Source organism: Vulpes vulpes, chromosome 11 (genome assembly GCF_048418805.1).
Source record: "Vulpes vulpes isolate BD-2025 chromosome 11, VulVul3, whole genome shotgun sequence".
NCBI lineage: Eukaryota > Metazoa > Chordata > Mammalia > Carnivora > Canidae > Vulpes > Vulpes vulpes.
Genome location: NC_132790.1, coordinates 84,661,942 through 84,734,030, shown reverse-complemented (window position 1 = coordinate 84,734,030; position 72,089 = coordinate 84,661,942). Strand labels below are relative to the sequence as shown.

The 72,089-nt window shown below is 43.1% G+C and overlaps 1 protein-coding gene and 1 long non-coding RNA gene across 2 annotated transcripts; both read right to left on the bottom strand.

The window, feature by feature from the left end:
* Window positions 1-31,088: 31,088 nt before the first annotated feature.
* Window positions 31,089-33,059, bottom strand: LOC140594461 (uncharacterized). The gene is made up of 2 exons (XR_011995280.1): window positions 32,502-33,059; window positions 31,089-31,449 (listed from the first exon to the last, which is right to left on the bottom strand). It is a non-coding gene; the product is annotated as an uncharacterized lncRNA (long non-coding RNA).
* Window positions 33,060-56,205: 23,146 nt separating this feature from the next.
* Window positions 56,206-58,186, bottom strand: SOX14 (SRY-box transcription factor 14). The gene has a single exon (XM_026015505.2). It carries the CDS (start codon window positions 57,759-57,761, stop codon window positions 57,039-57,041), a length of 723 nt encoding a protein of 240 aa, XP_025871290.1. The 5' UTR covers window positions 57,762-58,186; the 3' UTR covers window positions 56,206-57,038.
* Between the last annotated feature and the right edge of the window lie 13,903 nt (window positions 58,187-72,089).

Below are 72,089 nucleotides of genomic sequence, written 5' to 3'. Positions count from 1 at the left end.
TCATTGTGTGTGTGTGTGTGTGTGTGTGTGTGTGTGTGTAGAAAGGAGAAGGTGAAAAGTAGAGGGATGGGGAGGGAAAAGTCAGGGAGATCTATATTCACTTATTAGCTTATTATTTAATCTGTATACAAACCTCAGTTAAAAGTGGGGGTAACAATGCTACTAACCTCAGGGGGGGCTGTTATGGAGATTAAATAAATGCTTGGATCATATCAAGAACCCCATAAATAAAGACAAAATGTATACTGACTATATTAAACACTCTGTAAGTGTTAACTGTATTTTATTATTTATAAAAATGTAAGGAGGAAAAGAAGAAAAAAATAAGAGAAATTTTAAATTTGGAGAACACATTGGAGACAAGAGAGAAAGGATCTGATTTCTTTGCAAAGATTATAGCTACAAGGCCAAATTCACACATTTATTTATTAATTCATTCAACAAACAAGGGCAAACATGTATGAAACACTAACACAAATAGATAAAGCAGGAAGGTATCCTAAACTGTCAGTGCTCCACTAATACCCCCATGAGTCCTTTACCATTTTCCCAAATGTTAGTTCCTCAGATACTTTCTAACAGTGAGAGCTTGTGTCTCTCTGTCAGAGGGGTTTCTTCAGGTATCTTAAAAGCCACTTTGCCTGAGGTCCCTTTGGGAGCCGCTCTTGACTGAGGGATGACACCTTTGCCTCCCCCTCTTCTTTTCCTTTGTTTACTTTCTCCACTCCCTTCCTGGGTTTTCCCTGACAACACATCCTAATGAATCACTTGCTTCTTGGGAATCTAGTCTAAGATAAGGCTGTATCCAGCTTAAAACTTGTTTCCCAAAATAAAAGGTTTATAAATCAATTTGGAAATTAAAAAATATATATACATTTTGTAGAAAACGTATTAGAATCATTAGAATCCACAATACTTATTTAACTCATTGTGTAATTAAAATCCTGGGCATTTGCAGAAAAAGACTTTACCGAACTTTACTGTTACTCTGCTAGCAACAAAATGTAATGGGAGGAAGAGTAAAACAACAGCAAGAACACAGAAAGCATTTTTCCTCAAGCCTCAGTTCATGAGGGAATTTCTAGGAATTTCCAGGAATATGAGAAGTTGCTAAAACTGGCTTTTTTTTTGTCTAGTCTTTCTTTCATTTCCTTGGTGCAAATGCACCACAGATACGTACCATTCTTTCCTCTTTCTAATAATAAATAGTAAAGGGAGCCGGAGGACCCTGTGAGAGGGCCCTACGGGAGGAAGAGAGGAGAAGAGGATGGGAAGAGATATTCTTAGGGGCTGAAAAAAGACAAAAAGGGGAGAAAGGATTTATGAGAAGGACTATAAACATGGTGAGCGAGGTGTAGAGGGAGGAAGTCATCAATTGATGCAGGTAGAGAGGCAAAGAAGAACCAATATATGTCCCCAACTGGCCACCCTTGGAGGTTATAGAGAGCTCAGGAATGAGGAATTGAGAGGGGAGGTCAAATGTTCTAGAAGGGCATAAGGAGGATTGGAAATATTTTCCTGGGGCCTTTCCTCCCGTGGCCTTCCCTTTTGTGGTCTAGAGCTGAATCGCTTTCAGTGGATCCTGTTCTCCCTGTTCAGAGACCTACAGATGAAGTAAATGAATTCTGAGTTTCTTTTCCTCATGGGTTCTTAAGCTCTTTTCAGTTTGACTGGCAGCCCACTGCCAACACATAAATGAGTCTAGTTGAGACCAGAAAATACAACTGAGCCAGCCCAGCACAGATTGTCAGTCCACAGAATAATGAATGATGTAAGTAGCTGTTTTAAGTACTATGTTTCGGGAGTGGTTTGTTTTACAGCGTAAGTATTTGGTATAGTATCTGATGTAGTATTTTAAAGATAGTGCATTCATTATCATTAAAAGCATAATAATGACAATGCAAATTATGCAAAAGATGTATTACTACTGCTTGAAAGTTACACGAATATAGTTTGAAATGAAGTTTTTACTTTTCATTCTTTATTAGTTCCCTAGTGTCTATTATCAGCCTAGAGTCTTTCATTTAATCACTGACACTCTCACATTTAAAGGCAAAGCGTTTAGGTTTGACTTCTGCAGCTGTGGAGAACCCTGATTATTGGTGCTGCGTGGTTCAGGATCAATATTTACTCAACTTTGCATCTGAACACTCCTCATCCACTGTCCTTTGTGTCAAGGAGGGTCCAGTCAGAAAAACAGAACCACATTAGTTATTTTAGCAGAAGGAATTTAATGTAAGGAATTGGTTAAAGTTATTGGAAGACTTAAAAGGCCAAAAAGGAACACAGCAGTAAGAAGCCCCATACCCCAAAAGCTAGGAGAACACAGTGGTAGAGATCTACGTGATTGAAACTAGAAGCTGGGAGGAGCACTGTGGAAAGCACTGTGAAGCTCCTCAGAAAGAAGAGGAGAGGCACTGCCTGGATAGTACTGACACTTCTGCAGGGATGTAAGGAAACTATGTCTGGGAATGCTCGAAGAAGCTGGAAACTGGAACCTACTACTCTTAGAATGAAGACTCATTGCTGGGGCATCCTGACAGAAACAAGTAAGCAAGCAAGCAGGAAAGAACAAATTCTGTCTCCCTCCTGCCTTCCAGTCTCCCTCTGGAGCTCTTATCATTAGGGAATAAAAGGAATCATTTGTTTATGGCAAAGAAAAGTTGTACTTTCCAGAGCTCCAGCACCAGCATCACAGAGCAGCATGTAAAAAAATTAGTCTGGAGCTAAGTTACAAGAGTTTAATAACTGACTTTTCCCATCTTTATCTTTTTTTTAATAAATTTATTTTTATTGGTGTTCAATTTGTCAACATACAGAATAACACCCAGTGCTCATCCCGTCAAGTGCCCACCTCAGTGCCCGTCACCCAGTCACCCCCACCCCCCGCCCACCTCCCCTTCTACCACCCCCAGTTCGTTTTCCAGAGTTAGGAGTCTTTCAGGTTCTGTCTCTCTTTCTGATATTTCCCACTTATTTTTTCTCCTTTCCCCTTTATTCCCTTTCATTATCCCATCTTTATCTTAAAGACTCCCTGAGAATGTCTTTCTTCTCTTTTCTCTGTGCCCGCCTTGCATGTCCTCGTCTTGGAACAGCAAAATCTCCAAGCACAAAGTTGATGCTTAACAACGTCTGGTTGAGTAACTAAATAGGAGGTTAAAGAGCTATTTTTTAAAGACCTCTTTTGGGTCAGATGCTATACAAAGCACTCTTTATGTGTATCTTCTTTAATATTTACAACAACCATATAAGGAGATCGTATCTCTCTCTCTCCTTGTGTCAGTCAGGAAAACAAATCCACCAAGTCTTTCAAATAGAGGAAACTTAATACAGAAATGGGTTACAAAGGTTGTAAGGTCTGGCGGAACAAAAGGGGAAGGTGATGCCACCCAGAGCTCATTGGTGTGTAGTCACTGCTGAGGTCACAGGGCTCTACTGCTGCACCCATGTGGTGGGTGGAACCACACTGCTGTTGCTCAGCACCAAGCACAGGTGCCCTGCCCTCCACTGTTGCTCCAGCCACTGCCTCGCTGTAGTGACCACTGTCACTACTATAGGGGCTTGTGGTTACCTGTTGCTGTAGCTTCAGCAGTTACCACCGTTTTAGGACATCGTGGTCACCCGCAGTAGCCTCCAGTCCCTGGTCACTCACTGCTAGACCCGGAAGGAGAAACAGTTTCTCTCTTCCATCTGTCTTCTAATCTCTGGTCAGTGCCTCCCTTTGCTGGAATTTCACAGAAGTCAGATGGCAAGAGAGTTTGGGAAGTGTAGTTTTCAAGCTTCTGGTGCTGGTGGTATAGAGGAGAGTACAGAAGAACAAGTGTTAGGCTAAGAGCCAAAGATTAACATCTGGAACATCCAGCCTTTTGGCTGTTTAACATCTACATGTACTTTTCTTCTTTTTAAAAACTTTCATCAACAATATCAACAAATCCATGTTTTCATTTAATACAGTGTACTATCCCTTATACAAACCAATTCACTTTTTACTCTCTTCCCAAAAGGAGAAATGTAAAGTTCAAGTGGTTATCCATCTTTGGTATTCACTTCAGTTAGACCTGTCCAATGTTTATTCTCTTCCTTGGTCTAACAACCTTATAATCCATTTCCCTGTATACTTCTTAGGGTTTTGCCAGTATAAATGAACAAAATCTTGCAGTTATTCAGGTATATAAAGCTTCAAGGCCAGACATTAAACTTTTGCCTTTAGAATTGCTGGACTCTGATACTAGGTGTGAGTTTGAAGGCCATGAAGGTAGGAGAGAGTGAATTTTGAGAATTGCAACCTCTTTTAAGGCAATGCCTTGGGGTGAGGTTATTAAGAGAGTCTTCTTGAAAGGGAAGACTAGACTTCTCAGGTGGGGGAGGAAGGACTGCTCCAACTGACAAGTGCACTTGGGAGATTAGGATTTTCACAGATTTGCATGAGTCTATCCAGGGGCCCCCCTTCCAGTTCTCAGGGTTCCACCCACTCCTTCCAAATCAATCCTCAAACTCTCACATACAATATCTGATGAGCTCATGAACTCAAATTACTTTGTAATTCTCTGATCTGTAGGTTAAAATTTGGGGACTATATCCATCCTGTGGCTGAAGAGATAAGAGATTCCTTTAGGGCCATCACAGAAGTTCTCTGGTTCTGTGACCAGAATTTGAGCTGAGAGATTAAAGCCCTAAGCTTGTCATTCTCTTTCTGAAATGTGTCCAGAAAAGACAGACATAGCCATCCCAGCCATGGTCTTATAGTTATCATTTCCCACTATCACGCCCATCCTGCTGTTATGTGATCACTACCATTCTTCAAACAGCCCCTAATTACCATCTGAGGGCCTCCATAGCAATTGTTACTATACTACTGCTCCTGTTTCCAGAGTCAGAAACTGAAAAATGACCTTCTTTTCCTGTTGCTTTTAATCTTCCTCCAGTGTCTCTCATTGGCAGAGACTAATCTTCATGTGGCCGACATCAGAAACAGAGAACAATGTCATAGGTAAGTTTCCTGCTTTGGCAGTACAGAATAGAACTGAAGGCCAATTGTTGGACTGAAAGTCAATGAGTTATCACTTCTTTAAAGATGAGGAAACTGAGGCTGGAGGCTGCCCCAGGACATAACAAACAGAACTCATAACGGAACTGAGACATTCTGATCTCTCTAAACCCAAGTCTGTGGTCTTTCCACCATGCAGGATGTTCCCAGGAACCAATTGCCAGAGAGTGTGACAAAAATTGTCAGAGAGTCTGAAAAATGATAAGAGTTTGAGCATTTCCAGCTTTCCTGCTCCATTTTAGATTCACCAGTCGTTGCTCCCAACTGATTTGGACATGCTGATAGGCCTCCTTGCCATCAGCAAAGGTTCAACAGGGTTGGAGAAGATGCAGTGGTGCACGGAGAGGCAGCCATAGTGCAGTGGTTAAAGTCACAAATGGCCTGGACTGGTAGCTCTGCCCTGTGACTTAGTAGTTGTATAAACTTGAACAAGTTATATAACATCTCAATGCCTCAGCTTCTTCATCTGGATAATGGTGATAGTACTTGCCTCACATAGTTTATGTGAGGAATAAAAGAGTTAATCCATGCAGAGCTCAAAGAATAGTTAAATCTAGTTGTTATTATTATGACATTTAATTGCATTGGACTAAGAGACTCCTAAAGATGGGGCATTATCTTCAATGTCTTTCTCAGAACCAACTGTGTCTCCTAAGAGCTCTCAAGAGATGCAGATTCTAAAATTCTCCCCAATGTCAGAGGCAAGTGTTTGGGGGGGCGGGGGGGAACCCAGGTGTTCCCAAGAGACAGGAGAGGCTTGAGGGAGAAGGAGGCCTGGAATGAAGGCAAGGATTCACTATTAATGATAAAGCCCAGGAGGCCAGGTGTAGCTGTGGACTGAGACCATACCTTGTGCCCAATGTGGGGAAGGAGAACCAAAAATGCTGCCTGCTTCCTGGGCAACAAGAGGGACTCGGGCACTGGGCATTGTAAAAAAAATATGGTAGAATCAGGAAGAGAAGCCATATTCTTCAGGCATCCTGGCCAAGGTATGGTCTGGAATGAAAGGCCTTGTGAGCTGTCAGACCTCTAAGACTTATTTCCTGGCTGTGCAAGTCTAAGCCCTGTGACCTTGGATTAGAGCTGGCATTATTTCTTTCTTTCTTTCTTTCTTTCTTTCTTTCTTTCTTTCTTTCTTTCTTTCTTTCTTTCCTTTCTTTCTTCTTTCTTTCTTTCTTTTTCTTTCTTTCTTTCTCTTTCATTTCTTTCATTTCTTGAGAGAACGAGTGCGAGCAGGGGGTGGAGTGGGGGGAGGAAGGGAAGGGGCAGTGAGAGAGGTAGACAGACAATCTTAAGGACACTCCACGGCCAGTGCAGAGCCTGATACAGGGCTTGATCTCACAACCCTGAGATCATGACCTGAGCTTAAATCAAGAGTCAGACACTTAACTGACTGAGCCACCCATGTACCCTCTTATTTCTTTATCTTATTCAACAGCTATTCATTAAGCATACATTTACGTGTCAAACTGATTTGAGTTCCTAATACTATCCCTATTTTACAGATGAGGAAACTGACATGTGGACAGGTTAGATAACTTGCCCCATCACACAGGGAGTTTTGGAGGGGAATTCTCATTACCTCTACCTACTGCTTACTTTTCCTAAGCTGTATTCTCTTAGGAACACCTAAGTCTTTGTTGGGGTAGCAGAGAAAGTAGGAGTGAGGTCAGGTTAGTGAAAGTTGTGTCACAGTTACTCAGGCAACTGATCAATGGGAAAAGCATTAGGCAATGCTCTTTATTATCAAGTGGAACTCTCACTGCCTTTGAGGGGTTTGGTCTGAATACGTTTTGCATGTGTGTGTGTGAAGGACAAGAAAATATCCAATAATGATGTAACTGGATTTTCCTGGAAAGTTTGATGGACTCTGCTTTTGACCCAGTAGGAAACCTGAAATGCACCAAACTTGCTGTAAAGGGACATGCCACAGCAGAGTTTGGCTCAAACCCTAGTCCTAGGTGAAGGAAGGGGTGCTACTCTCTGCCAGTTCTGCGTCTGTTTTATTATTCATAGTACCTGGCCGATTGTGTAAGATAGGGTTAGGAAGGTCAGCACAGCATTAATATGTTGAATTGGGAGATGGCATGGACTGGAGATGGAACCTGTCACACCAGAGTGATTCTTATTGAGGGGGCTTGATTTGATATTAATATTAATTTGATGTTTCTTTCCATCTTCAAGAAATTTGTCTTACCCAGATAGGAGAAAGCCTGAATGCTAGCCCCATGCAAAGCAATAAGGTATGTTGGATTTTATGGTGGGGGTGGGGAGTTGGGGGCAAGAGGAAGGAAGATCAGAGTATCTACAATCTTTAGTGTGAGGCTCTACCAAAGATATTTGGGAAGGTATATATGGAGCCTTTAATGGAAAATAAACAGGTTCCACATTTCTGCCCCAATGTATAGTTTCCAGGAATGTCTATCTACTCAAAAGCATTCTTCATCCTAACCATCGATCATTTCAAGAAATTTCTGTTTAGCAGGCAGACAAACATGCTCCACAAGTCCAACTTCTATATTTAGCAGATTAAATTTGACATTATTATTAAAGAAAAAAAGTCTCCAACTTGCAAATACACTAGAATCACCTTGAGAGCTTGTTAAAACAGATTGCTGGGCTCCACTGCACAGCTTCTAAATTCAGTGGGTGTGGGGTGGGCCCTGAGAATTAGCATTTCCACCTGTTTCCAGGTGCTGCTGGCGCTCTCTGGTCTGGGGATCATAATCTGACAACCACTAGCCAACACAAATGAAGGTTTCAGCCAGTTGAGTTATGAGATCTGTGTGATGCTGAATAGCTGTTCTCACTAGCTTTTCCAATTGATGAAATTTTGTTCTCACCTGGCTGCTGCTGCAGCTAGGCTAGGGGAAGCAGCACTGTGGTTTCAGCAGTAAATGGACTCATGATTTTGAGCCTGGTGGTCAGCAATTGATGTCAGCGCTTGCCATGGCAGACACAGCCCAGTGTCCTGGCATGAGGTAAATTTCCTCAGACCACCCTGGGAATTGGCAGTTGCAGGATCCTGGGGTCCCATTAGAAACATGCTTTGCTGCTGATACGATAAACCCAGATGTTACACTGAGATTCAAAGTTGCTTCTGGAGTGTGAGCTTCACAAAGGCAGCACGGTGTCCCTTCACATCTGTATGCCTAGCACAGAGCCTGGAGGGACTGGGCACTAAGTAAAGGTTTGCTGAAGGAGGTTGCCCCCATGCACTATCCTCAGGTCAAGCTTAGCCCTGTCCACATTCCTGGGTCTTGCTAAGATTCAACAGAGTTGGCCTCTTGGAATTGGAAAGTCAACAAATCTCTCATCAGAAACACTAGCATCTGGTTCTCTCTTTCCTTTCAGCAATTCCAGACATTTCAGCCCCCTCTGATCTCCTGATCTGATCCTCTGATCTCCTCCTCTGATCTCCCACTTATGTCTGCTTCTAGCCAGTGGTCTGTTAGGAGAAGTGACACGGGTGACTTCCAGGCTGAGAAAGTGAAGAGCCCTGTGTGTCTTTCCAAGCTCTCTCCCTTCCTGGCCAGTGTGGAGGTCCTGTGTTGAGATGGCCAAGCCTCAAATGGAAGCAGCCTGGATTGTTAGAGTACCGCACATGGGACAGCTACCCTGGAGAGTTTTCTGATTCACTTGAGTGAGAATAAAGTTTGCTGGTTTCATGACCCTGAAATTTAGCTTTTCTTCAGGACTTGCAACTTTTAGCTCTTGGTGCCTTGTTTAGAATTTCTTTCCTATGGGCAGATATTGCCTTTTGGGTTTTAGACTCAGCCTGAGGTCAGATCAGATATACTTTACCTGCTCCACCAAAAGCCAGAAAACAATGTAAAGTCATTCTTTGTCATGTTATATAATGACTGCTTCCATTTGAGGGGGAATAAAACTCGGTGTGATGCTTCTCCTCCCAGACACTTGCATATTATACTCTCTCCCTGAATTAGAGGGAGGAGAAGGGGAGGGAGAGTCAGGGAGAGGGAAGAAGGGGAGAGACAGAGAAAGTTTTCTGTGGATTGACGAAGTTTTAGGCATTAGTAATCATGTGGACATGTGGGGAGATTTAGAGGGATTAAGGAACCTTCCTAGCACCCACAAAATTTATATACCTACTTGTAAGTGTTGTCTTAAAGGCAGAATTGTTGTAAAGATAAAAGAGGATGCCATATTTGAAGCAAAACCAACACACATTTGTTTCCTTCTCCCCCATCCTGCAGGTTAGTTACTAACCTAACTTTCCAGATGAGGTCACTTTGCCTAGAGATGATGTAACTTGTCCAAGGACACATAGCTAGAAAGTAGCACAGCTGGAAGTCCCATCTGTTTGTCTAGCTCCACGTGCATCACTTTTCTCATGCTAAGTTGGCAGGAGTTGCTCATCTTGGGACAAAACCCGATTAGCCCCCCAGCATTATCCTGTCTGTAATCCCTGGAAAGGGATAAACTGGCACATCTTTCCAAGGTCCAGAATCTGCCTGACCTGAGCACAATCCCTCAGATACCTCCCTTCAACTCTTCCTCTAACTGCTGCCCTGTCTTCCCCATTGACCCAGAATGTGCCAGGACAAGATTCCTTGTTCACCTCCCTCCTAGGCCAATCCTTTTTTTTTTTTTTTTTGGTACAATATTTTACTTGACTAGTTCCCTATTGGTGCATGTTTAGATTGTTGTAGGGTTTTTTTTTTTGCTACTATAAATAATTTTGCAATGAGCATCCATACATATATGGTTCTCTTTCTTTCTTACCTTTTTTTTTGCCCCCACATTTTTTGAGTATAGATACAAGATAAATTTATAGAAATGTAATTGCTAAGTCAAAGTGTATGTTTTTAATTTCAATACCTATTGCTAAATTTAGAGGTTTTAAAATGTATATAGTTCACCTTGTTAATCTTTTCCATTATGGTTTATGGGTTTTGTGCCATGCTTAGAAAGGTGTTTCCTCTACAAAAAAGTTTCCTTCTAGTACTTTTATGGTTTTATCTTTTTAATGTTTAAATCTTTGCTCCATCTGGAATTCAAGTTAATGTAGGAAATGAAATAGAGAACAGGTTTTATTATTTTTCAAATGGCTAGCCAGTTGTCCCAGCACTGTTTATTGAATAATCCATCTTTTTTCTTGCTGATTTGAAATGATACTCTTATTATGTACAAAATTCCCACACGCATTGGATCTTCTCATTTTCAATTCTCTATTCTATTCCATTAAACCTTTTATCTAATCCTATGGAAGTTTTTTTTTTAAAGATTTTTTAATTTATTTACTCATGACACACACACACACACATACACACACAGAGACAGAGAGAGACAGAGAGAGAGGCAGAGACACAGGCAGAGGGAGAAGCAGGCTTCATGCTGGGAGCCTGACATGGGACTCGATCCCGAGACTCCAGGATCTTGCCCTGGGCCGAAGGCAGGTGCTAAACCACTGAGCTACCCAGGGATCCCCCAGAAGTTTTGATTACTGTAGCCTTATTATATATTTTAATATGTGGTTGGGTTAGTTTCCTATTTTCTGGATATTATGACTTTTTAAATTTTATAGGTGAACTTAAATATGATTTGTTGAATAAAAAATGATGCAGGCATTTTGACTGGGCTAACACAGAATGTAGAGATCTACGGAGGAAAAATTAACTTCATTCAGTAATCTTCCCATTCACTAGGAAGCTATTCCTTTCTATTAAGATATTTGTTGTTTTTCTTCAGAAAATAGTAGTGAGTAGAAATTTTTCCTCATCTTGGTCTTTCACAGTTATTCCAAAATGTATTCCTTTTTGGGAGGTTGGGAATAGAGAATGATTTTGGCTGCAATCTTAAATAGGATATTTTTCCTTTTAACAACCAATTGGTTATTATTTGAGTACAGGAAAACTACTTTTTTATATTAACTTTGCAGCTATTTATCTTAATAAATTCTACTTTTTCTAATAGTTTTCAGTTGATTCTCTTGGGTTTTCCATATATGCAATCATAGAACTTAAAATCATGATACTGTTTTTATTCCAATGGGAAGTCCTCTAGTGCTTTGACATTAAGCATAATTCTGGCTTATGTGTTAATGTCTTAAAATATGTGTTAATTTTGCACATATGTATCAATATAAATGTGTAGGTACATGTTTACTCATACACACATACAAAAATTAAACATTACACATGCATACACACGCAAAATGTCTGCACATTAACCAAGTTAAAATTTATACCTGTTTATACTTTACTTGGAGTTTTCATTGTAATTCATATTGAATTTTACCAAATGCTTTCATTATATTTATAGAGATGATCTCTGTTTTCCTCATTTGACCTACTAATATAATGAATTATATGAAAAGATTTTCTAATATTTAATCCTTCTTTCATTCTTCAATGAATTCTACTCTTTTGTGGATTTTTCACTTAAACACTTACTATATTCCTCTTTTAAAAAGATTTTATTTATTTATTCACGAGAGACACAAAGAGAGAGGCAGAGAGAGAATCAGGCTCCTCGCAGGGAGCCAGATGTGAGACTCGATCCCCGGACCCAGGATCACCACCCAGGCATCCCAACAGTTGCTATTTTCTATTTGCTAATATTTTACTTCAGACCTGTATGTCACCATCTATAGAATTATTAGTCTGTAAAAAATTATTTCCTTTTTTTGCTATCTTTGGCAAGTTTTGATAAATATTTTTATAGCTCCTTTATTAAAAGAGTTTGGAAGTATAGTAGTCTTAAAAATGTATATCAGGAGTGAAGAAAGGTGTACTACACATGCCATTTTAGGGTGCGTTTAGAGAAGTGTGTTTAGAGAACAGGAGCCACATAGCAGCCTGGTGTGTGCGTGTGTGTGTGTGTGAGAGAGAGTGTGTGTATGTGAGTATGTGTGAGAGTGTGTGTGTGAGTGTGTATGTCAGAACATATGAGTGTGAGTATGTATGTGAGTGTGATAAAGTACATGTTGGGAAAGTGTGTGAGAGAGCATGCATGTCTGAGAGTGTGTGAGTGTGCATGAGAGTGTGTGAGAGAATTGTGAATGTGTGAGAGCACATGTGTGAGAGTATGTGAGTGTGCATGTGTGCAGGTGTGTGAGAAAGTATGTGTATGTGAGAGTGTGTTGAGAAACTGTGTGTGAGAACACACATAAGTGTGTGCATGTGAGTGTGTGAGTGCGCAAGACTGTATTTGTGTATTGAGAAGTCGTTGAGAGAACACGTATGAGTGTGTGAAAGACTGTGTATGTGAGTGTGCATGTGAGTGTGTGAGAAAGTGTGTGAGTGTGTGAGAATGTATGAGAGAGCCTGAGAGTGTGTATGTGAGTGTATGTGTGTGTGTGTGTGTGCGTATAACCCAGCAGGGGTAGGACTGCCATAAGTGGGCCACTATCAGATGAGAAAGGCTGTTGTGTTTCTTTTTAAGGTTCTAGGGTATATTCCAGCTGAACTGAGATCTTCAAACTCCCCTTTTCTCTTATTTTTTCTTTATTTAAATCAATTTGCCAACATATAGTGTAACACTCAGTGCTCATCACATCACATGTCCTCCTTCATGCCCATCATCCGGTTACCCCATCCCTCTCACCTCCCCTTCAGAAACCCTCAGTTCGTTCCCTTTAGTTAAGAGTCTTTCATGGTTTGTCTCCCTCTCTAATGACTTCCCATTCAGTTTTCCCTCCTTCCCTTATGGTCCCTTGCACTATTTCTTATATTCCATATATGAATGACACCATATGATAATTGTCTTTCTCCAACTGACTTATTTCATTCTGCACAATACCCTCCAGCTACATTCATGTAAATGTAAATAAATGGTAGATATTCATCCTTTCTGATGGCTGAGTGGCTGAGCAATATTCCATTCCAAAATCCCTTTTAATTCACCCTCTATCAGTTAAAAAAAAACTAAGGCTGCACTTTTAAATGTTTGTTTATTTACTCATATTTGTAGTTCTGTATTAGGAAACCTCAGAAGAAGCCTTTTAATATTTATCTAGCTCAGTGAAATCTCATATAGTATGACATCATGTCTCCCATAACTTGAACACCACTGAAGAAATTATAGATAATTTTTTGGCTGATATGATAGTTTTACCATTAGGAACCAGCTAAAGTTATAATATACTCCTGGAGTCAGGTTCATTTTAAATGATGAGTATAAAATTACTATTACAGTCTTTTTTAACTTAATTTTTAATGCCAACTTCTTGTCAAATCTGACTGGTTTGCCACTGTTTTGATCTGACATTTTGGCTGCTGTTGAATTTGTCCTGGGTGCAATGCCCATTGACTGTCATTTCTCATTGCTCATGGGTGCTTACCTTGTTAGTAATGATGGTCCAGCCCATACTTCTATTTAACTGGGAACATGTGAACATATAATACAGCTGATATGTCTGATAAGTGAGCGGCCCATGGGACATTTACTCTTTTCCATCAGGGAACCAGAAAAACCCTGTATGAAAAAGATCCTCTGATAAATGGATTGGCGAGGGTGCCAGGGTCAACCCATAAATTAAAAGGTAAGTTTATTTCTTACATTTTTAGATGAAAATTAAATATAGATAATCACTAATTAATTTTGAACCTATGGAGATAATCTCATGGAAGATTCTAGTGTTTTCTTCCTATACCTGTGAAGAGGGCATAAGGAGTAACTGGACCTCTCTCCAGATTTGTGAAAGATCTGTCACTTGCATCTTGGTGAACACAGCCCTTCCCACATGCCCTAAAGTCCCTCATTGGTTCCACAGGTCCTATCACAAGAGTCTGAGGCCAACTGACCTGGATCATTAGCCTGAGCATACCTGGGTAGATGGCAGCAACACTGCAGCAGCCCCATCGTGGTAGGGCCAGGAAGGACTGCCCCAGGAAGGTCACCAGACCACTGATCCCATGGAGGTCCCATCTCCTGCTGTGTTCTGCTCATCTACATCTGGCCTACTTCCCCTCTTGACAATTCTATTTTGTTGGTACCATACATAAAGGTGACATTAAAAGGAAAACTGGGGTCTCTGACAACTGCTCCTCCAGAGATTTTTTGTGTGTTTTGTTTTTGTTTTAGCATCTCTTAACTGTACTGTGACCAGAGGGCCTCAAGGGGGAGAATTCTAATTTGCAAGAGGGGAGAAAGGACCTAATGGCTATAAGACCAGATTTCAGAGCAAGCCACCTGGGTTTGCCTTCAAGTTCTGCTGCTTACAACCTATACAGCTTTGAGCAAATTACTTAACTTCTCCAAGCCTCAGTTTTCTCATTTGTAGAATGGAAACTATAATGTCATGAGGTTTCAAAAAGACAGTCCTTATAAAGCTCTTAGCATATGAAGTGCTCTATCAGCCTTGGCTAGTTTTAAGCCAGCATGAGGGTGACCTAAAGACAGCACTGGTTGGGCTGGTCAGAGGGGTCACCAGGAAGGGGCATTGGCCTCTAGTCAAGGCCATAGAGTCCTCATGCCAGTATGCCTAGGGTGACAAGGTCAGGGAAATCTGACCAGAAAGTAGAGACTTTTAGTTAAAAATCCCACTAAGTACCTAAAATAATGAATTTAAAAACAGTTTACATTAAGGCATATTATGAAATTTCAGAACCCTTGGGATAAAAGACAACCCTGAAAACTTCTGGAATAGAAAAAAAAAAGGAATTATAAAAAAATGAGAATCAGAATGACATTAAACTTCCCAACAGTAGGTATTGCACACCAGATGACAGTGGTACAGTGTCTTCAAAATGGTGAAGGAAAATAATTGTTGATCTAGACTCATATATTCAGCCAAATGATCAATCAAAATGGGGGGCAAAATGGACACCTTTCATATGTGCAAAGACACAGACAACTTCTTGTCTTAGAATGTGCTTAAGTAGAACCAGGCATGAAACCAGATAAGGAAGTAACCAGCAGGAAGTGAGAAGCAGTAGAGTCAACTCTGCAGAGCCATGAGGAGCATTCCAGGAGAACACTGGGATGTAGGACCAGATGGTAACTGGTGCCCGTTGTGGGAAAGGCCCTGACTAGGGGGACTTCAGGAAAGGGGGGACTCCATATAATGCTAAACATGATGAAGCATTTGGAAATCATGTGGGTATATTGATGCCAGAAAAACAGCAGGAAATCAGGAAGGTAATTAGAGACACCAGACAAAACAAAACAAAAAAAGCTATAAAGAATGAAAATGTAGTCGTGATACATTCCTTTGCCTTGCAGAGGACTTATTTACTGTGTCATAATGTTGTAAACTACTGATTATAGATTTAACAAAAATAGTGAAATAACTATATTAGGAGGATGTGGACAGGTGAGGAGGGGACAGCCTGAGAGAGTTAAATAGCTATTAATCTTACCTCTATAATCGATAGATAATGTCAACAGTGGATAAATCAAGAAATAGTAGAAGCACATTATCTGGAACTATAGAAGTAACCAATACAAGAAACAGCTTTAAAAAATTAAAAATGCTGGCATCTGGGGAGCAGGAATAGGGATGGGGAGGGCTAAGATAAAGGACCATTGTTTTCCTATTTTTAAAATGCAATTTTAAAAACCATGCATGTATTACATTGATAAAAATAAAGCAAATAATAAAAATGAACTCAAGCTGAGGTATGAGAAAAATATGTAAATGGCATTCAGAAGCCAATTTATTTGTGATTAAGACAGCTATGCTATACAACTGTAGACAATTTTTTAAAATTTCGAATCCTATGACAAATGAAAAATGGCTTCCTTAGAAAAGAAGATGAACCCGCAGCCAGCAGAAATGAGCTTCTATCCATTTCCAGAAGAAAATTCATTGCTCATTATGGGAATACATATAGGGTATCTCTATCAACCTACAACCTGAGTTGTTAAAGTTAAAATTTAACAGTTTTAAAACTTTACAAAGACCATGAAAAGCCTTCATAATGTTGTAAATTCCAACCTGGGTGGAGGCATGAGGTCCACACAAATTCTGGCTTCCTTCAGCTTCAAGTAACTCAGCATGTAAATCCTTAGGAATCAAGATGAATCTTAAAAATGAAATACTTTCACTTTTGTAGAAAAAGCAGTTGAGCAGCATGTAGGTCAGTAAGAAAGGGATTCTGAATTCAACTCAGCATGTACATGCAATATGGCCCCAAAGGGCTTAGGGCTATTGGAGAAGTTGCAAGTGCTGGGTAAGTTGGGCAGGAATAGATGCCTCTCTCTGCCAAAGCTTCAAAATGCCACAAACATCACAAAGTGTACTATTAGCTCAGGTTGCCACAATAAAATACCACAGGCTGTGTTGCTTAAACAACAGAAATTTATTTTCTTACAGTCCTAGAGGTTAGAAATCCAAGATCAAGGTGCTGGGAGGTTTACTGTCTCCTAAGGCCTCTCTCTTTGGCTATCTTTGCAGATAGCCATCTTCTCATGCCTTCACATGGCCTTTTCTCTGTACTTGGGCATCCCTGGTGTCTCCTCCTCTTCTTATAAAGACACCTATTGGATTTGGGCCCACCCTTATGCCTCATTTATCTTAATTACCTCTTTAATGGCCCTATCTCCAAATATAGTCACATTGGGGTTAAGGTTTCAGGATATGAATTAGAGGTGGGGGAGAGACACAATTCAGTTTATAAACAGTTTATAACACAGTGTCCATCGCAGCAACTTCAGGCTTCCATAGAGACAAGCTCTCCAGAGAAGAATGCGGCATGACAGTGTCATGATATGGACATATTGAGACAGCTAATCCAATGTGTTTGCAAAAGAGTACATCCAATTTGCCAGGTTCAGGGATTTAAATGAGTCAACATATAAGGCATAGGAAATTGACTTGAGCAAGTTTTCTGTTTCTTTTTCCAAATGACTCTCCAAGCTAAGTCACAATTTTGATGTTGGAGGAAGAATCTCCAGTTCTCTGGCAAAGGTGTGCAGGCAGATAGATTCTGGACAGAAACATCTGAGCACATACTTGGTAACCAGATGTTGTTCAGGAAGGAAAAAATATACATATGTTAATATATGGCTTAGTTGTGACAGTGCTTAAGTGGTTATAATAATATCCACACGAAATAGTAATCAACCCAAAACTAAGATTAACTCTAATGGGAAGTCCAGGGATGATGAGGGAGCCTGTATGCAATTGACCAGAAAGCAGGCAAGGGACCTGAATCCCCATCTCTCATTGAAAAGTCAATAAATCCTCATCTTGTGGGAAGGAAGTCAACCAATAATGCTTAAAGCAGAGAATTTCATAAATAGAAAATATAGAGATGTTATTTAGAAACATGGAGGCAAATCCTAAAATAATCAGCTAAAATCAGAGAAAGTGACTGGCTGTGGAAAGGGAGAAGAAAGAGACAGAAGGACCTGCAACTTTTAAAGTTTTTAAATAATATACTTTATAGAAGAGTTAACACTTTAAACCTTAGGCATGTACAACTTTGATTAAAAAATAAATGAATGGGCACCTGGGGGGTGGCTCAGTCAGTTGAGCACTTGACTTGATTTCAGCTCAGATCATGATCTCATGCGTTGAGAAATCGAGCCCAGGGTCAGGGTCTGCACTCAGCTGGGAATGTTTTAGAGACTTTCTTTTCCCCTTACCCCTACTCATGTGCTCTCTCTTTAACATTACAAAAGGAGAAATAAAAAAAAATCATACTGGCCCGATTTCATTTGTCCCATGATGACTATATAGAAAAGGCAGCAGCTAGAGGCAGTAATTGTAATGGCAATAGCAAGGCAGATTCCATCACTTAATACTTTGTTGAGAAAACGTGTTTCTTCAATAAACACTTATGGAACATCTACTATGTGCCAGACTATAGTGATTATGATAGTCAAGGTTCTTGCTCTCATAGATTTTATATTCTAGTTGTATAGAGAGAAAAACTCATAAACAATCAAATAAATAGGATTATTTCTTATGATGTTGAGTGCTTTGAGGAAAATAAAGGACAATGGTTTAGAGAGTAACTGGGAAGAACAAATGATTATTTAGACTGTATATGCAAGGAAAGCCTCTTTAAAGAAATAAGGTTTGACCTCAAACCTGAGCAAAGAAGAGGCAGCCATGGGAAAGGCAGAGGTTGCAGAATGTGCAAAGGCCCTGAGGTAAAACTAAATTTGGTGTGTCTGAGGAATAGTCAGGAGGCCAATGTAACTGGATTGTAGTGCGCAAGACAGAGCATGCGATGAGGTGTTTGAGGTAAATTTTATTCTGAGCTTGATGGAAAGTCCTCAGAGTGTTTTCAGCAGTATAGTGATAAGATCTGAATTACACTTTAAAAAAAACTGTGGTTGTGGGGTGATGGCTGGATTGGGGAAGGGATGGAAAGGGGAGGCAAGTTTAATTTGGACACTTGGAGAATTTGGGACAGAGTGAAGCTGTGGAGACAGAGAGCAGTGGACACATTTGGGCTGAGAATCTTAATTTAAGTGCAACTCTAGAGGGTAACTAAGAGATTGTTGGGAGAATCTCAGAGGGAGGTACAAAAGGAAGAAATTTTACTTCTGCACTTGATGTCCCCAAATTCCCAGGCTCCCTTTGACATATGTGAACAGGAAGCTCTGGTCAAGGGCGACTGAGGGATCTGAGTGATTATGCAGGGAATAAAGACTTGCCAAATTGCTTTAAACTCAGCCCATCTCCATCCTGGCTTTCACCACACTTGACGTGAACGTGTAACTGAGCTTGTAAATAACTGTGCTTGGAGGCAGAGCTGGGAATTACGCCCCTCTAGACAGCTATTCAGAGGCTGAGAGAATAGGGCCCACTCGCTGTAATGCTATGCATTAAAAAGCACTTATGCTGCTAAAACCAGCATTAGAATTGCACATAAACATTGCTGTCATGCTCTCAATGGGACTCTGGAGTCCAAGTGGGACTCTCAGAGTCTGCAGAAGGGAGAAAAGCCATCTGAAGCTGTGCAATGATCTCTCCCCCATGGCCCACTGAGCAACACCGCCTCTTTCTTGTAGAGAATCCTCTCTATAAATGGGGAGAAAAATGAGCTTATTTCCAAGCCAAGATTAAACTGGGTCCACACTGCATGGAGATGATGGGTCTCTGAGAAAAGAGAAATAAAACGAAGCCAAGAAAGTACATTCATTCAGAGGTGGCAGGCAGGATGAGCCAGGTGGTCTTGGGAGTTACACATAGCTCCCTGCACAGCTCCTAATACATGGCAAGCTGTCAATGAATGGATGGATGGATGGATGTGAGATCCATACATTCCCAAAGGTCTAGCCTCAATAGTCCTTTATTCATTCAGTTTCTGTTTAAGAATAAAATGAAATTTGCTGGGCTGAGTCTATACTAAAGGCCTTGGGAGACACGTGTGGACAGTTGGCACCCCCTTATGAATTTGTGTTACATACAGAGTACAAGCCATCCCACTCCAATAATCCAATAATATGATCTGAAGTCTAGAATTATCCATGACCACCAAAGAGCAGGAAGTGAGTCACGATCAAGTGGTCAATCTGCAATATCTCTAGTGGACCACAGCCCACCCTAAGGAAGTAATTGCTGGGATTACCTGGCTACTCAGATAATTATCAACTCTCAGGTTTACTTGCTTCCTAAATAAGTTAAAAGGGATATTTCTCAAACCTCAAGTTTCAGGGAGAAAAAGACTCTGGACTAAGATAGCTGCCCTGGTCTGAGCTGTCCTTCACACCGTATGTCTCCTTCCTCATCCAAAAAAGGAACCAAATTACTACCAGTCATTGAAAGTATGCTACTTTGATAAATAGATCCATATGCAAGAGCACTCTACTTCAGGTCCAAAATATGTGAAACTCATAGATGAAAAAAAAATTGTCAAAAACAAATAAAATCTCTTTAAACCCCTGACATAGGTGTCCTAAGGCCTTATCACTAAAAAGTCCTTCACTGGGCTTTATTTGTCTTAGTGCCAACATGATTCCTATTTCACATGTAGTTATCAGTAACTTATATATGACTCTACAGAAACTTAAAAAATAATATATACTAAGAAAGTGTAGACCTTTAAGAAAAAGGCCTGATGTTAGCTAGAAAAGACCAAAAATCAGACACAAAACTCATGTTAAATTTGTCTATCTAGAAGAGGTACAGAAAGGAAGGAAGAAAAGAAAGAACACAGCAAATTCTATCACCCCTTGGCAATAGCCAGCAAGACATAGTTAAGTTATGTTTCTGGTCCTCCCTTCTTGAAGACCAAAAAGCATGTCAAAAAAAAACAAAAACAAAAACAAAAACAAAACAAAAAACATGTCAAAGCTTTCAGAAATTTAGCCATAAGAAATTTCTAAAGTCAAAAAGTTCTAGGCATTTCTGTGAGACATTTCTGGAAATGTGCTCTAGATGGTGTTTACATGGGTGTATAATTATATAAAAATTATTGAGTCATTAACCAGGATTTGTGCACTTAACTATACCATACCTCAGTTTATTTTATTTCATTTATATATTTTTAAAGATTCTATTTATTCATGAGAGACACAGAGAGAGGCAGAGGAAGAAACAGGCAAAGGGAGAAGCAGACTTCCCGTGGGGAAACTGATGCAAGACTTGGTCCCAGGACCCTGGGATTCCACTCTGAGCCAAAGGCAGATGCTCAACCACTGAGCCACTCAGGAGTCCCTCATACCTCAGTTTTTAAAAAAATCAAGACAACAGGAATTAAATTCTAGAAAAATGTATTTTCATGGAACATGTTCTTTCCAAGTGTTGCCAGAGAAATGAAGTATCATTTTATTTCTCTCATATGTTAATTGTAAAATAGCCACCACTGATAGAGCATTTACCAAGTAGCATATCCTATGCTGATCCCTGCAAAATCTTCACAAATTTTAAGTCCTTGTTAAGAACTGAGGGTCATAAGAGACTAAAGTATAAGATGTATAATGACAGAAAATGGTATATGTAATTCTGGCTCATCTGTCTTCTGAATCATTGTATTCCCAGTACACAGACTGATGTCTGAAATATGGTAGATACTAAAAAAAATATTTGTGAAATGAAAGATACTTTGTACAGTCTTACAAAACTAATATTAGAAGATTCAGGTTTGGACCTTGAGTCTGCCTCCAAAGCTCAGGTTCTTAACCATTCCATAATACTCATCTCTGATTAAACAATTGAGTCTGTGTGCCAGTCTAAAACAATGACAAATGAGCTTTAGGGATATCTAACCGACGTGTACCATAACTGCAAAAAAGTATATAAAATATAGCTAGATATTTAAAGAATAATGATAAAATGAACAACCATGTACCCACCATAGTTAATAGATGTAATATTATCAGTACTTTACGAGCCCTGTAGGTGTCTTCCCTGACTACATTTCCCTCCCCAGATCTCTAGAGGTGACCTGAATTTTGTGTTTATTAATATATTTCTCTAATCCCTCAGCCCCTTCTATGTCATGTCTTTAAAATTTTAGTAATCAGAGTAATTTTAGTAAATCTTTCCCAATGTTATAATCTCTTTAAATTCTTTCTCTTTTCATTAAGTAGGCTGCTTATAAATACTTAACAAGGAATTTGAGTTAGTGGCTGATTTGCAGTATTTGCTGATTTCCTTGGTCTAAGTTTTCCTACTGTGGCTGGCTGGTGTCAATTCATCCCCATGATGCCACTGAACATGGGGTTGGGGAGAGATGTATACAGTTGGCTCCTGAGAGCCAGTATAAGCCAACTACAATATCCCTGAAACTACTATACAAAACTGCATCCCTGGAAAAGCCCAACTAAACATTTTCTCTCTTGTTATTCCTGAATAATCTTATATCCTTATTATACAGGAGTTACCAATTGGGCCAAACTGAACCAGAAATGAGAGGGCAAAGCAGCCCTTTTATAGTCCATACAGGTCAGCATCTTAAGGGCAGAGAACAGGATTTTATTATTTTTTTTCTTATTCCTATTGTAACAAATCAACACAAATGTAGTGCTTAACCCATAGAAGTGTATCCTCTTGCAGTTCTGGTGTCCAGAAGTCTGAAATAAGCCTTAAAGGGCTCAAATCAGGGACTCCAGGAGACAATCAGTTCCCCTGCTATTTTCAGAGTCTAGAGTGACATTCCATGCATTTTTTTGGTTTGTGGCCTCTTCTCTCATCTTCAAGGACAGTGATGTACATCTTCCCTCTGTGACTCTGCTTCTCTCTGCTTCTTTCCCAAGGCTTTCTTTCTCTTCTGCATCAAATATCCTTTGAGAACACTCTGATCACATTTAAGGCCCAGTGCAATAAGCCAGGATAACCTCCCCATTTCAAAATCTTTAACTCCACATAAGGTAACATTCACAGGTTCCAGGGATTATGACCTGGATATCTTTGGGGGCTATTATTCAGCCTCCCACAAGAGCACAGGAGGTTATATAGTATATGTGGAAGAACAAATGGAAGATATCCAGGACTATCCACCTCTTTGTGCCACAGCATGCATTCTTCTCTTTCCTTCAAGTGAAGAGTCTCTGGCACAGGAAACACTCAAAGTCTCAACATATTATCATATTATTGTGGAGTGACATCAATCTGTCATATTCCCTCTAGTAACCTAAAATATTAGTCACTACCAATAATCTCCATATAGGATAGTGTTGGGGAATGGGGGATGAAGAACAATTAATTCATGTAAGGCATAGTTTCTATAGTTCCTACTTCTACTTACGGTCTTTAGATCCACATTGATAATCAAAGATACCAAAGTTTCTTCCTAGGCTCACTTAGCAGGGAAGGGGTCTAGTTGGCATAACGTCATTAATGTAATGAATGTAATGTAGGGATAATGTTCTGTGGGCTGTCAATACGATAGAAATCCCTCCACTGCACAACTGCCGCACCAGGATGGTATGGGGGACTATTCTAAGAGGATTGTTGCCTCCATGGGTCTTACTTTGGCATGAGGCATGAGTTCTCTCTACTCTTACCTCTCCAAACTAATGGGGGGGTCTGTCAGACTCAGCCCAAGGTGTGGGTAAAGTATTTCTGGGGGTCTTTTATCTCAGCTGCAAGGGTAAGATAAACTGGTTCTGCGAGAATACATCAGAGTCTGTCTATCTTATATCCAGACAAGTCCATTTTGAACTTAAGAGCCATAATTTGCTGCCATTGTTTATCTGGTTTCATAGTGACCTCTTGTCTCAAAGCAGTATATGATTTTTGTCTAACTGGGTTGGCTGGAATCAGGGACAGTCCCTCCGGGTATGAGGCAAAATTCATTGAGTGCAGAGCAGGTGGGAGTGGCAGGGAGCACATCAATGAACTCTTTGAAATATTATCCACACCATCTCTCTCATTTGCACATCACCCTCCAGCAGTCACTCTCTTTCCCATTCTTAGCCAACCTTAGTGAAATCTCTTCATTTCCTCACCTGCCATTCACTCTTCAACCCACTCCCTTCTGGCTGACTTCCACCCTACTCTCCATCCAAGGACTCCTCTAAGTTCATGAGGACCTCTATGTCTGGCAGTGATGTTTTCAGTCCTTGTCTTGCTTACCCTGCCAACAAGTCTTTCACTTCTCACATGCACTGGACTATTTTCTGCTCCAGATCTGCTCTTCCTCCTTTCCAGCCTGCCCCTTGTGCTTACTTCTGAAGATTACATCAACGGGCCCCAATCCTTCTGGCTAACAGTTAAATTTTGCCAGTGAAAGTCCAGGCAGAAGATCAGAGGGAGGGAAGAGAGAAATTTTGGGATATTAATTCCTCTGACTTTAAGTTTTAAGAAATGCTTTGATAAGATCCAGCTAATCAAGAGATGAATAAAAATAAAGAACTAAAAAATAGAGAACTCACAATAAATGTGATGGATATTGAATCCGTTAGATATAAACTAAGACTAGACGAGGTTTGTGAAGAGTGGCTAAGCATCTTGATCAACAGGTAAGGATGGATTTGGAAGGTGGAGGAGATTATAGGAGGAAAAATAAGAATGCTAATTTCTTTAACTTTTAAACCAAGGAGTTGGTTACTGCTGTCTACAATTTAAGCATCTAGTTTATTCAAAAAGGTTATGATCTGCCTTTAAAAATGCTTCTCAAACCTTGTTCTTAATCTTTGTGCTACGTTTTTAGAAATCTCATGTAGTGAAGAAGCATTCATCTAAAGTTCAGACGTTTCTTCAGACTCATTTTGTTTCCTTTTTCTTCTTGAAATTCAGTTAAATTTCAATGTAATTTTTCCCCTTAAAGTTATGTATAGAATTATTTTATCTTTACAGGAATATTTCTTATGCTCATTCTCTCTCACTCACAAAGAAATGTCTGAAATGAAGTTTATCTATACTAAGAATAGTCATTGCAGGGTGTGGGATTTGGAGACATTTCCCTATGTTACCACAATTCCATTATAACAGCTAACAAAACTAACAGTAATACCTTGATATCATGTAATGTCTAGTCCATGTGAAAAATTCTCCAACTGTCCCCAAAATGGCTTATTCAAACCAGGATCCAATCAAGGATCACACATTGTACTTCATCATTATACTTGTCTCCTTTAACCATAGAACTACCTCATTCCCTTTTGTTTTCCTTAACAATACCGTGTTGACATTAGGCCAGCTGTCCTTTCAGAGTGTATCACTTTGTAGACTTATGATCCCTTGTGAAATTGTTTCACTTGTTCTCCTAATCATTATATCGTAAACTGAAAGTTAAAACTAAAGGCTTGGTTAGACTCAGCCTAAATAGTTCTGGCAAGAATATGTCACACCTGATGTTGTACTTCATGTGTCTTCATCAAAAGGCACATCCTTTCTAGTTGTTGCACTACTGGTGAGGCTCAGATAAAGCACTGAACCCACTCTGTAAAGCCTTCTCCCTTGTGATCTGTGGGTTGATATGTTAACACTAGACAACTGTCCCCTAATGATTTTAGCATCCAGCAGTGATCTAGCCTGAATCCTTCCTCTTATTAGGAGTCATGATGTAGTGATTTTCTAATTTTGTAAGTCCATCTATTATTAGCTAAGGTTTTACAATAAAGGAAAAATGTCCTCTGGTTACCCTGGAATACAGCTGCCACTTGAAAGGCAGGATAGTGTCTAATTATTTCCCATTAATTATAAATTTTACAAGTAAGCAGTTGATGTAATAGCCTCTGTAATGGTGATAAATCAGGTTTTTTTTTTTTTTTTACCTTTTCTCTTCTGGGTATCATTATAGACTTATGGATTTTTTTATGCATTCAATTTACAGTTATTATGTATTTAATGTTTAAATTGCCCCAACTTTGACCAGTAGGAAACCCTTCAAGCTGATGCCCATATGCTTTTGACACAAGCCCATTTTTCTTTAAAAGCTAGCTTGCTTGCTTTCTGGCTTAAGAAAGTTGAGTTTTAGGAAGTAAATTCTATTTATTTCACCCCAGGTATTAAGGGGAGAAATTTACTCAAACAGGTATGTCTGACTCATGCCTTTTATATACTTAGTCCAAAGCTGGATACTGTGGAAGAAACCAAAACAGAGGTGTGTTCCTGTTAGCTGGCAAGAAGCTCATACTCCTGCTGCAGAGATGCCTGGAATCAAGCATGGTTAGGGAAAAGTGGAGGAGAGCATTTGTTCTGTGTTGACCGTCAATCAAGCAGAGGGTCCCAGGCATAATCAAGGAGGGAGTGGGGAGCTCTGACACTGGGTTCAAGGGCCTCCGCAGGGTGGGGAGCCATGGGATGTTTTCTGGGTCACTGAGATCCCAGGCTGATGTCCAGTGTTTACCTGGTTGCCTGAGTGCTCACCTCAGACTCCCACTACTGAAACACCACTTCTGGCAGGTGCTGGGGGTTATTTGAGAGGTTGGCTTTGGAGGGCAGTACAGACTTTCCAGGAAGGGGTATCTAGGATAGGGTGCCATTTCACTCTAAACCTCACAGACAAGCAGAGGTCATGTTCTCAGTGGCCACTGATTGGCTCAGGTAATGGTTTGCGCCACGTCTGCTTCTTTCCCCACTACGCAGTTGACTCCAAGCAGATGGCAGCCTGCCTTACTCCCCTTCTGATGCTGAATCTGACACCATGCCCTGTACATCAATAACTATTTGACATAAGGAAAAACTTTAAAAATCACTGAGTTTAGAATTTGAAGGAATAAAGAGCAGAGATAGAGCTTGTTTTATGGCAAAAGACTATTAAACTTGGCATTATAGTAGGCTCAGGGTTAAGTAAGACAGGAGAAAATTTAACACTAAATAATTAGATAATATCTATAAAGAACTTAGCTTTGTGCCAGTAAGGTAGTTAGATGGGTAAACATTGTTAAAATTAGCATAGCATCTGTCTTTGTCAGGTACTTGCTTGCGCAATATTGGACAAGTTACTTTACCCTCCTGAGACTCAGCCTCCTCATCTGTAAAATGGGGACCCATAACAGTACCAACCTCACAGGTGTATTGTGAAGATTAAATGAAATAATGCATGTAATGTGCTTACCTGGAGCCTAGCATAAAGTCGCTGTTCCATGTATGCTGGCTGCTAGTAGTTTTACTGGTAGGAGACAAATGCTGCATGTGGTCAGCTGTGCGAGATGCTGCAGAGAATTTCAGAAAGCCAAGAATGGGAAAGTGTTTGGCGTTGGAGCAGATGTCATGGGCAAGTATAAAGAAAGTAGCTTTATTACAGTGGTAGGAAATAAGGTGATGAGAATGAAAGAAAAATGGAAACAGGGCAGTTAGGACACTCATTTGGTAAGTTTAACTGGAAATTTAAAAAAAAGAGAGAGTTAGATTGGTAGATAGAAGGGACAGCAAAAATGGAGGGGGTAGTGTTATCTTAAGTAGAGGGATGGCCTTTATCTATTTGAAGAATCCAGAACAGAAGAGAAATATAACAGCGCTGGAAAGAGGGGCAAGAAATGTGGGTTCAGGTGGTGTCTGACACAGATCCATCCACCCTCCCTGCTGTCTAGCTAAGAAGAGACAGAGGGACCTTCCACTGAGCTAAGGAGATAGAGAGAATAGACTTTCCTACCCAAATGGCATTATGGCTCTTCTGTTCAAACCCAGCAAGGCAATCAGGGAAGACTTGAGCCCTGTCTGCACTATTGGCCATATGGCCTTACTCTGGTTATTTAGCCTTTGTGAAATGGCTTCCCTTCCTGGACAGGGGAGATAATACTGCCACCCTGGCAGAGGTGTCTTAAAAATGAGAGGCAATGCATATAAAACACCCGTCACTCCCTAGGTGATCAGTAAATGGTAGTTACAGCATTATCAGTAGATCATATTTATACTCTAGCCTCTACTTTTATAAGGGATTTTCTTGAGAATAATGCACTTATCAAACATATATTTGATAAATTGTTTAAAGAGGCCTTGTAAAGAACAGCTTTTATACAAGCATAATATATTCCACACTGGAAGATTGAAGGAGGCAATCATAAGTTCAGGCTAGGAGCATTACCACATGACTTTGGTGCTCAGTTGTTCTGCAAAAATACAGGTCCACCAAACACAGGGTGATTCCTCAGTATAAAGTAGGGATGAGTTGGGAGGGAGCCAGAATTATGATTATTTTTTAAAATTTTCTTTTTCTTTTCTTCTTCTTCTTCTTTCTTCCTCTTCTTCTTCCCCCTCCTCCTCCTTCTCCTCCTCCACCTCTTCTTCTATTTCTCCTTCTCCTTCTTATTCTTCTTCCTCTCCTTCTCCGTCTTCCCCTTCTCGTTTTTCTTCCTCTCCTCCTTCCCTCCTTCTCCTCCTCTTCCTGCTCTTCCTCCTTTTCTTCTACATTATCATCATAATGGAATAGTATCAGAACCAGAGTTTTACTTAATTGAAGTTTCTTTCTTTCTTTTTTTTTTTTTAGATTTTATTTATTTATTCATGAGAGACACAGAGAGAGAGGCAGAGACATAGAGGGAGAAGGAGGCTCCCTGCAGGGAACCTGATGTGGGACTCCATCCCAGGACTCCAGGATCACGACCTGAGCCAAAGGCAGATGCTCAATCACTGAGCCACCCAGTTGCCCCTTAATTGAAGTTTCTGATTAATTGAGGTGGATCAGATAAATCCTGTCACTTCCACATTTGTAAAACATCATTGTGTAACACATGAATCCACTGAATTTTCTGGTCGGTGTCATCACAGAATATAATTGGATCTTTCTTTGATGATTCAGGATTCTACAGTGCCACAGGGTGGTCAATACAAACATTAACAGGAAGTACAGTGCTGTAGGGAAATAAAGAAGGTTGAAGGAATTGGACTCAATTCGTATTGACCCCAGGACATCACCTCTTTATAAACTCATTTTCATAAATTTCTTCTAAAAGTAACTCTGGCTTGCAACTGCAGTTTGTTGGGTTCTGGTTAACCTAATTTAACCAAGGAGTCAAGAGGGCTTCCTAAACAGTTATTTAGGACTTATAATGACTCCTTGGAAGTTCATTCTGTCTTCTGCCAGGTTCTGGGTTCTGGGCCATCCCTATCTGGTGCTATTAGCTACTTCCTTCCCTAGCTTACCATCTTGTCCTATCCTGACTCATCATTGAATATATATCATTGCAATGGAGCAAAAATAAAACACCAGCACCACATTCCTGCTTAGGTACCTAATTGTGTGACAATTATATCTTTTCTTGTGAGATGTTTTGCCATTTTTACAAGTTTGTAGTAAGAAGAGCTTATTTGCATTTCAAAATAGAATTTTACTAGTGGTGAATTCACACCAAGAAGACAGGATCAGAGATTATTTTTTGACAGTGATAGTATTGCAAGGACAGCACACCTTAGTTGAACAAATAACTTTTTTAGGAGTAACTTACATGCACATGGCTTTCTTTTCCTCAAGGGACACTAACAGCCATTTCAGCTGAATCATATAAGAAAAATGTCCATTGAAGAGAAAGTTTGTAAGCTTCTTAAAGGATAGAGTTTAATTACAAGAGAATTAATTTTTATTAAATATTTGCTAAACTATGTAATTTCTGTGCTGATTCAAACATTTCCCCCAAATACTTTTTTTTCAGTATAACTAAAACCACGTGTGTTCTATCGAGAAGTTTAATACATATTTCAACTGGAACGTATAATCACACAAAGTTCAAAAGGATATGGGTGAGTTTCAGTAGTGGAAATAGTTCTCATATTTAAAAAGTTAAATTGCAGAGCTTATTCTCTCTGGAGACTAATGTCCAATACAGTCATTTTTCACAAGAGTAAATCAAGTCACACAGCATGCCAGCTCACCCATGGTACAGTGTTGCCACATTATTGTCTTACTGGAAAAAATATTCCATTAAGTCTGATATATATTTTGTAAATAGGTTTTTTCCAACAACTCTCAAACAGTAAATTCCCAACACTTGTTCAAGATCTCAAGACAGGGCCAATGGGCCCTACAAATTGTCCACCCCAAGCCCTCTTGACATCTTCAGTCATCTGGGAGCTCCATCAGCCTAGAAATGAAAGAGCAGTAAGAAGACAGTCTCGTTTGTGCCTGTAGTTGGGAAAATGCAACTTTACTTTGGGGTAAAGTCACAGCATTCCAAGTGCCCACAAGATGGCACCATTGTACCTATCAATTATGTTGAAGTGCATTGGGCAGCTGCTGCAGAGCCTAAAGTAAGAGAACATTTTGGATACTGGTGAAAAGCTAAAGGACACCCACCACAGGAATGGAGAGTGTTGCACAGAGAGTGTTGAAAGTTCAGACAATAGAAATCTGGGTCAGCTTTCAATTTATGAATTGCATTTATATTAATACTATAATTTTATATATCTTGGTGCTGGTTACTTCTTGAGAAAGAAACAAGTGAAACTTATGGGTCCTTTTGATTTTGAATTAAGTTTCCTTATGGCTTATCCTCGTATCATTTGCCAAGAAAGCAAACTGGAATCAGAGATTTCTTTTAGGAAGAAAGTTTCAGGCCAAACTCATACATAGCCCAATGTATCCTTTCTGACGCCAAAGACTTAATCTATCAGAAGACAATTTTTAAACATCAGTTATCTATAATACTACTACTTTGGATGATTATAGTATCACTGGACATCATGGAAAAAATATGGTTCCTTTTTCACTTTTTAATCTGAATAGATCCCTGGCTGGTTTCAGGGATCTAGATGCAGTGCTTCAACACCTGGGAGGCTTAGTGGGTATGTGCATATGCTTCTGTGTTATTCTGGGAAATTGATTTTTAAAAGGCCAAGATTGTCCTTGGTATCTTCAGACATCCATGCTGCTGCCCCCCTCCCCAGCCTCCTACTCCTGTGTACCTCCAGAGAATAAGGATTCGTTAGCAACCCTAAATCAGGCCATATTGATTCTGTTTTCTATGAAAAGAATCCTCCTTTTGTATTAGGAAAGGAGAATTCTAGACCCTTTTGCTTGAATGGGAGTGATTACCAGGAAAAAAACAGCACTATGCTCCTTTGACAAGGGCTCTAATTCACATAGGAACATAGGAGAGTCAGTTCGAATAATGTGACAATGTAGGCTCTGAAGTCTAGGGCTGGAACTTTGAGATCAAATTTAAAAATAAATATATTATTAAGAAACAAAACAGATGAACATAGGGAAAGGAGAAAGAAAAAAAGAAAGAGAGAGGGAGGCAAACCATAAAAGTCTCTTCATTATAGAGAACAAACTGAGGGATGCTGAGGAGATGTTGGTAGGGCATGGGCTAGATGGGGGATGGGCATTAAGGAGGGCACTTGTGATCAGCACTGGGTGTTATATGTAAGTGATGAATCAATGAATTCTACTTCTGGAACCAACATTACACTATATGTTAACGAACTAGAATTTAAATAAAAGCTTGAAAGATGAAAAAAATAAAGGTATTATACAAAATAAGGCTAAACAAAATGTAAGACAGCAGCACTCATTACTGATAGTATATATTGGAATATTCTTTTCAAAAAACAAAATGCAAAGGACCTTAAAATGTTTCTAGACTTTAAACTCCTAACAACACATATGAGAATTATTCTGAAAGGATCATTCAACAGAAAAAAAAAGGTCATAAGCAAAATATTCTTTGCAGCATTATCTGTAATTCCAGAATATTAGAAAAACTAAATGTCAAACAATATATATGATTAGTGGTTAGATACATCAAGGTACACCTAGCTACTAGAGGAAACAATAAGCAGCACTACAAATAAAAGTAAACATCATTTAATAATGATGTGCTAATTTCAGGAAGTAGAGTGAAAAGCAATGATCTGCATTGCTAACGAGGCCTGGGCTATTCCAATTAGAGAAATGGGGCTTCTCTCCAAACCATCCTTTGTACCCAGTGTGTTCGTGGGGCAGCAAGTAGATTCAAAGTATGTCTGTGTCTCCAGAGCGAGTCTTGTAATCAGTATCTGTGCATCCAATTAGTACATTTTTGCTTTGTTGCAGAAGTGAGCTTGGTGTTAGGATGTCCGTGACAGTGGACTTGGCTTCCAAGTGATTTGCCACATGGTCCGCATGGACTCTCCTGGTCTCTAACAACTCTCATGTATTGCTGAGTGCAGTCTGCAAAGTAGAAGCAAAGAAATCACAGCTGCCTGCCCAACCTTGCCACCCCAACTCCCATCCCCACCTGACACTGATCTGAGTTTAGTGGAACAAAAGATGCTATAAACAAGTGAAGGAACATTAACTCTTCTCTGATTATGAAGCAGTATCCACTTTGCAGATTATCAACCTTGGGGATTGTATAGGGTGAAAATTTGATTTCTCCATGACTGATTGCCCTCCTCCCACCATCTAGCCGACTTCTTCCCTTCTTCCCCTTGCAAATGAATTTTTGTATTAGTCTAAATTATATACAATTAGGGAGACAATTTGGTTGAAATAAAAATTGCAGCATGTATTCCAAAATCAAATATTAATAGTTTATGGATAAGGTTATAAATTTTCTGGAAGATGTATGTATGTGTGTGTGTATGTGATCTTCTCTTCAGGAGTCCAAATAATTGATTGTTAATTGCATATTGATTTTTGTGCAGATACAATATAATATAAGCTGATAAAGTTCTGGGTTCCTGGCCACAGAGCCATCAGAGTCAAAGCAGTAAAACAGGGAGAGGTTTCCCTGACTCAGCAAACTCCTTTCAATATCAGTTTTTCACCTTGAGACACAATTTTTACTAGTGATCCTACTGTTGCCACTCCCCCTCCATTGGGTAAACAATTAGCATGAAGAAAATTCAAGTCAGTTGTGGTTGTCTAAAATGTCAGCAAGAGAAGCTTTAATTGTTGTGAATTATTTCCTGTGTAAGTTAGAATAAGATATCATGCTTATCTGGCAAAGATAAATTCTGTCTTTGTGACCAACCTGAATAGAAAAGGGGTTGCTGGTGAGTTATCAAGATGATTTTAAATGCCACTAACTTTAACAAAGAGGCTTTTATTTTTCTTTTCACTTTCAACATAAGAGCTACTTACATTTTGAAATGTCCTTTAAATGATGGTTATGTTTAATCCTTGTCAAGTTTTGAGGTTTGAGTAGAAAAGACAGAGGTGCAGGTTGTCAATTAAGTGCTATTTCAATTAAAAATGGTGTGGAGGCCCCCTGTACTTACCTGTGAATGGTTTGGTCATAGGGGCTTTATGGAGGCGGGGAAAGAGCCAGAAGACAGAGGATATCGGGTTGAGCTTGAGAGGGTCACCTTGCAGAGACTATTATCAGTACCATGTTACTCCCAGAGGGCCGGGCCTCAAATAACAGCCAAGTTACTAGTGACAAGGCCAGCATCTAGAAAGGAAGGGAATTAAAAATAAAAACAGGCATCACTTTCTTGGATTATCTTTTTCCTTTTATTGCAATGGTCTTATACATGAAAGGGCTACGTTATGCCTCTGTAGCCAAAATAATTTCCATCTTATGTTGTGCCTATGGTGAATCAATTGGAACTCAAGCCTTCAGAGTTTAAAGAGCTATTATAGCTCAGTGTGGGAGCCAGACTGAGGAGCTGTATTCATTAGTGGATCACCACTGTTCTGGCCTGGTCCAAGGCCAATAATGTAATGAACGATCCTCCAGAAGACAACGGAAGGTTCCAAAGGTCTCACTTAATATTTGCAACTTTAAGACATGAAAGTCACATAACCTAAAAAAAAAAAAAAAAAAAAAAAAAAAAAAAGTTGATTAATGAGAGTAAAGAAAAAAAAAAAAAAACCAGCATCACTCTGGAAATCAGATGTAGTATGCATCTTCCTGTACCAACCAGATGATTAGCTAATGGCCTGTGCTTAACCTCTACTCACAAACTTACTTACGGTAAATCTCTGAAGAGATTTACTCCAGGCCTCTCTGCCATCTCTCCCCATATGAACAAATAGGTAGAATCATGTTTTAGTATCTTGTTCAAAGAAACATATGCATAGAAGTCTCAATTCTGCATTTTCAGCAAATTTTTCTTTTCAGAAATTGCTTTTGGAATGAAGGGATAGTGGGAGACATGACTGGCCTGTCTTTTGAAAAGGGAGGATTTTTAAAAAATTAAACAAAAATAGAAATTACTAATGACATACCAAATCCATATATTCTGCACTCAATTTAATAAATAGTGTTTGTTGTAATTTTTTTTAAAGAAATACAAAGTTTAAAAGAAACATGAACTCCTCCATTTCCTCTTGCTAGATCCATCCTTTCTCCCTCCCTAAATAAAATCATCATCATGAACTTGGTGTATGCCTGGGCAATGTTTCTATACTTAACTATATACAAAAATGTACACATAAATAATGAATTTTGTGGGTGCTTTATAAAATTATATAGATGCAGGCTCTCATATCTTGTATAATGCTCTCCAACTTCAGTTTTTTGACCATTCTTGGTTTGGATCTCCATTATGTAACTACACATTTGGCCAATAGATTTATTTCATCCTGTGGACTATGCCATAGTCTATCCAATTACTTATTTCTGGACATTGAATTACTTCCATTTTTTTCATCTTTACAATTGTATCAATACAGACATTCTTGTTCATACTACCATGTGCAACTACACAGGGCTGGCTACATAATTCACTGGCCCAGTGCAAAATGAAATTGTGGAGGGGCTCCTGCTCCCTGTTCAAAACATAGAGGAAAAGTACTATTAAAGGTACTAAAATATAAAGCCTTTTTCTTTCTTCCACGATCTCTCTCTCTCTCTCAATTTGTCATGGTGGGCTTTTTGTTTTCTTATGTAGGCTCCATCCCTAGTGTGGAGACCAATGTGGGGCTTGAAATTATGACCCTGAGATCAAGATCTGAGCTGAGATCAAGAGCTGGCTGCTTAATGGACTGAGTCACCTAGGCATCCACTGACTTGTCATGGTGTTTTTTATTTGCCATCCTGATGTTGTTCTAAAAAAATTAAAATGTAAATTATTATCATGAATTTTACCTTTTACCATTGTGCAATGCCAAGTTTAAAATGCAAACTGAATCATATTTAACACTTTTGGGGAAATCGCTGAAATGATTCGATTTGCATTTTGTGGCTCTTATATGCATAAAAATTTCACTCTTACCAGATCAGTGAAAACACTGTACAAAACTAATTGAACTGCTTGTATTTCATTTGTGGATTCATAAACTTTCTAGCCACACTTTCTGCCTTCAGTGTACTGATGAGTAAGGAAGGACCAAAGGGAAAAAGAACTGAGTTGCTCCCTTTTCCTTTCCTTCTATGTCATCATTTTCAGTGTAAGTGGTTGGTTAATATAGGGAAGTAACATGAGTAAGAAAGGATACAATGACAGAGTTCCTTGGTTGTTCAGGCTTTCTTTCTGCCTTTGAAGCAACTTCTGGTTCAGATGGAAAGCATAGCTTCTTGGGGCTCTCAGCTCCCTGTTTACTTAGTCCCACATGTCACAGGCTTACTGAGTTCTGGCTCTGAGTCCTGCTGAACTCCAGGCATCCTGCACCAGCTGGGATTGTGTGACCATGTGAACACTCTGCATCCTGAATGCCTTTAGTGAATGGGGCAGCAGGAAAGGAGAGGAAGGGGAGCATACATGTTGCACCCATGTCCTCTGCTCATGACGTGGTCCATTGTCCCATCTAACTTCACTTAAAAGCACAATTTGCTTTTAAGCAAATGAAAGTATTAACAATATCAAGATGGTGAAAGACAAGCATTAAACCAAGCAAGGGGCCTCCTGGTGACAGAGCACTGAAGACCACACATGCCCAGTTGAGCTGGTCCTGCATCTGCCTGAGAGTTTCTTTAGGACATGTGTCTGCAGATGGATTTCTGAGTGATTATGCACATTGCCAGTTTTAACCTGATATTGCCAAAATGGGTTCCGTAATAGCTGTACAAATATACACTAATACCAGTAACATTCGAAAGTTTCTATTGGTCCATATTCTCACTCATACTTAACAGTGATATATTAACTTATGCCAATTGTATGATTTCTGTTGTAATTTCCCTGCAAGGTGGAACATCTTTTCATTAGTTTTTTTCTGGGTGGGGTGTACTTCTCTTCTGTGAACTTCTTGTTCTAATAATCTTTGCCCATTTGTTTTTTTTTTCTGTGACTCCGTTTCCTCATTTTTTTATTTTTTATTTTTATTTTTATTTTTATTTTTTTTCCATTCTGTTTCTTTATTTTTTTAAATTAATTTTTATTGGTGTTCAATTTACCAACATACAGAAAAACACCTGTGTGCCTTAGGGTATTGATTTGCAGGAATTTTTTGTTTTGTTTTGTTTTTTAAAATTCTCAATACTAATCTTGGTTGTTACGTATCTTGCCAATTTCTCCCTGGCTGTGTCTCTTCTTTTACATTTGTAAGCAGGCCCTTTTTCCTACAAAAAAACTTAAATTTTCTGATTTATCACATTCACATTTATCAATCTTTCCCATCATTACCTTTATTTTTTGTGACTTCCCTGCCCCAAGATTACAAAGATATTCCCTTGTATTTTCCTCCAATAATTTTAAAGATTCTTTAAAATGTTTTGTTTTATTTTGATCTTTAAAATAAAAAGCCATCCCACGTCAGGCTCCCTGCATAGAGCCTGCTTCTCCCTCTGCCTGTGTCTTTGCCTCTCTCTCTGTGTCTCTCATGAATAAATAAATAAAATCTTAAAAAAAATAAAATAAAAAGCCATCTGGAGTTTGCTTTTATGTACAGGGTAAAGTAGGAATTTAGTTTTATATTTATTTTAATATGGAAAGTCAGTTACCTTAACATTATTTATTAAATAATCCCTCCCCCCTCCCCCCATTGATTTCTGTTGGGCTGTTTCTCAGATCTCCATATTATTCCACTGGTCTCTTTACATTTCCTACTTAGTAGCAGAGTTTTTAGAGAGTCTTTATGTCTGGAGGACTGAGAGCCCAGTACTTTTAAATAATACAAATCTTATTCCTTAAAAAACACAGAAACAATAGAACAAAAACAAAATTTCTTCTTTTTGGGATGCATTAAGAAATTGTCCAACCTCCCTAGTGTGAAAACACAATGATTTTGAAATCAGACAGGCTTGTCATTTTCTGGCTGTTTGAACTTGGGGCATGTTTCTTAACCTCTGAGGCTAGACTCTCTAATCTGTAAAATGGGGATAATAAGATCTACTACCTAAAGCTATTGAGAGGATTAAGTGAGTTAAGTGCCTGGCACAACCTAACCACTCAGGAAATATTACTTTTCGTCCCCTTTCCTGTCCTTGAAAAGAACTGCGTGTTTCTTAGTTATTCTATTCACTCGTGGACCCTACAAAGGATGACTGGAGCTTGCTTAAAGGCAAAACAAAATCCACCCTGGGCTGATGATCTGATTCAGTCACTTTTCTAAAACCCAAATAATTGCCCGGGCTTTGAAACAGCAGAAGCTACAAGGATATCCTTAAGTGGTTCGGCAGCTGGCTGCTGCTTTTCTTATTAATTAAATGACACAAATAGGTCATAATAAAACCAGAGCCTATCAGCCCCCCCTCCAAATTACACAAACTCAACTCTCCTGACAAGTGCTGAAAAGATCAAAAGGACGAGGAATCAATAGGATTAAGAGTTTGAAATTCTAACGTCTTACCCACAGTGAGTCTAGGACCTCCAACTCTTTGGCACTGCTCAGACCAATATCATTGCCTCGGATAGAGAGGAATTCTTTAAACTAAATACACCTTGAAACCTGGGATGGAGTTAAGAACATGCTTGGAATTTCATCATGTTCAGGTAGAAACCTAAATTGAAGTGGCTGTTCTGGAGGATCAAAGGAAAAAAAGTGCATCGAAAATAAATACATGATAATCCTGCCGCAGCCAAAGGAGGAAGCTAATGGGCCTAATGAAGAGGGTGGTCAGGCCCTCTCCAGGAGCTCCCACAGTGTAGGGCACACTCCCAGAGAGAAACAAACCAGTGAGTCGAAGAGCAGGTTGAGTCCTTGCAGGTGATGCTCTGGGGCATCATCTGACGGAACCAAGCAGCCCAGCTGGATGTTGAAGAAGGGAATCTGAGGCTGCAATCGTAGATGGCAGTGGCCAGCTCTCTCCTGGAACCACCACTGTGCTTTAACACCTTCCACAAGAATGAGTGTCAGTAGAGCGAGACATGTGGGAGACAGGGCCTCTGGGAGCAGACCTATGTTCGCATCCTGACTCCAGGACATGCTAGCTGTATGACCTTAGACATGTTAGCCCTTTCTGAACCTTGAATTCTTCATCTACTAAACGGGGGAAAGAATTTCCAACTGAAAGCATTGTTTGAGGATAAACTGAAATGAAATATGATTTATAGGGTTGTTTACACAAGAAGGGTTCAACAAGTGCACCTACTAGCATTTTCCATGTTGAGAAAAACATGGTTGTCTTTGGTGGGTCCAAGGCATGAACAGCGCTGGAGTTTTGCAACTTCTCCACAGCAGCACTGAGCCTCCTAGTTCCTTGGCCTTCTACTTCCACAGGAAGTTCTCCATCCACCTTAGCAAGCTTCTCTTCCCCGCCCTACCTCTCAGCACAGCCACACCATTCTTGTCTCAGCTTTATTAACCTGTGTTTATGTGAGTGTGTGTATGTAGAGTTACATGTATGAGTAAGATCTTAACTTACAGGAAGTCTCTCCAAAGTTTGTAAATGGGATGATTGTGACTCAGAACACGTTTTTGGTTACAATATTCAGTGTATAGGTTTCCCTTAGACACTCTGATTCAGTGGGTTAAGGGAGGGTCCAGGAATCTATATATAACAAGCAGCTCTAGAACCTTGCTAGCTGTGTGGTTTGGCAGCTCTGGCACTTGGGAGCTTGTTAGAAGTGCAGAATCTTGGGCTTTACCTCAGACCTACTGATTCAGAAGCTGCACTTCACAAAGACACTCAGGTAGAGTTGCCAGATAAAACACAGGATGCTCAGGGCAATTCTAATTTTAGATAAATAATAAAAAAATTTAAATGTAAGTTTATCCCATAAGTATATTTGTATTTTTGTTGGCTAAAATCTGGCAACCCTGCCTTCAGGTGACATTTATGCAAGTTAAAATTTGAGTAGCACTGGTTTAAATCAGTGGTCCTCAAACTATCCTATGCTTCAGAATCACTAGAGGCCTTGTTAAAACTGAGATTGTTAAACCCTACCCCCAGAGTTTCTGATTCATTGAGTCTGGGCAGAGGCCTGAGAATTTGCATTTCTAACAAGTTCCCCATTGCTGAGAATTTGCATTTCTAACAAGTTCCCCATTGCTGATGCACACATGTCAGGGGTACACAGACTTATATATGACTAGGTTCCCATATCAGCCCACAAAAATCTCTGCAGTCCCTAGAGCTTGGACAAGATGAAGGGCTGAGGTTTCCTCCAACACTCATGTCTATGAGTAGAAAGAGAATAAGAGTCTGATTTCAAGCCTCTAAAATCTGACCACCATTTTGGGGCACCTGGGTGGTGCTGTTGATTAGGCATCTAACTCTTGGTTTTGGCTCAACTTGTAATTTCAGGGTTATGAGATGGAGCCCCACATTGGGCTCCAAGCCCAGAGCGGAGTCTGCTTGATTCTATCTCCCTCTTCCTCTGCCCCTACCTCTATCTCTCTCTTTCTCTCTCTCTCTCAAAATAAATAAATCTTAAACACACACACACACCACCATTTATAACAAGGTCTATAAGGCTAAGTGCATGAATGGTCGGTTATGTGGAGTACCTGGAGCTCATCTTCTTTTGACTTTGTGTTTCTTCCTTGTTTCCAAGCTCCTGGAGGTAGTTCCTGGAGCACAGAGGGTGTAGGAGGGGAAGGATGAGGACAGATGGACTCACAACAAGGACAAGTCTCTTAAGGGGATAGGTGAGGGTGGGTTCATATCTGGGGGACAGAAGGAGACCAAGTGGGTATAGTAGGAAATGAGGTGGCCAGTGTTGAGGAGTGAGAAGTGGGAGGAGTAGGCGAGTTGGGGCAGGACTGGCTCCTCATTAGGACTTGATAGCCTCAGCTGAAATGGCTACTGGAGCTCAGAGGAAGGATACCAGGTCTTGGAGTCTGAGTCTTAAAACCGTAGTTCTACAGGGATCATCCCTGTGACTTTGTGCATGTGGTTCCACCTCTCTGAGCTTTAGTTTCCTCATTCAAGCAATGGCCTCCCTTTTTTGAAGAATGATTGTGGGGGCAAAATGAGACAATGCATATAAATAAAACTCCTGATTACCTGAGAACGCATTCAGTAAATGATAGCAGTTGCTATTTTAGTTGCAAGAGGGTCTAATGCTACTTTAGAGTAACATTTTGTTCTAGAGAATCTGCTTACCTATATTTATTTTCATAAGATAATGGGTTTAGGGGAAATACTCTATGGTGATAGAGGCCTCTTACAAAAAAATCTGCATTATTAATGAGATGCACATTCCTACCTGACCTCTCACCTCTACCCACTCTTGTTCCTACTGGCTCAGACAGTAGGGCCCATGGGAGAGTTGAAGCCTGGAATTAGATAGAACACACCCCTGGCCCTCAGGTAGTACCATAGCAAGATCAGCTGGATGTCAGGCTTTCTGGTGAGAGGCATTAGATGACAGATCAGAGGGGGCCAATTTAACTTGATAGGTTTATTTCTTTGTGAACACAACCTAAGTGCTCTTCAGTGAGTTTCTGTGCCTCATTTTATAATATTTTTTTATTTTCAAAAGGAACATATAGTACAATTGCCTTTTGATGTACAGTTGTATGAATGTTAACAGGGTACAGATTGATGTGATCACTACTACACTCAGGACACAGAACAGTTTCTGCCCTTTGTTAGCCACACCTCCCTCCACTCTTGACCCTTAGCAACTAAACTTTTGACTTCTTAAGAATGTCATATAAATGGAAGAGATTTTGGTGAATTAAACAGTTAGCCTTGCAATATTTCATATTCTTTTTTAAAAAAGATTTATTTTTTATTTTAGAGAGAATGAGAGAGCATGAGGGGGAGGGGCAGAGGGAGAGGAAGAGGATCCCAAGAAGACTCTGCCCGGAGCACAGAGCCTGACATGGGGCTTAACTCCACAGTCCCAAGACCACAACCCTGAGACTATGGCCATAGCCAAAACGAAGAGTCCGACACCCAATGACTGTGCCACCCAGCAGCCTACCTCATTTTACATTCTTAAATTAAGTCAACAAACCTTAAAAAATTATTTAACATAAGAGCAAATATGAAAAAAATCATTTGTAAACATGGCTTTTATTTATTGTCATACTTCCCTTCTCCCCCTCTACACTTTCCCTCAATTTTTTATGAACTTACTTCTTCCAGAAGCCTTCTCCTATTAGTTCCACAGAACTTCCTTTTCCTCATTCTCTGGGCCTTTCTTCCACATTCTGTCCCTTCTTTGTCACTCTCTCAAGAAGCACAAAGTGAGCAGCATGACACAGGGAAAAGCACATGTTCTCTGAAGGCACACAGATCTCAGTATCAAACTGAGTTTGATAGTGCTGTGAGCAATAACAGAACCTCAATTTCCTCAGGGCAGAATAACATCTGCTCTAGTGAGTGGGAGAAAAGATGAAATGAGAGGACAAACACAAAGCCCCCCCAACATAGAGTGGGCAGTCAATTGAAGGCAGTAATTATGTTGAGCTATCAGTAGTAAGAGTGCTCATTATTATGAGTTTACATCCACTTGGCCATCACGAAAGCCTATAGGCCATTCCATTGGAGGCCACTATATAAGTACAGCATAAAAAATATTCAGTATTAAAAAGGCTAAAAAAAAAGTGCACTAAACTTTTCATTTTTTCATCCATTGTCCTTGTAGCATGTGAAATTCATCTCACTTAAGGGTAGGACCAGAAGACCTTGCTCTGCCATTGACCCCATGTGTGGCTTTGACCATGGCACCTTGCTTCCCCAGTCCTTGATTTTTTTTTTATATGAAAATGTGAGGCTGATCTCAAAGCTCTCAAAGATTTATCTTAGCTCTGAACTTCTAAAACTCTAGTTACTTGCAGACCACTCTAAAACTTAGTAAGTTCTTAAATGCTTTTCCCCCATTCTATCTGGTTCGAAACTCCACTGACCCTGAAGATGTGGATCAACCCCTCTCTTGTTTATTATTCTGACATCTCACTGGGTTTATGGAAGCTTGGAGATATTCTGAAGTGAATCATTGTATAAACAATGAATAGATAATCGACTTAAAAAATATACAGGGCCTTGCTGCTTAAATATCATGGGAAAGGAAAAAAGAAAGGAGGAAAAGTCTGGATTAAGAAAAGAAGTTCCTGGGGTACCTGAGTGGCTCAGTTGGTGGAGCATCTGACTCTTGATCTCAGGTCTTGATCTCACAATTGTGAGTTCAAGCCCCATGTTGGACATGGAACCTACTTAAAAAAAAGTCCCCCCCCATTGGGTTCTACCATGTGAATACAACTCAATCATTACATTTCCTGGGCATTTAATATGCACCAGGCACCAGGCTGGGCACCCTCCTTGTTATCTCATTTAATCCTAATAACACATCTGGTGAGGTGTTGGGATTGCTATTTTAATCTTTTTTTAACTGATGAGTAGGCTAACCCTGAGAGGTATAGTAAATAGTAAATAGCCCATAGTTATATAAGTAGTAAGTGGCAGAAAACTAGACAGAGCTAAATAAAGTACAGGTAATTTCAAAACAGGTATTGTATTCATTCCTATCATGAAAGGGAGACAGTAGTCTTCAAGGGTTGGCCTCATCCTCCTCTGAATTCTTAGTGCCAAAAAGTGCTTGAATGTAACTGGTACTTCATGATTATGGGTTGAATGAATAAAGGTATAAAGGGAAAGAAAGAAGGGAAGCTGGGGAGAGAGAGAGAGAGAGAGAGAGAAAGAGAGAGAGAGAGAGAAGGCTGCACTGGGCAAAGAGGAAGAGAAAAGCATGGAGGTCAGATGGGGGTGGGGGTGGCTAGCAGAGGCTGGTTCTGGGAAAGAAGACTCAGGGAGCACAGAAAGAGGGTGGGGCCTGCACAGATGCAGTTACCCAAAACGACTGTGATGAAGGCAGAAGGCACTGGAGATGCTGGATCCGAGAACAGCAGGAGCTGGATAATGTTCTCTCTCTGATCTCAGAGTCGAGAAACTCACTGAAATTCCCCTTGCCATTTCCAATTCCCGACTAGCAAAAAGACCAGTGTTTCTGAAGTAGGAAAGAGTTTTTTCTTTTCAATATAACTTGGACAAAACAGACAAGATTTGTCAATTAAAACATGCCTAAACTGTGTTTTTACTCCTGATTATGCTATGAAGAAAACAAACTGTATAATGATGAGCAAGCTGTGGCCTCATGAGAAGGGGAGGAACCCTGGGGATTCTCTTTGTGTTATTTTATTTTATTTTATTTTATTTTATTTTATTTTATTTTATTTTATTTTATTTATTTGTGTCATTTTAAAAAGAAAAAGTATGATGCCACTTTGCAAAGATGAGCAGAACACAACCTAAGAACACAGCCTAAGCTGTTATTCTCATTCACCTTAAAAAACATACGGAGAAAGGGATTTTAAAAAGTGAAAGAAAATAAATCATAAATCCCAAATTATAGCTAACACTTATTATGTGCCATGGTACTAAGCACTTTACAACCATAACATCTTTTAATCCTCAAAACAATCCTGTGAGGTTAGTACTATTTCTATATCCATTTTGCAGATGAGGAAAGCAAGATGCAGAGAAGTACCACAGCTGGCAAGGAGCAGAGCCAGGATTCAGGTCTTGAGAGTCTGACTATAACACCCAAGGGGTTAACCAAAATGATAATCTGAAGCCTGATGTAGACACAAAAGACGAAACAAACTCAGGGCAGAGGAATCCTAAGGAATTAGTAGTTGCTGCAGAGGTGACTGATGAAGGACCCAAGAGTTCTGGAGAAAGCATGTGTTGACTTGAAAGAAAGGCATGTGGGGGACCAGGGAGGAGAGGCTTGGTGGGGTGGGAGCAAGAGTCTCAAACTAGGAAGGGTGAGTTTCGGGTCCACTTCTGAGTGGCTTTGTGACTGAAAGCACATCATTTAATTTCTCAAAGCTCTAGTTTCTTCTGCAAAATGGAGATGGTGCCTACAGACAGATGTTTCGAGGACTGCCCTTAACTAACTGAAGGCTGGGTGAGCTGCAAGTGATGAGTGACTTGTGCATCCATTACTGCAGCTGAGCATGGGAGGTGTTGAGCTACAAGACAGTCCTGGAGAAGAAAGGCTGAGCAGATGGAAAAAATAGTAATTTGTGAGAGGACGTCAGACCCTCAAATAAATAAAGAAAACCGGCATGGGTCTGCAACAAAATACTTGATTTGTCAGGAGCATTTTTCTTCTATGGAGCTAAACTGCTTTACTGGCTCTTTGTTTCTTTTAACTTTTGCTGAAAGCTACTTTGCAATCTGTGCTGGGAGTGACAAATACAAGCCTGTGATTTTGAAAAAAATCACAGACTTTTCAAGACCACAGATGAAGAATTCAGCCCTCTTGGACCACGAGGTGCTCCAGGTTCAAACAAATATCCAGGGAAATCAGACAAGGGGTTCTGTGCACAGCCCTGGGATCCCGGCTGATGGAGGAGACTCTCTTCCCTGACATGCTGCATCTTTACACAGAGACACTGGTGCCACCCATGACTGTACTGCTCGTGATTAGTGGCCCTTCTCATCTCTTCCTGCCCTCTCCTGCCCAGCTGATCTTTCTAGAGGATACGCAGCCCCTACCTCCCAAAGCCTATTCTGATCCCTCCTCCCCTAGAGCCCCTGTTTTCCCCCCAATTACCAGTGGAAATGCATTAGGTTTTATACAATATGACCAGTAGACTGAAGACATTCTGAATAAGAAATAAAGCTTAGCACTACCAAGAAAGCACTTAAACTTTATGAGAGAACCTGGTGAATCTTCATATCCTTTCTCTTTATCCCCACAAGAAAATGTGCTGATTGCTTAACGCCTCTGAGAAGAATGAGAGAAATGGAAAGAAACAGTGCTGGAACAACACCTAAAAGACCTTCACTATAGACTTTCCTTTCCTGTTGTCAAGCTCTGTGACTTTGGACAAATCACTTCACACCTCTGATCTTTGTTCTTTCTCCTTTATGGTGAAGTGAGCACTTTAGATCAGTGTGCTCAAAGTGTGTGACAAGATATTACGACTGTCATAAGGCAAGAATTTTAATTTAATTAATATTACCAACAGAACAACCACAATAAACTCATAACTTGTGTATATTATTGGGTAGAATGAGGCTGAAGTGAAAAAAAAAGAGAATCAACTTAAAGAAACATATAAACTAATATAGATGAATATGTCCCAAATTGCAAAGGTGAGACTTGAAAGAAGGCCAACCTTGACCTTTCGTGCTAATCAAAGGGCAGAGACCAGGACTAGCACTCAGGTTTCTCTTGCCCTACTTGGTACCCCCTCTTCCCTGACCTCCCAGCCTCAAGGGCTTCCTGTCAACATTATTGAAAAACCTGCCCAACACACATCCGCTGGCCTGCAACCCTTCAGGACAAAACTGTTATATGCACAAGTGATCATGTCATCAACTGCAGTTCGTAAATAAAAGTCTTAGTAAGGCCAATAGCATGTCAAACCTCCTTTTAAAATGTTTATAAAATTATCAGATTTTGCTCACGGTTTTCTGGACCCCAGTTCTCCATGGACTCCCTCCTCTGGTTCATACATTCATTTTTTATGTGACTTCTTAGGAATCATCTATATTCCAACAGAGGGTATGATTCTAAAACTAGAAGAGGAAGGAGTAAATTAGAATGTTTCTGAGCAGTTCTGTAAAACTTGTGCTCAAAGAAAGGACTGGGTAACTGAGAGACTTTGGAATGTCTTGAAATTACCTTAAACGTAAATATTGTGATTAGTAACTTTTTGTTTACGGCAAGCTTTGATCTTCCCAGAAAGATGGGACAAATGCAAACTATTATTAGCAAGGAAGTGCAAAACCACTTGATATACCATGATTGATATGCAGGAGCTCAATACAGGATGAGCAAGCAAAAACTAGTGTTTGAATCTTAAGGCAAAGACACAGAAGCTGGGATGATTTTAAGAATCTGGCCGAGGATTCAGGGGCATGATAAGGGTAACATTTATTAAACCTTACTAGGAGCAGGAGAAGGAGTAACGGGATTGGGGGAAATACTTCCTCTTTCTCTTCCCAACGCACTACATTTTGAATTACCAAGCTCCCTGGCCTAGCAGGGCCCTCTGAAAGGAGCATCATGAAATGAGTCTGCAAGGGGCTGGGGCTCATCCTGTTGGCTCTGCAGGAAATCTGGTGTCTGCGGATGTGCCCCTCCAAGTCTGTGATGACTTGGGATTAATTTGTGATATCCTGGTCCCTGGCCATGTCTGCAAGACATAGAAGTGCCAGTAAGACTTGGGCCAAAAAAAGCTGAAGCATCTCAGGCCCATTGTGTCATTCACAGTGACAGGGGATGGGGATTCCATCACATTCTGCATATGCTACTCATCTACCTGAGAAAGGAAACGTGTTGCAATTCTCCACCTTACCCCAAACTCTGCATTTTCTCCTCTTCCTTGGTATTGTCCCCAGCTATGAATTCTGTGGGTCTTCTGCTCCTTCCCCACCTCCAGTGAGTCCCTGATTTTATGGATAGTAGTGGACAGACAGTGAGTAGTTGGTAAAGCAGTTCTACTGTGAGGGCCATGAGCCCTAGGGGTGAGTCATTTAATGTCTGGGAGATTCAGTTTCTTCCTATGTCAAATAGGGGCAATAGCAGTACCTACCTCCTGGTGCTTTGGAGAGAATTCAACAAGATGGAGTATTTATGGCACCTCACATGCTTCTTTGCACAGACTGCTCAATTAATATCCATTTAGTAAATAATTGTGGCTTTCTCATTGCAAACAGAGTACATCTCCCCAGGGAAGATGGAGACAAATCCTCAAAGTCCTAGAAGGATATATAATCAAAGCATATCTCTAAAACACAGTTTACTGAAAGAATAAGTATTCTCACTTATGCTAGCTGAAATGGTACCTAAACATGGTTGACAATATTGGCTCGTCTCTCAGTTACTGATTTCAAAGAGATCAAAATCTTACCCATTTTCATGGAATAGTCTGTTTTGCCCACTAATGTAGGCACAGCTGATGCCCCCTGGAGTAAAATATTAGTTTTCTGACTTCTTTTTCTGCATCCAAGCCAGGGATTTCATTAAATGAGGCTTGGTGGTCAGGCTTTTGCTTGCATGCCAAGGAACAGCTCAAATGGACTCTGGGAGTCTTCTGGTCTGGTTTGATCATACTCTAGGTTTTGTGTCTTTCAGCATTGAGGATTTCTCCTAGTAATGCTGTCAGAACTTTTGTTGCTGCTCTTCCTTATCAAGGGAAAGAGTATATGAGTGAACTTGATACCATTAGTAGAGAACTAAAGCCCAATTATTAAAACTTTCATGAGTAATCAGCAGAGGTATGCTACTCCCTTCATTGCTCTCTTCACCACCCTGTTGCATTGACAGTGGTGTAGAACCTTAGCATAAGATCTCTGGGTTCCTCAGGGTAGTGGTGACCAGCTGCCCATTCAGGAAAGTAAGGTATTGGGACCACAAGGTTGACAAATGCATTCATGAATCAAGGCTTTTTCAACGTGTTTCCCCTTATTAACTAAAGGAATGCTGTTTTGACATCTAGTTGAAACTCAGAGGATGACCAGAAGACAGAAATTAGTACATATGCTTTTTGATCTCAATTCAAAGATTTTTTCTCTTGTTAAGCTTCATCCTACTTTTAAGCCATCACTAACTAAGAAAAGTGAAATCATTATAGTACTTTTCTTTTTGGCAACAGTTTGTCACAAATCAAATTTACCCGTTTTCTTCCAGATTGTCTCATAAGGGGATGAAGGCTCCTTTTCTCAGTGGGTTTGATGATTTGGATGTCCATCATATTACATAATGGTTGATAGTAGAGATAACCTAATTTCTCTCTCCAATAAAAAAAAACAAAACAAAACAAAAAAAAAAAGGAAGACAAGAATGAAGTGTCTCTGTAGAATGTCTTCTGAGAGTTGACACGGGGCAGCAAAAGGTTGTCCCAAAAGAGGCAGGCAGTCCTGGTATACCAAGAGACTCCAGAAGAGGTCACCTGCAGAAGGATGGAGCTTTAGCAGAAAGAGACCTAATCACAAGGCTTGGCTTCAGATTTGCTCTTAGAATTTCACTTCCTAAAATAACAATAAAAAAAGCAAAACTCACATCTGTTATTATCCATTTCACTTGCTTATTACAAAATATGTTTTTAAGAAATCTTGGAGCAATTCCAACCATCTGCAAAGGAACTAAGGTTGTTAATTGGATAACAGATTGATCTCTCATCTGATTCCAGTCCTCTCTGTCTAACAAGTTGGCCATGAACACTGCTACAGTTGTGTGGTATCACTTTGTGTGATACACAGAACCTTTGCTAGGCAGGTCTGAAATCCAGGTGTCAGCTGGAGCTGCCCCAGCAGCAGATAAGTAGTCATTTATTTTTACACTCTGTGTTCATATTAGCTCAGAGTATGACCTATTTTTAGAAATGTGTAAAGGACACATTGTAAACCATGGGTATATTTGGACAAGAGAAAAGTTCAGCTCACCTCTTCTGCAGATGACACACCTTCAGGCCTTCAGCATTGTTCTGAAAGACAACTCAAAGCAAATGGATCCTTCTTATAAGGTACAAGTATCACAAACATTCCAGAGAACCCAGGAGGTAAAAGACAATGGTAAGGAGAAATTTTTAAAGTGTCTTAAAGATGTTTTTTCATCCACGTGATTTATATTATAAAGATTCACTCCAATGGGTCTAGAGTTTGAGGTAAAAAAATACACACAGAACATTTCAAGTTCTGAAGGAAATGTTTCCCTTTTGCCTCTTATTCAGTTTGTCTGATTAAAAATTAGGTGGGTTAGAACATGCATTACCACAGCAGAAGGAAGCGAGTCAAGGAAGAAACCAACATAGAGTGGAATGATGCTCATAATATATGAAGACCTACAAAGGAAATTTCTGATCTGATAGTGGTGCCCACATTTCAAAAAGGAAAACTAAACAAGAAGGGGACAAGGAAGGGACAGAGAAGGAATAAGAGAGGAAAAACAAAGTATACATAATAAGTTTTCAGTCTGGAGAGGATTTATCCTGTGGGAATGCATTTATTATTTTTCTTACTTGTGAAAACCATCATCAGATGTTCATGGTTGGTCTTTTCCTTTCTTAGGTCTGTAGGTCTCCTATCATCCATTTGGGTGACATTGAAGTGGGGTGACGTTACATCACCTCTTTTATTTGGTGAATATGGGGAAAGCATCTATCATGCAGGTTATCATCTTTTATTTCAAGAAAAGTAAACCCTATTCTTAAGTAATCTCTTCCTCCTCTTGGAAGCTCCCAAGTGACAGCACCTCTTATTTCCTTCTTAATACGTGCAAATTTTACTACACAATTATTTAGACCTGGCAACTTTTAACACAAAAGATTTGATGCTGCTCATACCTTGACCAAGCAGAAAATCCTCTGGGAAATATGAACTTGTTCGTACCCATAACAGCTGTTTTAGAGAAACAATGCAAAATTGACCCAACATCTGAATATGCAGAAAGATTCGTCCTTTGGTACATTTCTATGTTACAGAAAGGTTTTCAATTGATAAATGTCTTTCTATTGCATGCATATTTTATGGGAAAATAGTTGCATATCTTCTGCATATAATTTTTCAGACATGCTGCATGTGCTCAAACTGCAGCAAAGAATGAAAGGTGAATATGGTTAAAATTTGACCCTAAAATCATAAGTTAAATTAGCTGGGATATTTAAAAACAACAAAAACCTTCCCTCCTTACCTATCTTTACCTACTTCATCTCAATCTCACATTATTTTAAAGAAAGAAAACTTCATTGCATATTCTAGCAAAGTGTATTGGTAGGCGAAGGTTTAACAGAGCCAGAGAGGATGTGCAAGGAGTGAGAAAGTGAATTGATGGATGGATGGTTAAATGAATATAAATGAACTGACACCTTTACAGGAAAATAACATTTCTTTTCTTTTTTTATTCTATAGATCAGTGGGTTTTGTATCTGTAATTCTTTCATATCAGCAAAGAGGAAATAAACTCTCATGTAAATCATTTTCCCCCCATCTGGAGCATATTAAAACCATGCCTTTTTTTTTTCTTTTAAGCAGACTCTTTTCTCCCTATTTGCTTATCAGTTCATCCACCATTACATTTTAAATGAAATTGCAAGACCCTTGTCCCTCCCCCAAATTTCAGCCTGATGTAGGAAAGTGGGAAGCAGACTTTTCTTGCTTTAGAATAGTGACCTAGATTCAATTACAGATAGACCCAGAAGAGAGAAGTGACACCTCACAATTTTCTTAGAGGTCTTGGAAAAATTAGAAATCCCAAAACAATACTTAATGGAAAAGAATCTGTTTATTTCTCCATTCTCCCATCTTACTTTTTTCACCACCTTAATTGCATTGCTTTGGTACATTTAATTGTTCCTGGTATAACATTGCAATACATTTGCCACGGGATATTTAGCATCCTAAGAACGGGCATTTCAGGGAAATTTCTGAATTTGGTTTTTGAGAGTGGGTATCTACATATGAAGTGTGTGCAATACTTCAAGCTGAACCCAAACAAGATGAAAAATAACCACATAAGAGGCATTTTTCCTTATGTCCTTAAAAAGGCGAACAAATTACATTACAAAAAGCACACCTATTATAATTGCACCGCAGACAATGCATTGAACGGAAAAAAAAAAACAAACCGGGGCACATATATTATACTGTGTTCCCAATTACTGTGGAAAAATGTGGTCAAAAGAAATAGAAAGGGAGGAGAATCCTCTGATTCTGCTTATTGACTTTTATCACTAAATTAAGCATATAAATGACCTGAACGGGTGGCTTGGTATATTAAATTAAAAAAAAAAAAAAAAAAAAAAGAAGAACAATGATTGTCTCTTCCTTTTCCCTCCCTCTCAGATCTCAGCCTGAAAGGAGTCTCCGAGAGATAAGAAAGATGGGATTCGGTCCGTGCTGCTCTGGCTGGTCCTGCTTATCCCGGAGCAGGGAGGCAGTTGCTTTCCACGCAGGATTTCCGTTCGGGGTTCACAATAAGCGGTCTCAAGCGGGGGCACCTTCCCCGCCACCTCCACCTCCCCCCAAACAAAGAAGCCAAATTGGGCTGTGCCAAGCCCAATGCGCTTGGGAACCTTCGAGATGAGCGAGGGTGAGGCAGGCTACTGTGGACAGGCCTGGACTCCTTAACCCTCTCCACGGGTTTGGAGTCGCCAGGCGTAGCAAGAGGGCAGCAGTGGGCTCGCGTCTATGCGGGTATCCAAAATGAAAAAGAGCTGCAAACCGTGCGGAAGTCCGGGGTGAGGTGCAGAAAACAGAGCAGGGGCGCCGCCTTGCTTCTCAAACACCTTCGATGGATGGGTTTTCCCCGAGAGATTATTTCAGATCCTGGAAATTAGGGTCCCGTTGGGCAGTGGCCGCAGCGCTGGGGCTGTGGGTGCGTGCCCAGCCCTGCAGACAGGGTCCCCCGGCCGCACCGGGGAGCGCGGCAGGCGCCCGGGCCCCGAGGGAGTCGGCAGAGGATTGTTTCATTTCAAAGTGAAAATCTGCAGGCTTTGGGAAACGATATTCAAAAAAGTATATAATCTCCATATGCCGCTCAATGGAGGATCCTCATAATTTACAGAGGCAGATAAGGCTAGAGGGTGTAATAAAAAATCTGAAGCCCTCCCCTCCCCCTCGCCGCCTCCCCGGAATTGCACCTTGGGCAGCGGAGCAGAATCCGGAATGTGAACTTCTCCCGACATATGTTTCCCGCAGATAAGTAAACAATCTGGACGTGAAATGGAAATGGTAATTAATGCAGTAATGCTGTTACACCTCGAGTGTGCAAATCCCATTGACTCGCCGCGCCACGGGGGGTGCCGGGCGGTCGGGGACCGGCGGCGAGCGCCTCGGCGGTCCGCTCCCTCCCTCCCCGCTCCCTCCTCCCGCGGTGCCCGGGCGGGGCGTCCGGAGAGCCCGCGGGGGCTCGGCCCCGCTGCAGGAAGCCGGGAGCGGCTGGGCGGCTCTCGGGGCTCCGGCTCTCGGGGCTCCGGCTCTCCGCCCTCCGCCCGCGAGGCGGGTGCGCCGCCCGGGCCTCTCCGCGGAACCCCGCGCGCGCGGCCCCTGCTCCTGCTCCTGCTCCTCGCCGCTCCCGCGCGCGCAGAGCCTGGGCGCTCTGGGGTGCCCCGAGCCCTGAGGTTCCCAGGACCAGCTGCGCTCTCGAGCAGCGGCGGCCTAGAACCACCGGCCTTCCCGTCCCGCGGCCGTCGGGGCTGGTCCTCCATCTCCTCCTTGCTCCGGGCCGAGCGCGCGGCGGCCGCCCGAGTGTTCCTGGTGCGCGGCAGCCCTGTCCGAGCGCACGAATCGCGTTTGCTGGCTTCTTTCCGACCCAAGAGTGAAAAAGTTTGGAAATGGCCACTGGCCGCCGAATAGCGCAACTCCTTCATTTTGTAGCAAAGAGGAAACGCGGCGTCCTTTCTCTGTCCGGCCCGAGGGGACTCTTTCCTTCCCCAAACTCGGACCAAATTCTTGGGGCCTTGTGGGGGGTCGGAGAGGATGCTCAGAGCAGGAATTCGGGCGAAGAGGATGAGGATCTAGGGAGGTCGCCCAAGAACTTCCCGGGCCCGAGGCCCGACCGGCGGCTCCGGAACACGGCTCCCACACCCCGCCCCGGGGACTGCTAGGGGATCGCGGGTGACAGCTAAGCCGGGCGCAGGGTCGGGGGTTGGGCGAGGAGGGGGTGTCGAGGCTCTCTTTTCTGCCTCCAGCCCCCTTCCCAGTGCCAGGGAGGGCACCACCAGGTCACCAGCCCTCCGAGAGCCTGAGAAGGGTTAGGCTGGGGCGCCCGCGCATCGTCAGGTGCGCGTCTACTACTACACCCCAGAATTAGCAGCGATCCCACCCGTCCCCAACTTTATTATTTTCTCAATTACTCTGCGGCCGCCCGGGGCCAACGCTTCTGGTTCGAGGACAGGGCCCATCCCCGTAGCGCCAAGAGAGTAACCTGCCCAAACGTTGCCCCCCAAGCTGAGTCTGAGGGTCTTGAGGCCAGAGCAGGGCCAGAGGCTAGGAGGGCGCGCCCCCCAGCCGGGGCGGGGAGAAAGGCCCTGACATCTCCTGGACCCAGATCTAACGTGCCCCTTCTGCCTCCGTCTGCCTCTGTCACACTCACAGACGCACGATGCACTCAGCAAATAAAGAGATGAGAGTTCTTAGCGGGAATCTTGTGAATTACGTGATAGTCAAATTCAAATGATTTGAAATTCATTGTCCGCGTGAACAATGGTGACAAGACCTGAGCTGGGGAGGAGCCGGGGAGAGTCCTCAGGGCAGTCCCAGCGCCAGGCCCGCCAAGTTTTCCGGGGGCCCTGGCAGTCTCAGTTCCCCCCAGAGAGGCTGCCCACGAGGGAGACGCTTCTCTAGGTAGCGCCTTGTAACGAAAGTCCCCTAGACCCTACAATGACTAACACGTCACCCCCTGCCGAGGCGACTGCAGACTCCGGGAGGTTATCTAGATCCTGTTTTTAAAACGCAAACGTTAAGAGTGATGTCAGTCACTCACACCTCAGTGCCATATACTTTAAGTAGTTGGTGTCTCCCTCTGTAAAGTTAGCGGTTGGAAGGACATTGGTGATTAAATGGGAAAACTCGGAAACTGGAAGGAAGTTAAAGATTCCTGGAGACAAGACCCAAGGCTGAGGAAGCCCTGAAACACTGCAAAGGCTCCGTCTCCACCAGCGGCGGGGAGCGGAAGGGGGCCAACAAGCTGGCATCTGCCAGAAGATGTGGCCCATGTGCCCCTGAGCCGGGGGGCTGGCAAGGTTTAAGAAAGAAACCTAACTAAAACCAAACGACTCTGCCCCTGCCGCGTCAGCGCCACCCGCTGCCATCTGGAGCCCGTGGTGGTCAGGACTCCCGGGTCCCAGAGAACTGGTCCCTGGTGGAGGAGAGGTGGGGGGTGAGCGCGGCATGCTTTTGGGTCAAATTTTTGCGTGCCCTGGAAGCAGTGGCACCCGCGGGGGAGCGGCCCGGGCCCTCCCTGGCACCCTGGCTCCAGGGAGGCCAAGGCTGCGGGCAGAAGTCCGGGACTCCCAGGCTGCGGGAGCGCGCAGAGCGCGGGAGGGTCCACGGAGTCGCCACCTGCAGGGCCCGGGTCGCCCCGCGCGCCTCGGGAGTTCGCGTCCTCCCGACGACACCAAGAGTCTGTCGAGGGGACTCTTGACTGCTCTTTGCTGCGCGTACCGCGCTCGGGAGAAGCGGATCTCCTCGACTCCTGGCGGGCGGGGCGCTCCTCTCCCTACAGGTTTGCTTTAATGATTTTCTTGAAAGAAAGAGACAGTTGTGAGCAAACAGGTTTGACAGGGACTGCTCCCCCCCCCCAACACACACACCCCCAGGGGATTTCTTTTTGTCTGCGCCTGACTTCAAAGTCAGTAATCGGCCGCTGTCAGAGGCGTGACGAGGAGGATTTCGGCTGTTTGTTAGGGCGAGTCGCGGCCGCGCACCTCTGCGGAGGCTCTGCAGCCCGCGGGGCGCGCGAGCCCGGGCGGAGGCGGCCCCTGCGGGCCGGGGGCTGGGGCCAGGCCTAAGGAGGAGCGGGCGCTGGACGGAGCCCGACTAGGAAGGAAGGAGACGACGTGGACACACAGCGATGGCCAGAGCTAGCTAGGTCTACGGCTGTAGGTCCCGGGACCTGCGCTGGGCCCCGCGCTTTCTGCTGGCTGGAAACGAGTCTCCATCACCCAGCCGCGGACACCGGCGCCTCCCCGCTACAGCGCACCCCCGTTTCCTGGGGCTCCCTTTGGAGTCCCCAGGGCCGGGCGCAGTCTGGGACCCCGGTTTCAGTTTTCTGGCTTCCACCGCCGCCGCCCGAGGCCTCTGGGACACATCTGGCACCCCTGCCCAGCCTAACCCGGCCCGAGAGTCTCCGGGGCACCCTGGTGGGGCCATGCGCGCGGGAATCCTCCCGCCCGGGCGCTCTGTGCACCTGGGGCGCCGGCGCGCCGGGCTCTGCGGGGAGACACCCAGACCCCTGTAAGCTTCATCTTAGGAGATGTTAAGGGACACTGAGCTATGAGGGAGATCAGAGCGGCTGACAGGACTGTCAGTTGGGGTTATATCAGACAGCGAAACCGCGGTGCCTCCGCCCTAGGCCTCCTGGGCTTCCTCGGGGGCGGAAGGAGGGGCCTTCCCTAAGCGCCTAGAGCCTCCGGACCCGACGGCCACCAGAGGCAAGTCACTTCCTAATTGTCTCGATTTGTAAGAGGGTTTTGTGATGCTAAGTAAGCGTGGCGCAGCCCGCCCGGCCTCCCCCTACACGTCCCCAGCCCGCTTTTGTTTACCTTCGCCTGATCGCTCATTTATTTATCTATCTATTATTTATAGGCGTCCCCTCCTATTCAGCCCCCGTGTATGTTAATTGTGTTATACCATTTAATTCTAACATCGGTCTCAAAAGAGCTCTTAATGAGAAAAGCATATACAACACGGATCACTTTGCTATTCAGCTCAGCCAGATGGACAACTGCTAACTTTTTTTTTAATAATGAAAATCCCCTTTGACAAAGGGGCTCGGATGAATAGGCTCCAAATAACACCTCAAACACTTCTAATTGTTTCGAGGACAATATGCTAATCGGTGGTTTTCGGCTTTGGTGTCTGTTGACAACGTTTCCCCTGCACTTCCAGCCACCCACTCCTTTGGAAGAGGCAGAGGCAAGCGCAAAAATCCAACAGAAGCAGAAAGCAGACAAATCACTAGGCTGCCCCCCACCCCCATCCCACCCCACATCAAAGCCAGTGTGGGAAAAGCACCTGATCTAGGGAAAAACATGCAAGAGCCCAGCTTTGGGGGTGAGACTGAAGAAAGATGGGGAAGGGGAGCACCCCTCAATTTTGAGAACAAGTTCCAAAGATTGGGCTGGAAGGCATCAGAAAGTCCATTCTCCCTAATGAAAAACAGAGCAATCTTCAAGCTAACATTCACCCAGTGGGGGAAAGGAAAGGGCTCTTTTGCTTTTTTTGTTAAACACCAAGGGCTAAGAGTTATTGAATTTTTACGATTTTTTTTTAACTCCATGCCTGAACCCGGTCACCTTCCTTTAGGGAAGCTCCCATAGGGTCTTAGTAAAAAGTCTCCCATAGTCCAGAGCGGGGACCTAAGACATATTTTTCTAGGTTTCTCAGACTTTGATTTTTTGTAATTTAGGAACCAGAATGGAGCTCCAAATCCCAAGAGCCATCAGCAGCATTCTCGAGCATCTTTTAAAAATATCGATTGCACTGGTCTTCCCCGAGGCATTGAACTTAAACACCCACTGCAGGACTCCGTGCCTGGTGCGCAACTGGTTCCCCAGAGACTCTGCGATTTTCTCCATTCTTTTGGAGTTTGGTTTAAAAGAAAAGAAAATGCACCCAGATCTCAGAGGTCTGGTTGGGCTTTTGTCTTAGTTCATTCACTCCTTGAAGTGGTCTGACCACTTTGTGAAGAACGCACAGAGGGAGTGACGTGAAGTCTGAGGATGGATACCTTTGTCCAGCCTCTAAAGGCAAAAAGCCGGTCTGGAGGGCACGATCCATCGGGACAAATCCCAGACTCTGGGCTCCTTTGCACCTGGCCTGAAGGCCACCAGGCTCGGCTCACGGAAGCCCATGGAAGCCCAGCCGCCACTGCTAGAGTCACTCTATGCACTCTAAGCCTCCGGCGACTCGACTCCACCACCCTCCGGGCAGGGTCTCCTGACTTCAGATTTTATGCACATCAAAGGTTACTTTTTGCAATGACAGATTGTCTTTATTCAAAACGTCTTTGTTCAACAAATGAACAGAGTAAGGAGGTGAAATCCTTCTAGGTACATTTCCAAGACATCGTCAAAACATTTATGACCATTTAGGATGTTTTTATTCTTTTAATTTTTGTTCACTTTCTACTTCCTGACTTGATAACCCGACATTCTGTCTAAAAGTAAACTTAGGTCTCTAGGAGCACTGCTTTATACAAAGAAAATAATCATGTGGGTCCCTTTGTTTTACCTTTAAAGAAGCAAACACTATCATAGCATGATTTTTAATAGAAATATTTCCCTTTCTGTAGTTTTAAACTTTTAAGCCTTTCCCCCCACACATAAAGAGCAAATGGCACCTAGTTGTGTCTGATGGCAAAACACAGAGACACAGCTAACTCTTCAGGGTGCAAAAGAAAAAAATATATATGCATATTCTAGATATAATACCAGGATCTGGGAGTTCTGGAGTCCAAAGCCCATCAGAGGAGAGAGAAGGGGACATAAATAAAGCAAAACTGCCTACTTTTTTTTTTTTTTGTCCAAAGGGGGTACAGTCGGAGATCTGTTTTGGGACAGTCGGGGTAGGGGCAGCTGTATAGCTGTCATATGTTCACAAGTTTCTGGCACCTGTCTGCGCCTTGGGTCCGGGAGGACGCCCCTACCATCGCCCTGGAAGAGAGGCAGAGTCTGGGGTAGGGTAGCGGGCAGCGGCACGGCTCACCCGGAGGCGTCTGCAGGCCCGGGCTAGGCGCAGAGGACAGGGTGCAGACCCCACTTCCAGGCCACCCTCCAGGTCTGGTGGGCTGGGCTGGGGGTTACATGGCCGTGGCATGGGCTGACGAATAAGGGTCTATGCCAGTCTTGGTCATGCCCGGGAAGAGGATGTAGGCGACGGGGGGCTGCAGGGTGGAGGCAGACCAGGCGGTACAGTTACAGGGCACCACGTAGCCCGGATTGGTGGGGGACGGGTGCGTGTGCGTGTGTTGGCTGGGGCAGCTGAGGCTGCCGAAGGCGCCGTTCTGGTAGCCCAGGGTGGACGCGTAGGGCAGTGCGCCGGTGGCCAAGGTGTGGGGCACTTCACCCATCTTCTGGATGGCGCTTGAGCTAAACTGCGCGGGGTCCAGCAGGGAGTAGGGCGCCGAAGCTGGCGGCAAGAAGGCCCGGGCTTTCTCGGGCGCGCTCAGGAGGCCGTCGGAGGCCCCCACGGGCAGGCCGGCCGCCTTGAGCGGGTCCGTGTCGCCCAGGTAGGGCAGGGGGAAGACATACCTGTCCTTCTTAAGCAGGTTCTTGGGCTTGCGCCGCGGCCGGTACTTGTAGTCAGGGTGTTCCTTCATGTGCTGGGCGCGTAGCCTCTTGGCCTCGTCGATGTACGGCCGCTTCTCTGCCTCGGACAGAAGCTTCCATTCGGCGCCTAGGCGTTTGCTGATCTCTGAGTTGTGCATCTTGGGGTTTTCCTGGGCCATCTTGCGCCTCTGGCCTCGGGACCATACCATGAAGGCGTTCATGGGTCGCTTGATGTGGTCTGAAGGTTTGGACATGGTCCCGGAGGCTAGGCGGGTGGGGGTGGGGAGTGTAGGGGCTCTGCAGGCGAGCCTGGGCGCGGCTGTCTGTCTGCCTGTTTGTCCGTCCTGAGCCGGTGCTCTGTGCTCCCCTCGCCTCCGCACCGCTGAGGGGAAGCCAGAGAGAAGCGCTAATCCCGCAAAGTTCAGCTGATCATGCCAGTCCCGGCACCCAGGCAGGCCCCCGGGAGGGGGGGGGGCGAGTGAGGACAGGAAGGGCGGGGGAGGAGAGGGCAGCCGGCTGGGGGCTGCCGGCACCGGAGAGGCTGGGGCCCAAGTACCGGAGTCTCTGGGATTAAGTGGCCAGGTAATTTGCTGGCGAGGGCGGGAAGCTCCTCCTTCTCCCCCTCTCCACCTTCGCCTTCTCTGGTTCTCTTCTCTCCTGTGTCTACCGCTGTGGTTCCCTCCCCCCCCTCCCGTGCTTTTCCCGGAGCCGCCTTGCCTAGCACAGCACCTGGCTGAGAATGCAGGGAGGCTGGTGAACGGGAGCCAAAAGCGGCGAAGTTCAAAGGCGAGGTGGGCCCGGACAGCACGCACTCTGACATAAGCGCGGGGCGGTGACTCCCCAACCTGGGCGCCAATCAGCAGCAGAGAAGGCGAGGGGGCGCACCTGCCAGCGCGCCCGGGGAGGAAAGGGAGCGCGCGCCTAGCGGGGGGTGGGGAGAGGTGTGAGGGGAAGGCGCCGAGAGCGAGAGAACCGAGCGGCCGGTTCAGGACTGGGGACTTGGATTCCACATTGTTTCCTGCGCTGTCAACAAATAAAACTCTTCGTGCCCGTTTCCCTTCCCGGTCGTGCGCAAGAGAATTGGGGCTCCGAATACAAAGACCTAGGGAGGGGGCGGCAAAGCGAGTGAGCCGAGAGCGTGTGTTGATAAATAGGACGGCCTCGCCGCGAAATGCAAGGGCAGCACTTTCCCATCTTGTCAAAGATCCTCGGAAAAGAAAAAGAATGTATCAAACTCAGGTTAAAAAGCGAAATAAACTTTTCCAGCCGTTCCCTTGGGGTTCTTTGGCGGCGTTCTCTCGGGATGCGCCCCCCCACCCCCGCCCAGCTCCGCCTCCACCCCTGCCCCGGGACTTGGCGCCCGGGCGAAGCGCTGGGTCGGGGCTAGCACAGCGGGGCGTTCCGAGCCGCTGCTGGAAGGCCGTGGGCCCGGCAGTGCGGTTTGCAGACCCTGGTGGGTGCGCCTTGAAGAGCGCAGCGATCCGCTCTTCACTTTTGTGGAGGGGCCGGGGAATGGGATTTCCGTCACGATTCCTATTTACGGTATTATTATTTAATGTTTTTGGATCTCCAACTCCCCCCCCCCCCCATCTGTTCATACGGGAAGGACAGTCCGGAGGTCGGGCCTCCTCCCGGTGGGGCGTGGGCGCTCCCCCCTTGCCCCGTCTACGGATGCCGTAGAATGGAGTCTCGGGCTGCATCGGCACCCAGGGTCGATTTGTCCCTGGGCACCTCTTCCACCCAGCGAGAATTCAAGACTCGTTTCTTGCGTCAGATGAGCATTCTTCGGGTAAAGAGGACGAAATAACCCGCAGAGCCAACCTGCGTGCCTGTTTCCTTTGAATAATTGCCTGCCCAATGTGAAATGCCCTTGGGGGAAATATTTATTAAATGGAAACCATTGTCCCAGGCCCAGCAGGACCTGCGTGTGTTCCAGGCTTATTGGCTTTTGCACCAGCCTCTCTCGGGAGGACCGACCAGAAACGCGCGGCTCCGAGAGCTTGGAGGAGTTGGGGGTGGGGGAGGTAAGCAGAAAATGAAGAGACAGGGAGAGAGGGGCTTTCTTTAGCATGTAGTGTATCAAGTTTGAGGCGAAGGCTTTGCATCTCCTTTCTACAATTAGACCTGTGGCATTTCCTATCCTGAGCACGCCCTTCGGAGAGGTGGGCACTATGCCCATTTTGCAGATTAGGAAACTGAGGTTGAGAAAGGCTAAGTGACTTGCCAAATAACTCCAGTGGTAAGTGGTAATGCCAGGTGTATGAGATTTGAAAACCCCATTTTGTTTTCCACCCCACGCGGGGCCAGGTCTTAAAAATTAGATGGTACTGCAAGCCAAAGGCAAACTCCTTGACTAGACTGTCGGAGCCACCAAAACCTGTCATATAGATAGATCTCACTGGAAGACTGATTTTTACGCCTGGGCTTATTTCATTTAGGCTGTGGTGGGAGACCTGGCTTCCTTGACAATATACCTGAGGCCAAGTGCGCCACCTCGGTGTGGGCTTGTGAGCAGGCGCACAGTCTTTACATTACTCTCAGCACCAGCCGGGCCTTCATCCTGCCCTCTAACCCCGTTTTCTCTGCAAGAAGTTTCACTTAGCTTGACGCATCAGGAAGTAGAGGTGTTTTTCAACCCAGTCCGGGGAGGGTTTCAAGAGTCTCAGGCAACCTCTACTCAGGTTGGACTAGCTTTCGGACTGAGCACTGCGCTCGGAGCCTGCCAGGGATCGGAGGTCTAAGAGCCAGGCAATTTGAATTCCACTGGGCGATGGCTCTGGTTTGAGGAAAGAAGGACAGAAATGCTTGTATCTGCAGGGAGCTATAGCGTCTGGCGGAGACCCGCCCAACTCTCACTCTGGAACCCTCGAGGGACACCAAACCCACACGCAGTTTTGGTTTGGGCTAATGCAAACCAACCTCTAAGAAACTGCTCAAGGAGGGGATCTGGCACAAGGTCGTAGACCTTTTCTTCTCTTTGCAGCCTCTGAGCCAACTCCTTCTAGTTGCCCCGAGGCAACTCCGGGCAGGCGTGCGCCCTCGTTCAGTTCTTCAAATTTCCTCTTCTTTCTTTTTGTCTGCGCTACTCTCTAAACATCTCACATTCCATCCTAGTTCATAATCTCTGACCCCTGAGCGGATTAGTAGGGAGGGGCAAGCCCTGGTGGGATAGCAGTTTGTGGGCAGGGCGCCAAAGGACTTTCCAGGGTTCTGGAGCCCCTGGCGCCTGGGTCAGGCTGCACCGACCTGGAGGGAACAAGTGTCCCCTGAGCATCTCGTGTCCTTGAGACTTGAACTCCGCGCTGCCAGTGAACTCAGGGTTGAAGGCCAAGCCTCCCCAGTTTGGCATCCCAGGGTCTCCAGGCGAACCGCGCAGCCGCTTACAATCCTTGCACAGTGCTGGTTTGCTGCGGGTTTACTCAAGACTCAGTTCTGATCCACTCGAAGGAGTTCCCGTAATCTCAGTCTTTTCCAGGTGCTGACTCCAGCCCTTGGCTCTATCTTCTTCTGCGCTGTCCCCTCAATTCCGCCTCCCCTCCTGGCCTGGACTACGGGGCAGACGTCCTGGAGAGGTGGCCCCTAGGGAGAACCAGGAGCTTTGGTTACTCCTGGAACAGGTCTTAGGACAAAGGTCACCTAAGCGCGCCTACTGCTCTATCCGAAACCTAAAGCTCGGGCCTCAGACGGTCAAGCCCCTCCCCAAAGCTGGAGACCTCCCTGGGAAACTGCCTTTCCGCTTCTGCGTTTGCGGAAAGAATCCAGGCACACCCTTAAGTACGTATGCGCACCTTCACGCAGCGCAATTACTCAAAGCACGCCTCGTGCCAACCTCAGCCTTGTGTCTGGACGACTGAGCCACAAGGATGATGCCATCGAACTGTTGTTGCTCCTGTAGAAGTGAAGGAGAGACCTCGAGGTCAGGACCTATCTACTTCTGGCCCCGCTTCCTCTCCCCCAGCACTAGGCAAGGTCCAAGGCGCCCTTCCCTTTCTGGCGGCTCTGGGTCTTGTAGGGAGCATTTCTACTCTCCTTTCAACCAAGTCCTTTCCGTACTTGAGGACTCTTTCAAGCCCTCACCTCCTCTAGGGAGCCTTCTCGGATTCCCGTGCTGGGCTAAGACCTCTTCTAATGCTCGCACTCTCACGCCCGCTCTTCCCACGCCCCTTTCCCAGCCTCGCGTGGAGCCCTGTAGCAGCCCGTGCAGCCCATCAGACTTCGAGCTCCTTGAAGGCAGTGGCTGCATGTTTTATCTTTGAATGCCCGGTGTCCGCACAACTCCGAGCGCAAAGAAGACGCTCGATAGTTTCTTTGTGCTCCGGCTTAAACTTTTACAAGAGGCCTTTCCCAGCCTTGCAGCTGCGGGGGAAGATCCCAGGGGCAGCCTGGTAGAGCCAGACGTGGAAATCTCGGGCTCCCAGGCCCGCACCCACCTGCCGGGCCTCAGCGCTGTGCTGCCCTCCAACCACAGCCTCCTCCTCTCTAGTAGGCAGAAGGGCCCCCTCCGAGGCCTCCGGGACTGAGCGACAGCCCAGCGCGGAGAGGAAGGCGCGCTAATGGTGACTTGGGGAACGCGGTTGCGGGGTGGAGCCCAGGAGGGAAGCTTGCCACTGGGCTGGCGCCTGGCAGGTTTTCGAAAGAGGCCAGGAGAGCCATCCGCGTCCGGATCCGCCGAGGGGCTCGGCGCCCCCAGAACGCCAGGCTTGCGGGTTTACTGCGGCCCCGCCGGGATTCCGGAGAGGAACCGAGGAAGTTCCAGGTGTCGGTGTCGGGAACCCTCCGCGCCGCCCCAGCTCGCTGCAGGCAGTGTGAGCGCGAGGCACACGCAGGTGTTTAGGAGAGCGTTAATCCAGCCCACCCATGGGCGGTCAACAACCAAGGAGCCAACCTTGAGGATAATAAATTGGGAAATAATGCACCTTGGTTAAATTATAAACTAAAATTTTCTTATTAAGAAAATGTTGTAATATACGGCATCCCTGCTTTCCCCCTTTTTTCCTGTTTTCAGACATATCCCATGTCCCTAGAGTGCCCTAAAGGACCCAGGGCTCTGGTCCTATTGGGACATTTTCTAGTAATTGCTCTAGGATCTTTCCTCCAGAAACCAGCCCAGCCCACTCGTCTTGATTTTTTTTTTTTTAAACTCCAAGTGTCCCTCACAGCCAAGATGGCAAAGGAGGACATGAAAAACAGTAAGAAAGCTAACAACCGAGTCCCAGATGCGTGGAGTGCCTGCAACATCATTTGCAACGCCCAGCTGGCAGAGCGTCCTTGACTGGGCTGGAGGACGTCTGTCTCAACACCATCAGGTGCCCAGGTAAGGAGACTTTTTGATACTTCACACCACCTTACCTTAGCAGGATTCTGTTTGAAGCAGAGGTCACCTGATTCACCTACCTGGCACAAATTAATAAAGGATTGCATAACATCTACACACATATCCCAGAACATGGAAAGGGTGGGAGCAGGGGTAGGGCTTTGATATCTTCCTATTCATTCATTAATCAAAAGTCTATTTATTGAGCACGTACTATGGGGTAGGCAGTATCCTGGGATATTAGCAGTGAGCAAGACCTGCAAAGGTCCTTCTCCCATGGAGTTTCCAGACCAATGGAAGACAGATTAAAAAACAAGAAACAAATCCTGTGGTGATTCCTGGTTCCACCACCAAGTAGTTGTGTCACTTCAGGCATGGTACTTAACCTTTGTCCTGGTCTCCTCACCTGTAGTGGGTATACTGGATTAGTATTGGGACTAAATGAGTTATAACAATGAAAGCCCTTAAAACTGCTTGGCATGTAGAAACTACTTAATAAGTGTCAGATTATATGATATTATAATTCAATAAATTATTTTCTGATAGTGTTAAGTGGCAAAAAGTGAATCAAGGTGATAGGATGGATTGAGGGAAGGAGGTCTCATTCACATTGGGTGGTCAGGAATCTGAACACAAGAAGGAGCCAGCCCGAGAAAAAAAGGGGAGATAAAGTAGGAGAAGCAGGAAATCCTACTGCCTGGCGAAGCGTACCTGAGGATGTAAGGGGCCAGAGTGGCTGAAACCTGGCCATGACCCTAGGGAGAGTATAAGGAAAAGGCTGGGTAAGGTTGGCAGCACCCATATTATCCAGAGTCTTCTAGGCTCCATAAGGAGTTTAGGTTTTGTTCTAAGTGTACTGGGAAGTCATTGCAATGAAGCACACCAAAATTATGTAACAATCCTAGAACCACACACACGAAATACCGGTTATGAGCCATTCTATTTATGGAGGAATATCACCCGAAATTATAGGGCAGAAACTTTCTAAATGGACAAACTTTTATCGGCCTTGGAGTCAGCTCTTGATCATGGCTTAAAGAATAAGGCTAGTCCTGCTGAATACTTTGGACTTCTCTTATCTCTTCTCTTCCTTCAGGAAGCTGAGGGAAAAAGAAGGGAGGGTCACAGCTCTTAATGATTCCAAAAACTTGTCCATTGATATTCAGTAGATATTAGCAGCCTGATGGGTCCCTGACTTACTCTTCCTACTTCCCACCATGTGGTGCTCTCCTATGTCTCTATGGAGAATACCAGGCTCTGCACTACCCTTCCTAGAGACGCTGAGACTACACGTAGGCATCTTGAATATCTTAGCCTGAGAAATAGAGGATTTGTATGTAAGCATGTGATGTTTCTTGAAATAAAAAAAAAAATCCCAGTGGTTATAAGAATAGGAAAGACATTTTATTCTAAAATAAAAGCCAAAAGAATGTCAACATTATATACTTCTGCTTGGGTTTTATTGTGTTCAGGTGTTTCACATGCTCCCCCAACCCCCATTCTTCTCATGTAAGAATCCTTAGTCAGCTTTTATCATAAATAATACTCTTTAAGGCTCTGTTTGCATAATGCAATCGGCCAAGTTATTGGAGCATACATTCTCTTGCCAATTTTATCACAAATTATGTGCTGCAGAGGATAAGACCAAACTCTGGCAACAAGCCCCAATCAAGGATCAGAATAACGTTTCCTCTTTTTGTACCTACCTCTGCTCACAACCTAAATAGAAAGAAATATTGGGGGCACTCAGTAGTTGCAAAAGGTGCTATATTAAGCATGTTTATTTTCATGTACTTGTTTCCTTAAAGCATCATTTTTACACATTCTGAAGACCAATAGCCCTTATTAGAATTTTACTTAATACTAAAGTCACTGAAATATTTGTTGAGTATGTTGACGGTTAAGTTGATGGAGTTCAAGATGTGGGGCTTCCAATTACTGTGAGACCTTGGGCAAATTACTTCTTTTTGCCTCTTTTTTCTCAGCAGCAAAATGGGGATAATAATACATAGGTGGTCAGGAGCCTGCACACAAGTTGGTTGGCTGTCAGGCCTGGCGTTGCTTATCTATTGCAGTGTAACAATTACTCCCCAAACGTAGTGGCTTAAAACAGCAAACTTTTCTTATCTCATATGTTTTCTGGGGGTTAAGAATTCAGGAGCAGCTTAGCTGGATGGTCCTGACACAGAGTCTCTTAAAGGAGTACAATCTAGATGTTGCTGGGGTTGCAGTCACCCGAAGGCTTGGCTGAATTGGAGCATATGCTTCCAGGCTCACTCATGGAGCTGTTGGCAGCTGGCCTCAGTCTCTTATCTACCCAGGCCTCTTCCTAAGGACTGCTCATGACATGGCATGTTGATTCCCCTTGTGCAGATGATCTGACAGGGACCAAGACAGAATCCTGGTAAAATGTGGGAGGAGACTACACAAGGGAGCAAATACCAGGAGGAAGGATCACTGGGGGGCTGTCCTGGGGGATGACCACCACAGGCTCCAAATGGGGAACAGAATGGCAAGATCTTTATGGGCAGCACAATACCGTAAGTCTAAGTTACCCTCACTGACTGTTTCTTCCAGATATGATCACAGCTAACTCTTGGAAGAATTGTTCTGAGAACCCCATTTTGCCTCGAATTATACCACTTCTGTCTGTCAGTGCACATTTGGCCTTGTGGAGATTGGCCCTTGCTCTTTATCCAGTTTCCTTTTCTTAAATTTAAATTCAGTTAGCCAACATAAAGTACATACTTAGTTTCAGATGTAGTGTATCAATTGCGTATAACACTCAGTGCTCATCACATCATGTTTCCTGTTTCCTTAACACCATCCTGCTCGTCACCATTTTCATCCCCAAACTGTGTCCTGTTAACTTCTGTCAGCTTCTGTGAGCTAACATGCTCACTCATTATTATGGTGCCAATAAGGGACTCAAAGAGCTAGATTTAAGGAGAGGGCTTCTGGAGGTCCAGGTCAGTATGACTGTGATGGGGAGAGAATAAGGAGTGTTGCTAATACTGTTGAGGAGGGAGCTCCTTGCAGGACCCCTGAAATGATACCCCTTCACTCTCTGTTTGCTCTTTAGTCTGGATCCTGTTAAATACAGTTCAATAAAATGTGAAAATATCTGTAAGCAAAAAATTAACTAGCACTCAGTTGATGAGAAGCTAGTACATTGACTTGGAGTATGTTGATCAATTTGACCTTTTTCTTTTTAAATTTTTTTTTTTTTTTGTTATCTAAATTTTGGTTTTACTGAAATGGTCCATTCCCTTAATTTAAAAAGTCAGAAACTACTGAAGACTGGTAAGTCTGCCTCAGGAAGCTCCTGCTTTTTGCAGTCCCCAAAGAGCATCTTTCTAAACATAGTCATTTTCCATTCTCTGGGAATCTCTTTACAGTTCCATGTTTCTAAAATATGTTCAGACTTATTTACTGGCCTGTAGGTGAGGAGTTTGTTTTCTGACCCCACCTCCATGCTATCTGCTTGTGCTCCTTCACCTTCCCAATGGAGTTCTGTTAAATTAACAATATTTTTGGTTAAATTAACAGTATTTACATTATTATACAAGTATTCACAGTCGAGCATTGTAGTGTATTATGACTACTTTCATTTCCTACTTGCCGCAAATTGCCCTCTTCCCCTACTTCCAAAGTAACAGCTTTGTAGCTGTTACTGATTCTCCCCAATCAGCCCTTTGCTCCTTGCACAATTTCACACCAGTTCAGCCATGTCGGGAAGACTACCATTCTAGTCTCTTTCTTGAAGGCATCCTTTCTGGAGGTCCTTTCCTTCTGGGTTGACTTTCCTAGCTTCTGTCTCTCCCCATTTGGCATCTTCCCCATTCTCATTTACTCCGAGGTTTACCTGGAGTGTACCTTCCTGTGTTTCCATTGGGTTGAAGAGATGGCATGAGAGTGGCATTCCTCAACATGAGTCTATTTAAGTCTTACTGCTCCAATCTGGAACAGGTGCTTTTCTGCTGAGATCTGGGGTCTCCTTCACTTCCTTCCTTTGTTGAAGCTCCAATTTTTGTGTCTCCTCCTCTCCTCTCTCAGGTTTTATTCTTCATGTTTTTGGATTGCAGGAATGTCTTGTCTTCACTTTTGCTTCTCTCCTTGGCTCTGATGCTCTACCCCAAATTTTCTGAGCTCTTCTCAGAGCTCTTAGCATTCTTCCTTCCTGCCTTCCAGGTGTCCTCCTGCTGCCCTGTGACAGTCCTGCCCCTGCGAAGTACATGCATCTCGACTCTTATTATACCTCTTCCTAAAAACACACAAAGGAATAGCTGTATTTGGAAAAGCTCTGTATTGGAATAGGCCTAGAGCTCTGGAGGAACTGCCATCTCCAATTTACATGGGGATTAGTGGCAATAGGGAAAGTTCAGTCATGACCCAAACCTGGCAAAGCCACCTCAACCTAGATGGTGGTGGCCAACAAAACTTGATGAGGAGTTGGGCAGAGGAAGAGATATTCCCTTCCTGGCTACTCCCCACAGGAATTTCAGTGAGGCAGGACATAGATTTGGAAAGCAATTTGAGAGCAGAGAATTGGAACACTTAGCAACCAAGAATTACCAAATTTTTCCTTACTCACAGCATGTTCCAGGTATGATGCAAAAACTCTTTATCTACATTATTTTATTTAATACTCAATAAACCTAGGTGGAGAAATTTGTTATTATCCTCATTTTGAAGATGAAGAAACTAAGTTCTAAAAAGTCACACAGGACTTGCCCGTAGGCACAGAACTAGTAAGTTGTGGAGAGAAGATTTGAATTGGAGCATTGTCTGACTTAAGAGCCCTAATTTCCTAATTCCCACAGCATGAACATGGTATGGGACAGAAGAGGGATGTGTGGATCCTTGATCAGAGGCCTTGACCATCTTTCTTCAGGAATGGATGGAAAAGATTGCATAGACTGAGGGTAGACAAAGAGGCAGGTCAGGTGGGGAGCTGTGTGCATTGGGGTAGGTATAGGGATGGGATGAAGGACTCCCTGTAAGGTAGGAAAAGGTGAAAGGTTAGATGGACCAGGTTGCAGTGTCACTGGATGTTAGAATGAGGGGCTGGAAACTTATTAGATAGGCAACAAAATGGTAGGTTTTGGAGATGAAGAGTGAGAGGTTAAAAATGGGACTTCTTGAAGAACAATATGAGAATGTTATAAAGCTGATGGGAAGACATTGGAAGTTACTCTGTGCTCATTTAACTGTCTTTATTCTGGGTAAACATTTGCAATGTCTCTGCTAATGTAACATTCACTTCAATAAATCCCCCTAAATTTGTACTTTTATCAAAAAGCAGAATGTCTTGTCTGCTGATAAGGACTTATTTTGGTTTGTTATTATGGTTTTAACCAAATATATCTTGCAGCAGTTCTTTGCTAAAAATATTTTTAGGTTTGTACTTACTATGCTATGGAGTGGATTGATTCCCTTATCAACCTAGGTTCAAGAGCTAAATTCAGTGGGATAATTTTAGCAACGATTAGTCTCCAAATAAATCAGGGCAGTCCATTTTAATCCTAGGATTATAATTTAAAAGGTAATCTGAATCCTTGTATTCCATAGTACTTATTGCACACTGAGATTCCTTGTTTATTAATCTCCACAATAGACACAAGATTATGAGAGAAAGAAGCCACCTTGGAATGACACAATGAGGGTCACTTATGTATGTGCACATCATGGGGCCAGGATTGATACATAGGTTTGTCCGATCCTATTCTCTACCATACAGCTGAAATATTTGTTTAAAGATGTTGAAACATAGGGCACTCTTATTAGATATAAGAAGATGAATTTGAGCTAAATAACTAGGTCAGATACCTCGAAGATCTTCTATGGTCCTAGTAGGTGGCATAGAACCCTCTCCTCAATTGCAAACCATCCTATCATTCTCTGATTTGTGACATGAAAGCTGTGACAGACAAAGCTCACTGGCTTACCAACAGTCATTTCCTCTGTTCTTCCTTGTTAATCAGACCTTGATTTTTTTAATACGCAGCACTCGGGGGTTGCTTGATTACACCAATAGTAGTCTCTCCATCTGCTTGCCAGGGATGGGTTAAAGGTGAGCATGTGACCCAATCTGGCCAATGAGTGGAAGTCTGCTCTGGGGTGGGGTTCTGGGAAATGATTTTCTTGCTTCTCAGAAGAGTTGCACAGGAGGAAATGATGCCCGGTTTTTCTGTTTTGGAATGCTATTGTTGGCGTGTCACCACAATCACCACTGGGACTAGGGTAGCCTCCTTGGAATCCTGGCGGGAATGGGTGAAGAGAACATGTTAGTATGATGAGGATAGGAGTGGGAAGAGGGAAGGAATCTGGTTCTTTGAGGACTTTCTAGAGTTGCTGAATAACCAGATTTGAAACTTCTTGATAGGTAAGAGAAGTTGCTTTTCCTTATTGTTTAAGTCCTTTCTGGTTAGGTTTTCTGTTGGTAGAGTCAAAAGCTCCCCATGATATAGCAAAGCCTCCCTTGTTTACCATTTCAGGCTTTGTCTAGAATTGGACTTAGCTGAATTTATACAACCAGAGCTGAGCTTTTATGTGAAGAAGCTGAAGCTCTTTTGGTATGCACATCTGAACCTTCTTTTTATGGATTTTCTGTTCAGCTATACTCTATTTTCACATACTTTAATGTAGTAAAATTGTGATTATTTTTACTGACCAGTTTCTTTGAGTTGGCATTTGCTTGCTGTATAAATAACCCCTCAGTTTTGCAATATAGGAGGAATAGGAATGAGCTTGGCTGAGTTTCTCCCTGTAATGATCTTAGAACAGCAAATACTGCTCTCCCTCAATAACTGCTGGGAGATATGGTATTGGCCCCAATGAGACTGGGGGTTTGGAGTCACACACACACATTGTAGTTTCTTGAGTCCTATCCTGGGTTCTGTGGTTCTGCTGATCTTGCCAGTCCTGTTGCAGCTGCATGGCTGAGAAGTTCCTCTATTCATCTGTGGTTGAGAACATACTCTCTTCAGTGGGGCTGCACTAAAGATCCATCTCACCTGTGAAATATCTTTTAGCATCTCTCCATGTCCAAACTTGTTTGTTTCTATCCCATATTTTCGACTGCTCTCCTGGCTCTATTCAATAACTATCCAATTGGTTCTTCCCAGCCTACCTTTGGTTAGGAGAGAGCCTTTCCCTTGGGCCATCTATCACCCAAAGGGGTTGGGACTATTAGATGTTGGGTTTTATGTAGACTAGTTGGGGCATGGAGGATCTGGGAGTGCCCTCAGGTTGGTGACACTGAGCAGGATACAGCTCACTCTCAGTTTCCTGATCATTGAGGTACAAAAACTCTACCAATTCCCCCCTCCAGTAGAACTGAATTTCCCTTCCCTCCCCATATGTCTCAGTTGCCCCGTGCTTTCTTTTCCTCCCTTCTCCCCTTGGGGTCTAACTTTGTTTCTAGTAGTAGAAAAATCTCATTGGGAAACTAAGCACCCCAATCCTCTGACTTTTATTTTGAGGCACTTGATCTTTATCTTTGAGCAACATATAGTTGCTTCCCCAGTGAGTGGTTCTCACAACTTTGGAAATGGTCAGGGAAAGGAAAGACCCTGAGGACACCGCTGAGAGATGAGGAGTGAGGAAAGTGTACTGAAACACAGGGGCAGTTACTAAGGGAAAGAACCTTACCACTTTTACATGACTTTCTTTGTCTTTAAAATAAAATTCAAATGTCTGTTTGAGCTTCAGTTTCCTAAACTGTAAAACAGGTACAATAGTGCCTTCCCCATAGGTTGATGTTAGGATCAAAAACGAAATCTAGGCAACAGACCTAGCTTGGAACCACATAGAAGTAGAACAAAGTGTTGTCAATAATCCTTTATTCCTCCTTCTCACTATGGCTCCGAATAAACTCTGACTCTTACCCTGACATTACGTATTTTGTATCTGCTCCATTGCATTGTCTAGACTTGAATCATATGACCAATCTGTCTGTCAAGGGGCTGGGAATGACAGTCTTTGTTTTGGGCAGACATGTTTTGTCCTAAATATTCTATTACTGTGGAAGATGAGAGGATGCTGGGGACAGCCAATGGTCTCTTCTGTTATCATCTTGGTGGCTTTTGTTGTTGTTGTTGTTGTTGTTGTTATTCCTTTTCTTTCTTTTCCTTGAGCACAGAATTTTAACAGAGTGTTCATAAAAATACCTTACACTAATCAAGAACATATATTGTACCCTCTTACATCTTCCTGGCAAAACCCAGCTTTTTCTCTAGAGGCTAAAAACGGCAAATACACATATTCATAGTCTCCTTTGCATTTATGGGTAAGCATGACACCAAGTCATGGATGAGGATGCCATGAGACATTACATATAGGGTGTCTGCTGAGGACTTGAGGGAATGGTTTTGAGAGAAAAGAAACTGCATTGGACATTGCTGGTGTACCATTTTAAAAATTCCCCCAGTTCTCCACTGGGGTGACCAGCTTGGTGCAAGCCAGTGCCCATCTGTGCAGGTAGGGTTTGACAGGGCCTCGCCTGGCATTAGAGTTCTCACTTCCTGTTCTGGAGCTCCTCTGATGCTGCAGTTATGGAAATCCATGGGGACCCTGTTCTCTGCCCTCATGCAGCATAACTTGGTGGTATGAGGGAACTTAATATCTGGGAGACAGACTTTGACCACTGGGAGGTCAGAGGTGATAAACCTTTTCTCTTTTTGTCTCCTGAATGGACAATTATGACATATAGTTCATAAGACTTCTCAGAAAGTCCCAAAACATTTGAGTACCAGTTTCTCACAGAGGTAGCCACATCCATAACACATCCTGTGTTGGCTTTCCTTCCATTCCCGTTTCACTTCTCATATCTGAGACTCCTATTCTTTATTAGGGAATCGCATTTCCTAACTGAATACCTGTGCATAAATCTTTGTCTCAAGCTCTGAATTCAGAGAAGCCTAGACTAAGAATTCTTTGAAGAGAGATGTTCTCCCTATCTCCCCCTTTTCTTCCCTTTCCATCCCCTCTTCTCTCCCCTTCCAGTTGTCTCGTAGGGATGAAATATGTGGAACAACAGCAAAACCACGTTCTGACCATGAAGAGAAAGTTAAGGGAATCACACTGAGTAGCTGATCTAGAGTCATGACATTGGTGAGCCACTGAACCAAGCCTGGAATGATCTACCTTAGATGTTTCTGTTATGTGAGAAAAGTAAACTACAATTATTTAAACCACCTTAGTTGAATATTATGGTACATGCAGCTGAAAGCATTTTAAGAGTCTATAAAACCATTCACTTGTAGAT

Bases quoted from the DNA above. Each gene is read 5' to 3' on its own strand.
- SOX14 (XM_026015505.2), bottom strand. From the start codon at position 57,761: ATGTCCAAACCTTCAGACCACATCAAGCGACCCATGAACGCCTTCATG.